General features: G+C 37.8%; 1 protein-coding gene across 1 annotated transcript; it reads right to left on the bottom strand.

Annotated features, from left to right (window-relative positions):
* Positions 1 to 1,999: 1,999 nt before the first annotated feature.
* On the bottom strand, positions 2,000 to 58,584 carry TSPAN2 (tetraspanin 2). Its single transcript, XM_032218344.1, has 8 exons — positions 58,383 to 58,584; positions 36,556 to 36,658; positions 12,567 to 12,664; positions 11,655 to 11,729; positions 10,977 to 11,072; positions 7,328 to 7,399; positions 4,708 to 4,791; positions 2,000 to 3,062 (listed from the first exon to the last, which is right to left on the bottom strand). Exons 1-8 carry the CDS (start codon positions 58,449 to 58,451, stop codon positions 2,997 to 2,999), a joined length of 663 nt encoding a protein of 220 aa, XP_032074235.1. The 5' UTR covers positions 58,452 to 58,584; the 3' UTR covers positions 2,000 to 2,996.
* Positions 58,585 to 72,089: the final 13,505 nt, after the last annotated feature.

A 72,089-nucleotide genomic window follows, 5' to 3' on the forward strand; every position in this document is an offset into this window, starting at 1 on the left:
GCATGAAACATATAATACAATTAAGACGGTGTTTTGTTAACAGCTGAAAATTTCTTAACACATTGTTTCAAATGGCTTATCTATTTAAAAGGAAATTAAATAACTATTTAAAAGGAAATTAAACAACTGAATAAAAAGAGAGACTGAATTATTGCTTGAGTTCTGATTCCTAAAATCATAGCTTGTCAGGAAAGGACCATTTAAAAGTTTCCACAATGCATTTTCCATTTAAGTCACTGGTAGGACCACATTGATTGTAATACAGTATATTGCATCACAATGATTTTCCTCTGTCTAGCTTAACTTTCCAAAATTATTTTTAATGTAATTTAGTAGAAATAAATATAAACCTGTTATAATTTGTAAACTCAGCCCTGAGATATTTTAAGAGTATTATATCATTTCTACATTTATCCAGTTTTAAATAGCCATGGCATCACTAGATAAAAGTTTGATGTTGTTAAAATAACATGCAGTAATTAGATTTTTCGAGATAATAAAAACAGAGTATTAAAGTAGAACTGCTTACCTCTCAATGTTTTAGTTCTATAGCCAGAACACCAAAGACAGGCCTTTAATTTTATGACCTTGGGTTTCGGTATGTGCTATACACATTTCTGGCAGGAACAAATAGCTTTTCTTTGAGCATTAATTGGATGCACAGACTGAGCAGTCTGAGAACATAGATAAAGCAAAAGATTGAAATCTGAAGGTTAATTTATCTGATATCAATTTCTTGGGTACAGGATGTAGGGCAACTTTAAACACGTAGAGCAGAGGTGGAATTAACTTACCTTCCATACTAAATCGCAAATGTACGCTCATGCAAATGCTCTCTTTGCTCACACGTGCCTCGTCTACGCATGCGCACCAACTTCTATGCGTGTAGAGTGCTCATTCATTGTGTTGGGGCAAGTGGGTGGAGCCTCCCACAGTCGCCGCTACCAGTTCACCCGAACCGAAGAGAACCAGCTGAACACAACCTCTGACATAGCGTTTCTTGCCTTTCAATATAAGCTTTTTTGCTTCTCCCCAAATATATTAGTGCCCACAGTTCAAACAACTGGTATGAAGCCTGGTATGAACTCTATGCCTGGGATGGTTGCATGACTGTCGCCATTAATGTTATTGTTCTTGATATCATTAATAACAGCTCCTCCTCCTTATTTTTAAATGTAAGGCTGAACATTTGTTGGGGAACTGAAGAGACTGTCTGTATTCTACTATACACATAATCCTGTTCTGATTGTTGTCTCATGCTTTTGAAGTTTGCTTTGAGCTTCAAAATGCCACACAGCTGCCTTGCATATTTTGTGGATGGACATGTTATTTTAAGAACATTTCTTTTAAACACACAAATACGCATTACACCAATTGAGTTAATTTTTACCCAAGCTTGAGAAGGATTGATTTGAATGAAAGTACATGGTTCACTTTGACTGGAGCATGAAAATAATGATGAATATTATTTGTATATTAGGTATGTTCCCTATTGTGTAAAGCCAGCATGCAACTGTTATAACAAATACAAGCTTGCAAACAAGCATTATGGTTATTATGCAGCAAGTAACTAAGCTTCATTTCTAAGGGCACTAATGAAAGAGCAAGTCTCAATGAGCAGAATTGATTTTGTATCAACATACTTTAAATGATATATTACGGCATGAAATGGCCATTGGGATATGGTGTGCATTAGGGACTGAGTAATCATCATAGTAACTGAGTAAAATAATTTGGACATCAATTTTAGATTATGCTACAGTAAGGTTTTTTTGTTCATATTAAAAATAATTAGGACAATAAATACTAAATGTAATTTGGGGGGAAAAAAACCAAGGAAGGAACAGTTTCTTGAGTGAAATTAAGTTCCTCATTGAGGTACCTAGACATGTTTTTAATAGATGCTACATAAAATCATGACTGGACAGGATGTCTCAGTCGCAATGAAAGTTTTTTTTTGAACTTAAAGCTTTAACTGCTCTCTGCTTGTTTGGTACCAACTCTTGGGTTTTGTTCTGCTTTTCTTTAAAAAGGCCAGTGAGTTCCCCATCAATCTCTATCATATAAATAATTCTGTATATAAATATATAAATCACACACACACAGACACACACAATCTTCCAAGGGGAGAGCTGTTTAGAAGCAGAACACATTTCTTTAAATATAGTTATCCGGAGGCAAAACCCAGGGGCAGAGTCAAAAGGGGAATCAGCCTAGAATCTTTACGTACCCACAATTAGACTAAGTGTAACCCTTTTGAACTTTTGACTATTCTTATCTAAGGCAAGAGCAGTGCTAATTATAAGTTGTGTAGATTCCTGTGCATAGGCAAGAATTCTAATAAATAACTTTAACTGCAACTTCACATGTGGTCCTGATCTTTCCCGCCTGACATTATCTTAAATGGGACATTCCAAAGAGTGAAAGAAAATAGGAGCGAGTACTCATTTTTCTACAGGCATCTGCTTCTCCAAAAATGATTAGTAAAGAGGATTCCATTGTGAAAAACTTTGTATCAAGAAATGTACCCAAGTATGTGTGTGTGTGTGTATGTTTGTATACACACATGTGCATGCATAATACATATAATGCAAAAATATGCATGCATATAGACACACGGACAAAACATACATACAATCAAAGAGACTGTATATACAGCTATAAGTGCACCTGCACCAAAACAAGCACGCATACATACAGGGCCTATTCCTCCATTGCTGTGCAAAGTCATACTTCAAATAAATTTTAGTTTTAGATGTCACTGTTGGTCTTGAAAAGGCATTGTTAGTCTATCTTACTTGCTGATGTCATAATTGTTTTAAAAATTTAAATGCAGTCACAGGAAACTCTTGAACTCGACAAATACTCCCCTTTTCTGTCAGTTGATTAACACCTAATTAAAAAAATGGATTACAGTTGTTAAGTTGAGTGGGCAAGCACTTCTTGCAGCTTTTCCTTCAGTCCTGGGTTCAAAATAAAGTGACACAGGAAGTGTTCTAAAGCATGTCTCTTGTGTTTCGGATTGCACAACAAAGGACCATGCTGAAGATCATGCCAAAGATCTGAAAAATGAGAGCATTATTTTAAAGGATGCAACATTTGCCACATATCAGCAATGCTTCAGAGAATTTGAGTGATTGTTCTTTGGATTGGTTCTCTGCTCACTAGACATTTTGGATACTTAAAGATCACAGTATGATCACAGTATTGTGTAAAGTTGTTTTCTCCTTACTTTTCAGGAAAAAGAAAACAAATCTCCAGGCATCTACTTGATTCTATTTTATTACTATTATGTTCCCAGCCAGGCTCATATGAATTATTCTAACTGGCAAATAAAACTCTGTGGGTTCTTGTTGCTCTGTAAGCTTGGCTGTTTTGTTGCAGACATTTATTACCAAACTAAATAACATCATCAGTACTACTAGGGATTTTGCTTTAATGCCTGATCTAACATCCCTATCCCAGAACCTACCTAGATAGATAGATAAAGTCTGTCTGTCTGTCTGTCTGTCTGTCTGTCTGTCTGTCTATCTATCTATCTATCTATCTATCTATCTATCTATCATCTATCTATCTATCTATCATCTATCTATCTATCTATCTATCTATCTATCTATCTATCTATCTATCTATCTAAGTGTTGTGCCTTTTACAATTTTAAAGGTGTTATTTTTATTACTGCTATTATTCATAATAAAACTTGTTCATTTATATTGTTTTTAGGTTTTTTGTATACCACCAAAAGTCACTTACTTAGTGTTGAGTGACAATATAAATATGATTACATACATGAAATAATGAAGTGGTATAAATATGGAAGACTAAACTTCAAAGAAATCCCTTTTACTTCCAAGATCCTGGTCTTGGTTGTGTGGGAACAATTAACATCCATATTCCCCCCCCCCCAAAAAAACATGTTATTTACAGAGTAGGAGCAGGACTGCATATTTTAATTTATTATATGGTGCATTCAAATTGTGATAAAAACACAAGGGGTAAAAATACAAAATATTAAAAAAGATCTAAAATACTATAAACATACTGTATATCTAGATTAAAGGTAAAAGTTCTCCACGCACATAGGTGCTAGCCGTTCTGAACTCTAGGGGGCAGTGCTCATCTCCGTTTCAAAGCCGAAGAGCCAGTGGTGTCTGAAGATGTCTCCATGGTCATGTGGCCGGCATGACTAAACACCAAAGGCGTACTGAGCGCTGTTACCTTCCCACTAAAGTTGGTCCCTATTTTTCTACTGCAAATGCTAGGCTGGCAGAAGCTGGGACAAGTAATGGGAGCTCACTTTAGATTACAGATATAATTTTTTGTTTCATTTGTTATAGCGAGAAAATCAACAGTTTCACTATTGGTTCTATTTTGGCACTCTGACACTATGTGTTGAATAATTTGTCCCAAGTCATAATTTGGTGATGATATTGTGACAACAGTAGACAAGGAATGTTACATCTTACAAAACTTCTAGAGCAGTATTTTTTAAGCTCAGCAACTTTATGATGTTCTTCATCCCCCTGAACTCCCCCAATCAGCATACCAGTTGAGGTTCATGCAAGGGATGCTTACAGTGCTTCTCTGTTTTCTTTAGTAATCTGCTATAATTTCAATGGCTTGGAAAGATTTCAGGTTTGTGTAAATACAATGTTGTTGTTGATCATGGCGATGACAACGATAGTCAATACAATCAAAATTACTTACTGTGATTCCAGCAATTGCAATCCCAACAATGCCAAGTAAATGAAGATTTGAATTAAGGAGAGTCTCTATTTCAGTCAGACAGTTCTGTTCAAGACAGGAAAGACATTAAAGTCTTCAATCCTTTCCTAAATCTACCAATATGAATTCTCAACAATCACCTCTACCTGTGGCAGGTGTGTGTGTGTGTGTGTGTGTGTGTGTGTATGTATGTATGTATGTATGAATATTTTTTATTTTTAAAATATCTTACTGATTATTATTATTTTTATACTTTTGTAAAATCTTTAATTTTTTTAAAAAACGTTTTATAACAAGATGGCACTTGTTTAACTTTGCTGCTGTTCCTCTTATCAATGCAGCAAAGCAGCCTTGAATCATTGAAATAGTTGTATTCATGGGTATCTGCAGAATATGATGGTTTTATCAGAATGGCAGAACAACTCTCACAATGTCAGGATGCAAGCCGTGCCTCTTATTGTTTAAATGCAAGCTTCCTCATTTGCATTCCCTGCAGATGCCTACAAATTCATTCTCTTCTTTTCCTGAATTTTTGCCTCTCAAGTTATACAATGCAATCTTCCAGGTCTACCCATAGAGTCAGTTTATGGATCAAAATACTGGAATACAGAATTGCACTGCATCAAAAAGTGGGGTGCCATGCACGGACAAGCTATTTTTGCAGGCAGGAAAATCAATGAAGAGGAACTGAACTATATAGCATACATTATCTATGACAGTGATGGCTAACCTTTTTGCCAACACATGCCAAAAGCGGGGGGAGCGCAGGGGGTGTGTCATGTGCGGGCATGCCCACACCCATAATTCTATGCCTGCAATACGCATGCGTGTGTGACCCTCCCCTCCCCCTACTTTTGGTGTTTTTCATCCTTCCCAGGTTCCAGAGGCTTTCTGGGGAGGGCGAAAATGCTCCCCCATCCCCCGGAGGCTCTCTGGAGACTTCAGGAGAGTTCCCTGAAGCGTCAGGAGGGTGAAAAATGGCACTACGAGCAACACGGAAGTTCGGGAATGGACTTCCAGGTTGCCTGTAGGGCCGTTCCCCCTCCCTCCAGAGGCTTCAGGGAACCTTCCTGAAGCGTTTGGAGGGTGAAAAACAGCCCAACAGGTAAACCAGAAGTTCAGGTATGGACTTCTGGGTTGCCTGTAGGGCTGTTTTGTGCCCTCCAGAGGGAGGGAGAAAAATGGCCCAATGTGCAAACCAGAAGTCCATTCCCAAACTTCTGGTTTGCGCATTGGATTGTTTTTCGCCCTCTGGAGGCTTCAGGGAAGCCTCCGGAGGGTGAAAAACAGCCAAAAATGAAGGCTGAAGTCAGCTGGTCAGTGCACACATGCACGCTGGAGCTGACAGGGCAACGCCTCGTGTGCCCTAACAAATGGCTCTGCATGCCACCTGTGTCACGAGTGCCGTAGGTTCGCGATCACGATCTATGACATTCACATAAATTAATTTTATTTTCACACAAAATAAAATTAGACTGTCAACTATATGTTTGTCTAGTTTATCTTGTCTGAACTAGTATAAAAGTTCCCATAACCAAAATGAAGTCCATTTGATTAGGTCTGCCATATAATTCTATTTTGCCCCAGCTTTTACTGGTCAACTGGAAATTTTGGCTCAGGAGTAGAAATCAGATTAAGCTAAACCTCTCAAGAAGCCACTCGGTAAGGGTGTGGGAATCAACAAGGTCTTTAAATCCAGGAAGTTGCAAGAATAATGTAAGCATCCTTGCATGTATAAGTAGTGCTTGACTTACAACAGTGACCATTTGAAGTTGCAACGGCATTGGAAAAAGTGATTTTTGACCATTTTTCACACTTACGACAGCATCTCCATAGTCATGTGATCAAAATTCAGACACTTGGCAACTGACTCATATGGGGAAACCAGATTCACTTAAAAACTGTGTTACTAATTTAACAGCGGCAGTGATTCACTTAACATCTGTGGCAGGAAAGATTGTAAAATGGATCAAAACTCACTTAACCGCTGTCTCACTTATTAACAGAAATGTTGGGTTCAATTGTGGTTGTAAGTCGAGGACTACCTTTATATGGTCCGAATTAACCAAACAATATAATGTATGTAATTATTTTATTAAAAAAAATTAAACCACAAACTATATACACGATCACATTGGGGATGTTAATTTTTTCTTCTGCATGATGAACTTGATGAGGATAATTCATCCATACTGCTACTTGTTATGGAATGAAAGTTTCACTGGCATGACAAGTAAATTAAAAAAAAAAGTTTTGCTAAGATGTTTCATTTTAGGGAAACCAGGAAATGGTAATGACCAGTTCTGACATCCCAGGAGGTTGCAAGCAAATTGAAAGGGCCGAAGAAGCAAGTTGGCTGCAATAAATACTGCTTGCTTTATTCTGCAGTCTTCTTCAGATATATGAATGTGTGTATAATTGGCAAAGCAAACAAATTGCTTAGAAGTCATCTTGCTGGCATTCTACTTTGGTGCCAAATGGCTCCTGTCCAGAAGATCATCTCTTCTGGCTTCGGGGATGATATTCCCACCATATCTTATCCCATTCCTAGACTATTTTTGACTTCCCTCTCAGAATGACATGACAGAATACAGGCACTTACTTTAGACGATCCAATATCTTTTGGACAGGTGGGTTTTACTTGAACGTCACTGTCTTTCCCACAGCATTGAAGCTGGAGGGAGAGAAATAATGTATTACCAATCTTCCTGAAACAATCATTTTCAAATGATTCAAAAAACCCAAAATATGTTTACCCCAATTATATTATTCAGAATTCATACATATCACAAAGGATAACATGTATTAATAACTTCAATCCAAATTATGGATGCAAAGAAATCAACTTCAATTCAAACAAATCTGTGTGAATATGGAAATTAGAGCTGCCTAGGTCTAGAGATATTCCATCATTAACCTTGGATAGGATAGCAATTCTCCATCCAAGAGCTGTGTGCAATTCAGGGGATCCTCCAATACTCATAGCTCCTACCTTTTGAGTAAGTGGCAGCTATGGCCAGGAAAACCTTTGCACAGCTTCATCTGTGGAAAGGGCCAATTGTGCCCTTTCTTGGAATAGGAGGTCCATACAGTCATATATGCCCTAGTTATCTCATGGTGTCAGGCCTGTCTCATTCAACATCCAAGAAAGGAAACCCCTAACTCCAGTTAGTTAGAGAAAAGATACTTTTACTGGATATGTAATGAAAACAGCGAAAGTGAAGCAATATCTGAGGCAAAACAGCACAAACTTGCCCTTATCAAAAGTTACCCAAATCCCTGCCCCCAATTACCCCAGCCCAATATCCAATCTCCAATCCCCAAGTGTGTCATGTAGGGTGCATCTTCAGGTGGGCTCATTTAGCTGGTATGCAGAGACGGTTGGCCTTGACCAAACCCAAACACGGACTTTCAGCATGTGCAGAAGATGTTGAGAACAAAACTCCCTTTTTTGAGATGCCTCCACCAGCACACTTTCTCTCCCAAATACCATGCACCCCTCCCTCCCAGTTACTATGGCAGCTGAGAACAAGCAAGCAAGATAGAGGCTGATACATGGCTTGATTGTGACATACTGTACGTGAGGCTGCCCTTGAAGAGCACTTGGAACCTTTATCAACTCCAGCATGCAGCAAATGTCCTCTAGATTTCTATTGGCATTGGGAACATTTGCTTCTCCATAAGGCCATAGATTTTTAAAAGCAAGCTGATAAGATTCCCCCCTTCAATCCCCCTGCCTCCAGTTGTTTCTCATTTCTGATGGAGCCGTCTCAAGAGGGACATCTCTTCTTTTTAAAACAGCTTTGCTAATTTGAGGTTCAATCACTTCTGGGAGTGTTTGAATCATGAGCTACCAGCATCTTGTGTAAATTGATAGCCAACAGAGGCATAAACTGTATGCATAAACAATCAAAAACTTGTCAAAGTAGAGGGATAACCTTTTACACAGGACTGTCCAGGAAATGTGCTAGACATTAGCCAACATAATAGAGGAACATTCAGTACTGGCTGTGATAATGACAGTGCACCCAACAGCTGAAGGAACATGAATTTCTGCATTAACATTTTTCTAGTGAATGTTACTTTTTCTTTGTTTATTGCTTTATCTGTGAATATATCATGTATATTAAACTTTTTTTTCCTTTTGGTCTATTTTATCCAATAAAATCCCCACCTCAGCTTCTATCTCATTTGTGGGTCTGTTGTTTTTGAATCCATTAACCTACTGTCCACATATAGTTGTGGCAAAGCAACATGTTATTTTAAATCTTATGGCACTGGAAATAAAGGAATTTGTGTTTCTTCCTGAATATTAGCTGCTGAGTGGCTGTCCAGTGTTATGCAGTAGAATCAGGTTGGATTGGATTAAGTTCAGTTTCTAACAAAGTCTCTTAAGAACTCAAGCTCAGCTAAGCATACAAAAGAAACAAACTGTGGCCTCTCTTGGGCCTTCCCCAAGTCTCGCCCCCTGCCATGGATTTATATACTTATCACAACTAACTAAGAAGGATCAATACATGGTCACATGTGTAGTAAAAAGTTATTCTAAACATGGCATTATAGCTGCTTCTGTGGTTAATAAGACTGAAAACCTACCAAGGAAATGAGGCATAGATCAACTGACAGGATAAATGATTCACTGGGTGAAAGAAAGACACATATTTAAGACTCAAATAAATACTGAGAGTTCTATTCATATTAATCCTTGCATTGGATAGATTTGAAAATGCTGATCAAAACTTTTGGATCTGCTCTTTAAAAAAAGTATGACTGCATTTAATATATTTATTATTTTAATACCTTTCTGCTGTATCCCATACATCTCACTTCTTGTGAGATGGGTGACCTTATAACTTCGATCTCTCTCTCTCTCTCTCTCTTTCCCCCTCCCCCCTCCCTCCTTCCCTCCTATCTATGTGTCCATCCATCCATCCATCCATCCATCCATCCATCTGTCTATCTGTCTGTCTGTCTATTCCACCTTCTCCTCCTTCTGGAACTCAAGGCAGCCTACATGGGACCACCTTTCATTTTTTTGCCCATTATTACCTTGTTTGTTTTGTTTATATTTTGTCAAATCTGGAGGATTCCAGATTTTACTTGCACAACAATAACCTGTGTGGTGGCTTTTCCTGAGAGTTTGTAACTGGCCCTTAGTTTCTATGTTGAGGATGGCCTTGAACCCCAATATTCCTAATGCCACATAATTACCATACTACACTGGCTCTAATATAGGTGTGTGCATATGTGCCTGGTATAAAGTAAGCGAACGGTAACAATATGACTAAAAATAAGCATGTGAGCCCTCTTTTAATAATAAGGGAAACAGCTCAACTCCAAATCTAATTCTGGAAGCAAATTCATTGCGGTGTTGTTTGTTTGTGGCCTATTTTAAAAAAAAATTATACACATGCAAAATGGAGGATACACTATTGCACATGCTGAGGTAAATTTTTAATGCTTAGCAACACTCTGAGTAAAAACTTCAGGGAATGGTTTTCCTCTTTGCCTCTCAATTAAGAGCGTTTGGGAGATTGTATCCAGCAGTTCTCCACAGAGGGGAAAGACAATAAGCATTTGGATTTTTTTTCTTTTATAAAAACTGTGATCAATAGACCACACTTTAGAAAAGATTGATCTAGGCCCTATTAAGGAAAAAGTAAATTTAGCAACTGATGTCAGAAATACATGTGGCAACGCTTTATCTCACCATAGTCCTGAATAAAACAGATTATATTGGTATAGATAGTCTTGCAAAAACCAAAAGAGTTATAATAAATATTTTTTTAAAAAAAAGAATGGCGGTGGAAATAGTTTTATACATGCTACCTTGAATTGACGATGACTATAATAAATAAATATAGCCTCTATGGCTGAACTCTTACTATGCCTTCCTGCTAATGATGCCCACAATGCTTCCAAGATGTCATGTGTGATTTAATAAAACTTTAATGTTTTACTATGGTCTTCCAGAGGAAATTTCCGTATTTAGGGAGTTTTAGAAGAATGTGTGTGCCAAAACCTGGAGAGGTTGCTGACTATTATAGTATGTTAAGAATCCACAGAAAGGATGACCAATTGGGTGCCATATAGAATCTTGCTTGATTTCAATAAGAATAATAATTCCAGAAGAAGGGAAAAGACAAACATTATGCAAACTGTATCATTGGACTCATTGTCCAATCATGGTATTCTGAAACCACCTAAAATGCAACATTAGTGAGCAAAATTTCTGAATTTATATTACTCACCGCATCATGAAATTTGATGAGTGTTTTATTTTTGCTTTGATCATTGATGTAGTTTTCATAAGCTTTCTCATAGATAGCTTGGACTTCGTTGACAGCCTGCAGAGATAGCAACCACAACAAGTAGACATTCTAATTAGATATGAAGAGCAGTGAAGAAACCAGCAGAATTTCAGTAACAGGAAACCCATGGATTTCACTTGAGAATGTGGTAGCAACAAAGAGGAACGCAGTCAACTTTAAGGTATAAAGTTTTATCTATTTACAGAAATAGACGTATATTTCTGTATACGTCAACCTTCAACTATTTCTATAGAAATAGTTGAAGGTTGAACCCGTAGCAATTTGGGAAGCACAAGAAAGCAAGCTCTAGGCTTTGGCTTTTGGCAACATGACTGATTGATGCGCATAGCTTATAGGGTGCAAAAGGAAATTGTCTGGGCAGGTTGGGCAATAAAAAGCATTGCCACACTAATGACAGAATATGCAGTTAGGAAATATCAGCTTAGGCAGTAAAGAAAAATGTTCTCCAAAGAAAACAATAAAAACTCTTTCTGTATATTTGCCAAGACACACCCAAATCAACTAGAGGTTGTGCATAATTTTAAAGAGATTTTACTCATTTAAGCTATTTTTCAGTTAAGGATATTTAGGGTAGTACACAATAAGTATTTCACTTACCGTTTTTTTGCCCAGAAAAGCAAAAACTCCTGCAGCAATTTCAGCAGCAAAAATCACCAGCAAGCAAGTAAAAAACTACAAAAGAATGAAGATAAGATTACAGATTAAATTTTTATGGAAACTTGAATGCAACATGTAAACACACTCTCTGGGAATTTGAAATAGTAGTTTTAATAACAGAAATACTTTATATAGGACAAGAGTAATGATGCAAAAAGGGAAGGTTCTACCTCAACTTTCCTTAAATCAGAATAATTTCACACTTTAAGGAAAGGATGGGATAAAGAAATATCAAAGAAGCATTTCTAACACTGCAACATATCCAAAGCCTTTGCAATAGAATTCTGTTTATGTTTTGCTCTTCAATGCAGCCATTGAAAGAGGCTGTATTCTAATAAATGAATACAGAATTGCAAATTAATGCTTCATGAATTCTTATAGCCACTTAGATAGAAATATGTCCTGACTAGGACTTAAGGGTCATTACGGGTAGATAATAAAGGAACCTGCAAGTTACTGAGTTTAAAGAAAAGTTTTACACTATCCACCTTCCTCTTTCTTCCAATGTACAGCAGATTGATTTCAACAGGTGTCCTGGCTTAATAAATTGTAATTTATTTCACTGGATATGATGTTAGATCCACCCACTCTTTTTAAAAGTCTCTTTTCCTTTTATGCAGCTTTGATCCGCTCTCTGTTATGTCAGAATAGTTCTGTTTTTAATACCAGTCTGCTAACTGCTACCTTAATTTACAGTTTGATATTTGAATTTAAAAACAGACTTCCCTGTTTTGGACTTGGAGTAAAGCAAAATACATATACTTTAGCAGAGGATTTTAACTAATGTTTGACTTAATGATTTCGCATTGGAGAGAGGCCTCATATCCCCTTTTCTACATGTCCATTACTTACTGCTCCAAGCAGGCACTGAGACTCTCGTGCTGCTCCACAGCATCCAAAAAATCCTACTGCCATCATCAGCACTCCTGCTCCTATCAGTACATACAGTCCTGTAAGAAAAGACAGAATTATCCAATTATTTATGAACTCCAATGTATTAGCTACGAATCAGATAGCACTTTTGTTGCCATGGAGACCCACAAGTCCTGGTTTCTTGTAAATAAATCATTCTAAGCTATCCAGTTACACTGACCACTAGGAAGCCCCATGTGACCAGTTTCCTTCTTTACTGGGACTTTTCAGATGCATTTGCCAAATTCTATGGGTTGAAACACTCAACTTGGAACTGAATGCATGAACCTTTGCACTTTAGATCAGGTGTCTCCAACTTTGGCAACTTTAAGACTTGTGGATTTCAACTCCCAGAATTCCTCAGCCAGGAATTTCCTGGCTGAGGAATTCTGGGAATTGAAGTCCACAAGTCTTAAAGTTGCTAAAGTTGGAGACCCCTGCTTTAGTTGACTACATGCAATACATTGGCTTTAGGAACTACCCACACCCTGGTGCTCAGTGATAGCAAGAGGCAATATCTAGAAGTTTTCAAGATGTATATCTAATCCATCTATCAGGAACAGAGAAATACATGGAAACATTTTAGTATGTAACATTTGTATCTAAAACTGTTATTCTCCCCAACAGAACTCAGATAGTCTTCCTTTAACCAGTCCCTCATTTGCAAATTTTTGTAGTTATAACAGTAATGAAAAAATAATTTTACAAATAATTCTTGCAGGTGTGACCTTTGCAGGTCTATAAAGCAAAGTAAAGCTGAAGTAAGATCATAAGAACAGTCAAGATTTCACTTGGTGACTATTTGGCTTAACAACCAACTGGCCAGCCCCAAGTGTGGTTACTAAAGTACTACCTTTATAGATATTTAAATGTATCCACAACTGTGATAGAAACTTGATTGGTTAAAAAAATTACAAGAGCACATTATAATATTCTAGATCAGTAGCACTGCTGTTGGTTTTTTATTAAATAATTCTTGTAGCATCAGTGGTATCTTAACTCCCTTTCTCTCCCGAAATAGCTGAACAGAAAACAATAAAACCATTCTCAGCAGCACTGCTTGATTAAATAAGAGGCAGAGTAGAGACTTGATAGATGGTAAGATTTTTTTTATTACGGCCAAATAGCAATAAATAACTTTTTTAAAATTCCAGAATTATAGATACATGACTTGGATGAATGATTTCTTCAAGGAAAGAATAAATTTTCCAAGAATTTCTCAGGGAGAGGACCACCTTTCTCCCCTTCAATCAATGCTACGATTGAGTCAGGAAGTGTCTTCCTGATGTCTTGTTTTGGGATTTAATCGAAACATGGAGAACTAGGGAAGAACAGGACAGTGAAAGACTGGACACCCAGACATGCCTTTAAGCTACCTTCATAACTAAACAATTCAAGAACACTACTCTGTGTCCTTAAAATTTCTCTGTATTGCTCTTTCCTGCAACTCGGAGGCCTGACGTTGCTATGACACGACATGCAATCTTGGCGCTCCAGGATTGCTGTCGATATCTCTGTTGCTGGATGATCCTTTTGGATCTAAATCGTTCTAAAGGAATGGTGATAGAGAAGGGCACGTCCTGCTGATCTCAGGGGCATCACAAAGCCTCTGATCGATCCAGGAAAAAGCTCTTTTTGCCTGCTACAAGAGAAGCAGCCAAAATGGCTGCAGAAGATTGGGACAGACCCCTGAAATGGAAGCAGAATAGGAGAGACAGTGTGTCAAAATGGTGAGAAAAATCCTTATTATTAGAGAAGAGAAAACTAAAAAAACTTAGGGTTAAAATAAAATTGAAGACAGAAGGAAGCAAGCAGAGAATTAACCCTGGTTTAAAACTATTGTGTTATCTTTTTCACTTTAATTTTGTTTGTTTTCTATGGATGGACTTTTTACAAATGTCTCTTACTTTTAAAGTGAACTGGTCCTTTATCCCCCTTTCTTCCTCTATACTTTTTCAATTTTTTGTATTTGTGGATTAAAAGTTTCTTTCCTCTTTTCTTCTTCTCTTCCAGAGTTCGGAGCTTAGAAAGAGAGGCAAAAACAGAGGGAAAGGATGTAACACTGCCATCTAGAGGCTAGAGGCTTGGCAACATCTGATAATACAAAGCTATTAACTTTGTTTACTGAAAGGGTCAATGGAAAACATCTTGTTTATTCAGGTGTTTCTTTGACGGAAAGAGAAAGCTTTGACCTGAAAAACTTTACTGAATTTGTTTGAAACCTAGCAAAAGCCTTGGATGTTTTAGTGGCAGTGTTTATAACCTGGAAAAATGGTGCAATATGAAGAAGAAAAGGAACTAACATTGCAAAGAATTATGCTAGAAATTCAAAAAGTCTTAATAATCTTAATAATAATAATTCAATTTAAGAATTGGAAAGAGACTTGAAATTATAGATCAAAATACAGAAAGTACGGAGGAAAGAGTTGAGAATACTTATAAAACAATGATGAAATTTGAGGACAGAGTTCAAAAAACCACAGACACATATGAAAGTGATAAGAAAATTGTTGACACTGATAGCAAATCGAGTGTGGAGGGAAATGATAAGTGCGAAATACGGAAAGGAGAGATTGATGAACTGGAACTCTATCTCAGATGTCAAAATATAGATGAAGAAAGGGGAGAGAATTTTACAGAAACAATGAGAGCAATTTCGGCAGAAGCATGAGCAATAACAAAAGTCAAGCTGATGAAAGGAACAGATAGAGGGTTTCGAATCTTTATAAGATATGCAATGAATAACAACTTGTCAAGAGACGTCCACATAAGACTTATCAAGAAAACAGAATACAGATTCTACAAATGGCAAGAGATATTGAACTGCACTATTTCTAGAAGGATACAGGATGATGAAATGAAATGTCACAATAAAATTTAGTTAAATGTAGTTAAATTCTGAGTACTATGTATAAGACAAAGTAATAATAGTTATAGTCAAATAAATGATCAATAATAATAATAAAGCATTTATATATACTAGATTGATAATATGAAATTTTATACAAACTGTAAGTGAGGATTATGGAGATGATGTTGAAAAACCTTTTTATAAAAGATAAATAATTCTATATAGAATAGAATATAAAGATGTAATATCATTGGATGATTTCAGGATGATGTAATGAAATGCCATAATATAAATTTACTTCAAATTTAATATGTTTCATATAAAAAGGATATAATAATAGCTATGCTTAATGGATGTTTAACAATTATAACAATTTCTATACATGTATATTAGATTGATGATACTAATAATGGAAAAAACATGGAATTGAATATGTGATTTTTGATAAAGCTCAAGTGATGACTATGGAAAGGATGCAGAAAGACCTTGTAACCAATTGACACACTGTATGCAGTTGAAGAGGTTTTTATGTTATATGTTTTGTGTGTTTGTGTTTGTTTGAAAATAAAAAAAAAATTAAAATAAAGAAAAGAAAATATGGTTATGAAGAAAATACGGCTGCTTCATATTCCTGCTAAGTAATATATAAAACATAGCTAAGAACAATCCACTGAATTATTTTCGTAGTTCTGGCTTCTATCTTTACACTTTATTTAATGCTGCCCCTTGAGTAGAACTACAGATCTTAATTTTTGCCTCCTGCTTCTTTTGCCAAAGATTATGTTATTTAGACTATTCAAATATATTTTATCAAAAATAGAATAAAAATATAGCGCAGAATTTTAAGAAAACAAAACTGATGAAGAAAATGTTCGGGAATGTTTTTACAGATATTTTAGTTCAACTTACTACTGATGTCAGTATTCTGCCGTTTAGAAAGGAAGTGAAGTCTTCTATTGTGAAATTAATTAAAACATTTTTAATTCTGCAACATGTCCCAGCAGTTAGTTCTTGACAAGCCAATTTATTGTATTGTTGTACACCACCCAGAAGTGTTTTTTGTGAGGTGGGAAGCCATTATAAATTTGATTAATAAATTAATTAATCACTCTTTAGAGAGAGAAAATATGACAAGTTGCAAAAAATAAAAAAGTGAAATATTCAAGATAATTCAGACTTTATAAACTAAATAAATGCTCAAAATCTGTCTTGCAATAAAAAAGTAGCAAAATTATTTGGAATAGAGCATATGGTTCCCTCTATATATCTTGGAAATGTATTATGATTAATAATTAACTCATTTTAAATGAACATCTTCAGCCATAATTTTAGGAATTGAACGATTCAGCAACCTGCTTTAAGAAATACAATATGCTGAATATCACTGCACTTACTTGTTGAAAAGGGTCCTGTGGTAAATCACATTAAATGGAAAAATGAAGACTGAGTTGATTTGAGAGTACACAGATTGAAACGTGGGTGACTATCTGAAAATACCATTTGCAATTGGAGGTGAAATAGATGCAATGCTCCACTGCACCACAAGAGGGCGGAATAGACTAACTCTTTATTTACCTCTTATTTTTATGATTTTTAGAATAAATGAATTTATTGTTAAAAAGAACGTCATTTTTTCAAGGACTAAACCTGCTGCCCTAACACAGATAATTTATTTTGATCCTTCAAAATAAGTTTTTGATTTACCTACATTATGCATAAATTAAATTACTCTGAAAATGTACTGTAGAGACCCTTATTATCTAAATGCTTGCAACCTGAGTTTTGAAGCCACCTTAAAATATATGCTTACTCTAGTAGATATCTTTGGTACATGTATACCTTGTTATTTTCCAGAAAGTTCTGATCTTTGGAGAATGGACGATTTTTCAAGACGTTTTAACCTTTCACCCTCTTTTCCTCCTAATTACTCTGTAGAATCAATGGCACAAGCTATAATCACATATTCTCTCTTCCAAATGCAATTGAACATTAGCCGAGACACAGCCACGATATATGAATAATTTGACAAGATTTTTTTAAAAATATGTTATTTACTGTAGTTATTTAAAATATGATGTTTTTTGAAGGTAATATATATTTTTGTGCAGGCATTATAACAGTGAGTCTGACAAATAATGTATTTTAAATGTTTTAAAACATACACTGCCTTCTGCATGCTGTAAACCAGGGAGTCCAGGCTGACCGCCCTATCAGCAATTTCATTTAACTCCAGTTACTTCTTGAACGTCAACTATGGAGCATGGCACTCCTTATATGGAAGAGAGGTTCAGCTTGAAAAATCTGCTCCTCGGCCCTTCACTGTGGCCTCTTAGAATACATAAGCTCACCATCTGTGGTTTAAATACACTGTGAATGATAAAAACAAAATGCATGGGTCCAAAATGACTTTATCTTGTTTGAGTAATTTCTCTCATTCATATTTTCCAGATGATGTCACCATGAACAGAGGGAGAGATGCAATTCAGTACCAGGCTCTATTAGAACTTTGCAAGGCAGGGTCAAACCTGTTCAAGAATGCTAATTTGCCACTCTTCTCCTTCTCTAGAGGTAGCCCTCCATAGAGCGTCAGACCCCTGCTCTTCCAGGAGAGAATGAGGGGTGGAGTAGTGAGATTTTTATTGTTTCCTATTAGCAAGCCTTAAAAGAAAGCTTTACTTAAAGAGGACAGTCTGGCTTAGTGACTGATATGAGTGAAATGCCAACAGCTCCACCAGTGAAGGGTAGCTTGGTTACCAAAACTCTGAGTGGACTATCCTGCAGTAAAACATCATTCAAAGGAAGACAAGAACCCCCACTGTAGGGAAACCATGGTAAGGCCAAGAAGTTTGCAGGGGCTGCCATGAGCAAGGAGAACAACATAGTCATAGGCCATTATGTGAGTAATTAAGTGTTATACTTTCTTACAGGGAAGTGGTGGCTCAGTGGCTAAGACATTGAGCTTGTTGATCAGAAAGGTTGGCAGTTCAGCAATTCGCATCCCTAGCACCCCATAACGTAATGAGCTCCTGTTACTTGTCCCAGCTTCTGCCAATTTAGCAGTTCAAAAGCATGTAAAAATGCAAGTAGAAAAATAGGAACCAACTTTGGTGGGAAGATAACAGTGTTCCATGCACCTTCGGCATTTAGTCATGCCGGCCACATGACCATGGAGACGACTTTGAATAGTGCTGACTCTTCGGCTTGAAACGGAGATGAGCACCGCCCCCTACAGTCGGGAACGACTAGCACATATGTGCAAGGGAAACTTTTACCTTTTACTTTCTTATATGAAAGACTTTCAATGTTTCATAGTTTTAACGAACTAGAAACAATTTTCTTAGGTATCTCTACTCTGTGGCCATTGTCACTAAGGCAAAGGTACACAATCAATGAAAAATTGTTCGATGCACGAGAATAACATTAATTGTATTTAATACGTTACATTATATTCAGATTTTAATTTAAATAGAATTAAATTTAATTTTTCATTTGCCAATTTTCTCATTTTTTTTTGTCCTGGTCAAATCTTGCTTGAATATTTGTGGCTCCTTTCATGCTATTCAAGAGCTGAATGTCTCTATGTATGGTGAAGATGCACATCCTCTGTGTTCATCCCTGGAAGAGCCTCTACGGTCAAATAAAGTTGCCTCATGACATGAGCACCTCAGTTCTATTTTTTTTCCAAAAATTGCCCCCCCTCAAAAAAGGAGGGTTGGCTTATTTCTTCTTACTTGAGGTCAAAGCTTTTTCCCCTTTGATTTGCTCTTAGCAATAAGAGAGTCCCATCTGAGTATGGCAGAGACATCAGTTGCCTTGCAACAAGGCCAAACATCTAGCAAGAAAGAAAAAGAGTACTTTGTATGACGATGGAAGATGAAGACTGTCTTTGTCTCAAGTGGTGAATGCAGAATTCCATCTCACTGCACTGCTTATGGGATGGTTGGAGAGGAGGACTCTGCAGCTGCGCAGAGTGTATAGCATTGTTGGTGGCGACATGAACTTCTATATTACAGACAGAAAAGCTGGGCTTTCTTTGTTTCTTCTCTGCTTCAGAGCTCTGTCTCTAAGGTGACATGCAAACTTTCAGCTAGTGTTTCCACACATAATTAACCTCAGAGGAAGTTTCCTTGTTTATGCAGCTGATATCTAATTTACTTAAATCCCGCAGCACCAATTACACCATGTCTAATGATGTAAGTCCTTCCTAGCAAAGCTAGTAACTGCAACCATTATGAAGAGACCAGACAACAGACAACTAGATAAGGAGCCATATGGTTGGTTTATATACAAGCTGATTTAAAACAAAGAAAAGCAAAGCCAAAGAAATCATAAGGCATACAATATTTATTGTAGCACCTTTATATATGCTTGGAGACAAACATCAACACCAACACTTCCAGTGTTCTTATGTTCCATTGATAGGATATAATTTGGAATATGAAAGGAACCATTTGTCTTTGTAATTTGTAGACAATTTGTAAGTTGCCCAGAGATGGGCATTGTAAGCTGCTGGCTCTTTGTGGCCTCCAACTCATCATTGTCATCATCAGTTACTATTATTAATATTTCAATATCTGCTGCCTCCAGAGTTTTCAGCATAAACCGCTAAATAATAAAGATACATTTTCTAGCTGGTTTTTTGGATTGAGTAAAGAATGATAATTTGATTCACAAAATTTTTCCTGAATCCACAAACCAAAAGGGCCTCAAGTCCTATCTTAGTTTCTCTGATGACATTAATATGTCACTGTCCTCACAATGCTCCCAAAATGATGCATATTGTGCACATGGAAAAAGTCTCTTTCCACATCTAAAATGTTCCAGGGAGCTCTGGAAGATTCACTTTTCTTGTTAGATCAGCTATTCAGATTGCGAAACAAAAACTTTCCAGAACTAAATTCTCTTGAATAACATGTCATTTGTGGTGTTCCAAATGTGTTGCACATAATTATGGATATGCATGTAGGTCCCAACTCTGCAGAGGTATCTACTACTATCCTGATAGCCAGTCTGTAAGGTCAAATTTCACTGAAGAATTGATGCTTTTGAATTGTGGTACTGGAGAAGTTTCTTAAGAGTCCCTTGGTTTTCTTAATAAGATCAAATCAGTCAATCCTAAAAGAAATCAACCCTGACTGTTCTCTGGAAGGATAGATATTGAAGCTCAAATACTTTGGCCACCAAATAAGAAGAGAGGACTCATTGGAGAAGACCATGATATTGGGAAAGATTGAAGGCAAAAGGAGAAGGGGCTTAGGAGGATGAGCTGGTTTTAGATAGTGCCATTAACGTAATGAGCATGGATTTGGATAAATTTTGGGAGATAAGGGACTCTGGTGTGCTGTGCTCCATGGAAGTTGCAAAGCATTGGATACAACTTAGTGGCTAACAACCATAACAAAAGGTCAATTTGGATAGAAAATAAATTGTTTCAAGTCACCCAGTGAAAGGCTATTTAATTATGACATCCAAATTTGTAAAGCTCAGAACTTTTTTTTTTAAATAAATGTTTCCCCTGCCCAAAACACATAATGAAAAAGATAAAAATCCCTAGAAGTTTGGGACTTGTTTACAATAGAGCCATCTTTGCCATTCCTTTTGCACTTGAATAACAGAACAGAGACAAGAGTTATGTTGCCTTCTTTATGTTTGAAGTGCTGACACTGGAGTGTCTCAAGCTTCAAGAGCTATATAACTATAACTGCCTCCTGTATTTTGCATGCTCATGTTTTATTGTGAGAGTACTATGAAGCTGAGATTTGCCAGTAGCACACCAAGAAAGAACTATTATCTTAAACTACTGGTTTCAGCAATTATTTTCTTCGTAGTGGATGCTTTTCCAAGTTTTATTGCCAAGAATTCTAAATAGGTTTTTGTAGCATAAACAGCTCCCATAGATGCAATTGCATATAAGAGGCAGATATTAAAAGAGAAATCAAGATTAAGATTACCTCATTTTGAAAGAGAATCCAGAGACTTAATGGCTCAATATAATTAGAAGCAAGGTAATTATATTTCTTTTCTTTCTTCCCTCACAATTTTACCAGTGAATTGGAGAAAAGGATTATTTAGATTTATTTGTGTACTTATTTAATTGCAGTAGGATTTGAAAGCATTTAATAGGATCAGCTCACAATTGTGGAAAAACATTGTACACATATTATATCACAACTTCTCTATGTCTGCTAAAATGTCTGTAACACAATTAAAGATTTGGCGTATAGGACATTAACATGTGTGCTACCACAAATTTTTATTTGGGGATAGTTGAAGTGACTTGGTGGGGATAAAAATATCTGATTTCTCTACCTAGCCAGTCTATTGCAGCCAGATTTATCCTATTAAAAAAGAAAAGATGGTCCCCAGACAACCATTGAAAATTTTCTATCCCTCTCTGCTGTTATCCAGTAATGCTCTAGTTTTCTGCAGCCCACAAAATCCATAAGGAAATTTCAGTATCTTAAAAACTGCATTGTAAAGTGGCCTCATAGTAGTAGCTTTAAATGATTAATTAACTTTTACAATAGTTATTACATTATGGAAAAGGAGGAGGACAGACTCAGACAGCCTTAGCACTGTTTCATCTCCTTGTTCATCACAGATCAGAATAATTCAATCCACCTTTTCAGGTAGGCACTGTGACCCAAACAGCATGCTACACACATTGTTTGAAATGACATCATTCCCTCCCCACCCCGTTTAATCGATTCTCAGAGACTGCCTAGACAAGTCCCCGCAGTATGCTTGGTAAAATTATTCAGAAGACATTTCCTCTTCTGTTTTTTTCCTTGGACCGAGAGAAAGTGAGTAGCCCACAATCACCCGGTTGGCCAAACTAGGACTCATGGTTTCTTAACTTACAGAGCCTGGGTTAAAGTTCAAATGAAACTTAGGTCCCAACCAATACCTTGCCTCTTTTCAAAACACCCATGTTATAAAATACTAGACTTGTTCCTTATTTAGTAAAGTAGAAAGCTACTAATTTAAGCATATGTCTGCAGGAATTACCTTCAAAACTGTATTAAAGCTGATTAAATGTAAAAAAAGTATGACAGTGGGGGATCTGAAAGTAAATAATATTTATTTCCAGATTTACATATTATGCTAAATCCTGCCACATCACAAGCCAGTGAATTCTCAAGCTCAAGCACACGACACAGAAAAAAACCAGATTGCCTGTCTCACATGCCACTTGCTGCAAGTTGCAGTCTATAGGGTGGTGAGTGGGGAATCCTCTTTTATGGAAAGGCAAAAGGGAGGAGACAAACATGTTTTTTTTTCCTGAAGTAGAGGCACATTGACTGAAAAAGATCTGTTTACTGTTGGATTCATTTCCTTCTTTCAAAATACCATCATTGCATAATAGGTGGCAGATAAAAATGCTGGGAGTTTTCCTAGACATAGATACTGGTTTTTCCTGCTTATGGTAGCACTGTATTATTATTTGGTTTGGTTGTTGCTTAATGTAACATATGAAACAAGCCTAGTAAGTCATAGCACATGGCTTGGTGTTGTATGTCCAAAACTGTTTTCAGATTTCATTCTCCTGTCCTCCACTTCTATATGCCCTTTTCTTACAGCAACATTTCCCTTCCTTTGTGATTTCTTATCATAGAATTGATATAATTCACTTTCTGGATAGCAAGAAAGTTGTTTTTTCTCCCCTATGCTAATTTTATGTGTAACTTCTTGACATCCTATAAGAATTAATTCTAATTTCTTCCCCTTAGTATCCAATTTCATTTGGCTGTTACGGTTTGCAAAGTCAATAAGCAGGGTTTAATCATAAGTAGTAAAGCACAGAATATAATTTTAACTTCACAAGAGAAGGAAAGCTGCAATAGGCCTGGATGAAACAAGATGAAACTTGCTCTTATTTTAGCTACGCTTTTGTGTGGGCACCACTTCCAAGGAGGAAATCTGCTCACTTTGAGGGCAGACATGACTTCATATCCTAAAAGCACAAGCTGTCCCATTAAGGTTTTTCTAAAACAAACAGCAGCAGAACAGCCTCGGAAAAGGAAGGGTAGCCACTCCCTACCTAAGGTTTTACCCAGAGCAAATCTGGCACCAAGAAATAATAAGGTGGACAAGAATTGTGAGCATTCTTGTCAAATGAACCAACAGAAAAGTTAAGAGATGCTAAGAAGGCTAGGAAGAAGACAATTTCTATCCAAGAATTCCCAAATGTTTTGGTTTGGTTGTTGCTTAATGTAATATACATCTTTGCTTAATGTTGTTGCTTGTTGTTGCTTAATGCAATATATAACAAAATGGATACCCACACAACCTTATCAAAGTGGCTGACCACTCAACCCCTCAAAGCACAGCCAACACATGTTGTGAAAAAGATAATACTGCCATATATTAAAAACATTCCAAAAACAACTACAGACTATTACAACCACATGGCATCACCATAGCACACAAACCACTAAAGACTTCACTATAGTTTCAACTAGAAAATAGTGAGTATCCTAGACCAAGCTAAGCAAACAATAGAGTAGAAAGTTTGAAGAGTAAGACAACGGTTATAGACAGATGATTGGAGAAAGAATTGGGTAATTGTGAGGAAGAAGACAGAGGATCAAATTCTGCAACAGCATATTAATACAAGATTGAAGACTGATAATACAGAAATAATGGTCCTAAACAAAATTTCTACCAAATTTCCGTAAAAGAATATTCTCTGATTATAATCCCGTGAGTTTGATTTACAAAAAGAAATTTAGTTATTTTAGAGGAAATTAAATGAAATATTACAGAAATAAGCAAGTCAATGATTCAATAATGGTTTGGGGTACAAGAAAAGCTTATATGAAAGGTTATTTTATACAGCAAAAACTAAGCTCAAAAAGAAGAGTCAAGAGAAAACACAGGGTATTTTGGGTGAGATAAAAAAAAGAATTAAAGAAATTTGCAGAGAAGATAAGTATTTCTCAAATTAAACTTTTACAGCAATGCACATTGATGTTAACAGTAAGAGAAATGGAAATAACAATGAAGTATGTAATTGAGTTTGCAAATAAACCGGGAAATGGTTGCTGTATAAGAGAAGAAAGGAAAAAGAAAAATTGTATTGACACTTCAAGAGGGAAGTACTGTACTAACAGATATGGTTATGCATAAATGTTTCATCATTATTATCAGGACATGATGTTTCATCACTATAAAGGGCATGATATTTCTTTAAGGAAAATAGACAAATATTTACAAAACCATAATCTACAGATTTATAGCAAAACAGACAAATTATGAATAGACATATAACAATCAGGGAAGTTTCTAAAGCTATTAAAAGATTAAACCAAGAAAGGTGGCTGGATGAGATGGATTATTAGGTTTTACTGTAAATGTTTTGAGGATAAACTTTTACAACCTCTACAAAATATGAATTCTATTTTACAGGAACATTGAAAGAGGCTAACATAGCAAGATGTATATGATTTGTCTTTAATAAGAAATTATACATCAATACAATTACTGAATAATGATAGTATGTTTTCCACAACAATTGTAGCTGATAGATTCAAAATAATTTTTCAGGAATTTATTTATGAAGATCACTGTGGATTTTTAGACACATTGCTAATTGTGGTTTTTAACTCAAAGACCAAGTAAAATGTTAGAACTATGTTGGACATTCTAGAATATTTGACATAATAAAAAACAAATTGCGTTCCTTTTTTTTTTAATGCAGAGAGGGTTTTTAGCAATTTGAACTGGACTTTCATAATTAAAGTTTCAGGGAATATTAACTTTGGAGATACATTTATAAAACGAGTGCCGTTGATTTATACTCCATAGAAAGCACAAATTATTGTTATTGGAGATCTAAGAAAACCAAAGGAACAAGACAAGGCTGCCCACTGTCTCCTCTCTTCTCTATTTTGGTTCCTAAGATTCTGAATAGAAATATATGACAGGAGGAGAGGATTGTAGGAGTAAAAATTAAATAAACAGAGAACCTGACAATTTGGTATTGGTTTTGGAAAATCCCTTAAAGGGAATTGAAATATTAATGAGCAAATAAAAAGAATTTGAGTCATTAGCAGGTTTCAAGATTAACAAACAGAATATAAAGATGTTAAGCAAAAATATGAGTAGGCAGCAAACACAAGAGCATTGATGAACAAAACAGGTTTTAATATGGAGAAGAAAGTAAAATAATTGGGTATTACAATGATAAATATGAATTGTATATTATTTCAAAACATGCTATGTTAAAATATGGAACGAAGTAAAAAAAGGTGTTAAGGTGAGAGAAGATACAATTGTCATTTTTGGGGAGAATTTCTGTGATTAGGATGGAAGTTTTGTTATTTTCATTTCATATCTGCTTTGACAACTGATGATAGAGGTTCACCGACAAATGCGCGCTCGACAAAAGCGCACCGACAAAACCGTGGCGAGAAAAGAGTGAAGTCGAAATCGCGCACGATAAGGTAATAACCCTAACCCTTATCCTAACCCTAACTCTAACCCTAACCTTAACCTAACCAGTAGGGTTATTACCTTGTTTTCGTGTGGTTTGTTGATAGCGTACTTTCTTCGGCGCGCATTTATCGACGCTCTTCTGTGGGCGTGATTTCGATTTTGCTCTTTTCTTGCCGCGGTTTTGTCAGCGTGGTTTTGTCGGGTGCGCATTTGATGGGTCACGATGCATAGATAGTCCTTCACATAAGACCAAAATGGAGCCCAGAATTTTGGTTGTAAGTTATTGTGATCATAAGTTGAGGAATCACATGACAGGACTCAATTGTAAAGTGAGTTGCTGTGGTCAGAAAGGGAATCATGTGGTCATTAAGCAAACCTTTTCTTCTAAATGGATTTTTTTGGCCAGAAATTGGCAAAAAGCATAGGAAACTGGTGAAGAATGCTGTAAATTGTGATCATGTGACTGTGGAATGCTGCAACTGGTTGTAAAGGCAAGTACCTGGAATGCAATCACATTACTCTAGGAGGAGGGCAGGAATTGTAACTTAAAGGATGTTGTAGGTGGATTTTTAGAAGTCTGTCATAACCTTAAATGATCATTAAAACACTGGTTATAAGTTGACAACTAGTTGTATCAATTAATGGCAGAAAGAAATTTTGGTTTGGAGCAGAGTAAGTCAGTTTAAAATGTACAAATGAAGAACATGTTATTGCTAAAATATATAAACTTCAAACTGAAATTTGAAACAGAGGAAGAACGAGTGAAAGAATGTATGATAAAATGGGCCAAGAATTTAGGTTATAGTATACAAATGGAACAGTGGGAAAAGATGTGGTTGAAAGGACTGACATTTATATGATTATAAATATTATATTATAATTTTTGTAAAATGATAGTAAATCATTGATATATGTCACTGGAGAAACTGCTAAAATGCATGAAGGCACTTCAAATTTATGTTGGAAATGTGAACAACAAGATGGGACATTTTACCATGATTGGTGGATGTGAAAAAAATTATAAAATGTTGGGTTTAAATACATACTAATGTATTAAATGAATACTAATTCAAAATATTTTAAAAACTAATATACAATTGAAGACAATGATTTTCTTTTAGGGACTGATCAATAAACTGTTAGAAAAAGTCACGGCATCTTATTTTGATACATAATAACTGCAATGAAGTTATTTTATGCACAAAATTGGAAACACTTGAAATTACTCACACTGTAGGAATAGATGGTGAAGATGATGGAATTTGCTGAGATGGCCAAATTGACATCTTTGACCAGAGAACAGACATTATCAAAGTTTATTGTTGACTGGAAATCCATTATAGACTTACGTGCAACATAAAAAGTGAATTTATGACCTATGGTTTTGATGATTTGAAAAAAAAATAGATAGAAAAAAATGAAAGTCATGTTGTAATGGTGTTGGTTGTCACTTTTAAAGCCCTACATGGCTTGGGATCAGGTTGTCTGAAGTACTACAGTATCTCTTCCCAGTTATAGCCACCTGACCCACCAGAGAAGGGAGACAGGGACTGCTGTGGGTCCTCTTTCTTAAATAGATATACCTGGTGGGATCCAGGAGAAGGACCTTCTCCATGGTGGCTTCCTCCCTTTGGAACATCATCCCCATGGAGATTAGACTAGCCCCCAGTTTGAAACTCTTTTGCAAGGCCCTGAAGACCTGGTATTGCCAAAGGACCTGGGAAAGCCAGAGTGAAACATTGCCTGTCAAGTGGCTTGTTTGATTGCTTGATGGGGGTTACTGATGTTACTCTTTGTATATTGAGTTTTTTATTTCTTGGAAGCCACCTAGAGTCACTGAAAATGAGTGGGCAGCCACATGAATTCTCTAAATAAATGAATAAATTCTCAAAATAATGAAATAAACTATAGAGTAAGAGATAACTTTATACTTCTAAGTTCTGTAAAGAAAATGGGAAATTATTTTTTTTAAAAAAATATTTTCTTTCTTGTTTTTTTATATTTTGGGGGTTTCTATTTTTTCTTGCATTTTTTCTTTTCTTTATTCTAGATATAATTTCTTTTAAGTTTTTATCTTTATTAAAATCTTAATACAGATATATCAACAAAATAAAGAGTATCGCTACTAAGGGACCCCACACCACATAAATATGGGTTCTGTAGGTACACTCCAATGGTACCTACAGTTGACAAATTATGAATAGAATTATTTATGTTTCTTGAACTGGCAATCAGTTGTCTACTCCAAGTAGGGTTAACATATTTGGACTGCAAACCTGTGGAGTTTTTTGTCTCCCTCTTCTGCCATTTTATGGATATCCAGATTTGTGCAGCCCAAATATAGCAGCCTTTATTCCAACATCTGAGCTCTAACTGGTTTGGTTTCTAAGAAACAACTTGTACTGCCATAATAAAGAGTTGATTTGAAGTCATGATGTCGTTGCTGCTACTAAAAACAGCTTGAAAGTGGAGCCATGTGCAAAATGGGGGAGCCATTTCCCCACTGTGTTCTATGATTTATAAACTGGAATGGCCATATATGCAAATCCAAATGTCTAATTTATCATTACCCAGCCTATGGGAAACCATAGCCGGTCACAAGCCCGGATAAATGGGGAGTGTTGGTTCCCGTGGCGACAGAACCGTAAAACAAGCTGAGAATCCAATGGCAGGACAACACACGGATAAACAACTCTGTAATCCGTGACGTTCTGCCTTTGGCCTTCACAATGCAACGATCACTGCCTTGTGGACGTTGACGTTTACGAAGATTAAGTCCAAGTCCAAGTAATTTATCATTACAGTTCTATCAGTGGTTGCCCTTGGATCAGATGCTCAGGAACAATACCGGAAATGAACTATCACGTCATTTCCCAAGATTGGCTGTTTTGGGCTCTAGAGAGTTGGACTAGCAACACTAACATTGAATTAACAATGAGTACTACCTCCTCTGATTAGTGTCAGCTCTTTGGAGTTTTAGGAGTAAAAGTTTAAAATCTTACTCTGTGATATCTAATTTAGCTGTTAAATCATAAGGTCCTCTGAGATTACCAATAGCTTATTAGATTTGGTTGGGATGGATGTAGTGGTGAGATTCAGCCAGTTCGCACCTATTCGGGAGAACCGGTTGTTAACTTTTTAAGTGGTTTGGAAAACCGGTTATTGGAAGAAATCTTATTTTGTTTTTTCCCCACTTTACAGGGCTAATCATGCAAGGAAGGCAGGAAGGAAACATTCTGATGTTTTTAGCCTAATCTTTATTGTCCTGCTTACAGAAACTGCCTTTCTGGTTAACCCTTATTACATTGTAACAGCTAAGGCGAAGCACCCATCAATATGAGTGACATTGAGTTGGCCACGCCCACCCAGACACATGATCACCGAGGCCAGCCTACCCAGCTGGTCATTAGGGTAGAGAACCAGTTGTTAAATTATTTGAATCTTAGCACTGGATGGATGACTAATTTATTGATACCCATCTTTCAGAAGCTAAGTTTGCAAAAGAGTGTATAAGCACTGAGACTCTGTAAATGGGCACGAGAATCCTAAAGCATTGATTGTAGACAGCCAGTTCAGTGTAGGTTTGTTACTTCCCAAGTATTTGTCATTTGGTTGTAAACTCTGAGATTTTAACTTGCACCCTGTTGACAGGTGGATAGATTATGCAGAGATCGAATGGTGGGAGCTGATACTGCCTGACATACTTGGTGGAATTTAATTGAAGTCAATAAGGGATTTTATTCCACCTGGCATGGCCCAACCCTTATCCGGCAATGCCTGCTTGAGCTATTAGCACAGCTGCCAGCCTGTTTCCAAGGGGACGGAGCCAGTGGATGGAAAAGATGAGCAGAGAGAAGGTTTTCAGAATAAGGCCAGGAAAGGGATCCAGCAGCAAAAGCCTACTTTGTGGGCAGTGATGGGACTTAACACAGCAGGCATGTGCCAAGTCAATGGAAAGTACAGGATTATAATTCTAAATAATCATAAAGTTAAAAATAGGGCAGATCTAGCAGAACCTGTTCAAAAATACACAAGAGCCTGAAAGGAGGAAGAAAATTCCAGACAGTTTCTAGCAGTCATAATCAAGGCTTCATATTGCTAACCAGATAGCAGCAAAACTGACCTGAGCAGGAGGAGAAACTACAGTTAATCTTTAAGTTACAATAGTTCATTTAGTGACAGTTTAAAGTTACAATGGCACTGAAAAAAGTGGCGACACGTGCGCACATGCGAGTGGTGCATGCATGCGTCGTACCTGCCTGCAACGCCTTCGCAAGTCTCTGCGATGCTCCAGAGCTTGGCGGAGCATTGCACAGGCACCGCACGCGGCATGTGCATGCATGCAAGCGCCAAAGGCTTAAAGGTCAGGTAAGGAGCTCAGGCGGGCAGGCAGGTCCTCCGGAACACTGTACCGGAATGGTAGCCGGTGCTCTGGGCAGGCTCTGGTACACCCCTACCGGGGCGTACCACCTGCAACCCACCACTGCTTATGACCCTTTTTTCACACATGACCATTACAGCATCCCCATGGTCATAGGATCAAAATTTGGATGCTTGGCAACTGACTCATATTTATGATGGGTTGCAGTGTCCCAGGGTCATGTGATCACCTACTGCAAACTTCTGACAAGCAAAGTTAATGGGGAAGCCAGATTCACTTAACCACCATGTTATTAACTTAACACATTTTGTTTTGGCCTTCAGCCATAGAAGTTGCTCCAAACTTTTATTAGCTGACCAAGAAAAATTGGTGAATCTGCTTATGTTTAAAAAAAGGGCAGAGAATTAATAGCCCTCAATGCCAGCATCCCTCAATTACTGGATGTCTGAGAATTAAAGTTCGGCAACTTCAGATTGGCCAGAGTTTTCCCATTCTTGTACTAAACAAAGTAGAATTCACTGTAACATGTGAAATTCTCTGCAAGATTTTGCAAATCTAAAACTACATTCATGTCGAATATCAGCATACAATTTACAAACATTTATAAAATTAAATTCAGTCTAACCTCGACTGTATTTTTTTTATGAAATAGGTTTTTGTTGGTTTATTCATTTATTTATTTATTGACAGTCCAGAGGACAAAGGCACAGTTCTCAGTGTAGAAAGAGTTATAAAGAAAGTGATTGTTCCAAAATCATCCAATGAGCTCTGTAGATATGTCTCTATGGGAGATTCAAACTCGGTTCTCCCTGTTCAATAACTCCCAGTGGTGGGATTCAAATTTTTTTACTACCAGTTCTATGGGCATGGCTTTATGGGCGTGGCTTTGTGGGTATGCCTGGGGAAGGATACTGCAAAATCCCCATTCCCTTCCCACCCCACTAACCTGCTTTCCAGCTCTGTTCTCCTGTTCAGGGCAACAAAAGAAGATCAGCTGGGAGGCAGTGGGGCGGGGCCAGCCTATTTACTGGTTCTCCAAACTACTCAAAATTTCTGCTACTTCTCCAGAACCTGTCAGAACTGGCTGAATACCACCTCCGCATTACACTCAACCTGAAGTATACTATCTGGGTATGCAAAGCATTTGAAGATGGCAAGAGAAAGTTTTCAAAGTGTCATGGGAGCTCAGAAAAAGATACAGCTGCTTTAATATTTTGGAGAAAGATGTTTTTTACATTGTAATGTAAAATTATTTCAAAGGATTTGCACAGCTCTATTTACTAAAACAGCTACCGGCTATGAGAAAGTTCAAGTGGAAGATCCATTTTCTTCAGATACTTGCATAAGTCTTCAGTGGCTAATAAAACCAGGCACCTGACAAATTTGTCCATTCAGACACACGCTTTTGTGAGATGAGAGGTAATTTAAATATAGCAATAGCAATAATAGCAATAGCAGTTAGACTTATATACCGCTTCATAGGGCTTTCAGCCCTCTCTAAGCGGTTTACAGAGTCAGCATATCACCCCCACAGTCTGGGTCCTCATTTCACCCACCTCGGAAGGATGGAAGGCTGAGTCAACCTTGAGCCGGTGAGATTAGAACCGCTGAACTGCAGATAACAGTCAGCTGAAGTGGCCTGCAGTACTGCACCCTAACCACTGCGCCACCTCAGCTCTGATGGGTGTGCTTTCTTATAGTTAAGATACTATGATGGGTGTGCTTTCTTATAGTTAAGATACTGGGCTTGTTGGCAATTTGATACCCAAGCACCACATGATGGGATGAGCTTCTGTTCTTCATCAACTCCTGCCAACGTAGCAGCTCAAAAGTATGCAAATGCAAGTAGATAATTTAGGTACCACAACAGGTGCCAATTGGTGGAGAGATAACAGCATTCCGTGCATCTCAGCATATAGTCATGCTGGACACGTGACCATGGAAGCATCTTTTGACAATGATGGCTCCTTCAGCTAGGAAACAGAGATGACCACTGCCACTTAGAGCTGGACGTGGCTGAGGGGAAACCTATACCTTTAACTTTTTATAAGTATGTTACATACATCAATTCTGCAATGCATTGATCACTTCTGAAGTTTTTAACATATTTGTCTTTATGGATAATGGAATTAGATCCCAAAACCTCATTGTAGAATATAGCTTGTCTTATGGGGAGCTTTTCATGCAAAAAAAGGTGGGGACAAATGCAATATATCCAGAGTTTAATTTCCGTTTTGAAGAGTTTGCTTGAGGAAAGTCATACTATCTTAAAAAGGATCCATATAAAACCAACCTACTGCATCCTTCGTATAAATACAAAGTCTGTGATTCTCAAAACATCAAAAAAGATGCCCAAAGAAGGAAATGTAACATTATCTTGGGCTGATTTCATTGGAGGTGCTTGGCTCTGCGAAACTAGTGGATAGCTGTAATGCTGCCAATGTAAATAACTAGCGAAAAAAAGATGTTTAATGTAACTCAGCAGATTTACCTCCCCCTGTCACATGGATTGCCTGTTTTTCTTTTGTTCACCAAACTTTTGAATAGTAGTCTTGGAGAAATGCAACCACAAATAACTTTTACATCAGGCTGTTGTCAGTTGTAATGGGCCAAAGAACATGAAAGAGCATTGGCGTTAACAGTGGTAAAATAGTCATCTTGCTATGTTTCCCATTCAGATGATGAATGGAGCTTTTAGGCTCCAGGGAAGATGCAAGAGTAGCCTTGGTACATTGCACAGATGGCCTCAAGACATTGAAGGCAGCTAACCTTGCCCAACCTTTGAGGGATTATGGATTGTGGCAGCCATCATGTGTAAATATTCTTATAGACTTTTTAATAGACAATTTTATAAACTCTTGCTTCAATATATGTAATATGAAAATACAATTGATAGCCAAGGGCAAATTTCTAAAATTGCTGTTAATGGAGAAAAATGTCAAGAGCTGAATTTGATTTCTAATTATGCTTTCTTCCAAATTTTCAACATTGATGAATAATTTTCCTCCAGAGGATCATTAAATAGCAATCTTGTCAGATGGATCACTATGACGAAAATGAGACTATGTAGGGAATATTTATCTTAAACCTAGTCATACTAAAGTCTTTTTAAAAGAACCCGTTAACTATCTCAGTGGATCTAATGCCTATCAAGTTATTGATTTTTTTTCAAAAGTAGTCTGCTACTCTACTATTAAGAATTATACCTTCCATTCAAACTTTGCTGCTAATACATTTTTCTTTTAGTTAATATCAAATCTATTAAAGAAATTGCTTGGAGATTCTCTATACTTCATATTTTTACCATTAAACATTTCCTTTCAAATACAAAATTGACAGGACTTAGTTAGCTCTGATATTTTACCTTTAGATCTTGCTATAAAATTTGTCAAGCATTGTTTTAATAAAATCTCATTTTCTAATTGAGTTTTTATCCTGTTTTATTTTTTTATTTTACAGTTTTATTTTTAAAACATCTTCTTAGCTATCTCTTGTGTGTCTGGCTAAAAGTAATGAGAAAAATATTTTAATAGTTATATACTATCTGGAAGAAGTGTAGTTACACTGTAATCCCCAAAGTATTCAGCTATAGTCCACAATAATAAAGCTGCCTTTTCCTGATCTTGGATGACTTACCTCACTTAAGAACAAAACATTTATCAAGCTAATATCTTTATTTTTGTCAGAAGAGTCAAGATACTGAAATGATTTGCTGCACTAAGACTTCTTTCTGCAATATTGTAGCCTGGAGAATGAGCTTTTGTGCTCTGACATACCTATGAAGAAATCAGGTGTTGCTTTTGATTTTAATCAGCCCTTAATATTACACCTGAACAGCAATTGCGTCTATAATACCAGCTTTAATCCATTGGAAAGTCAGAAACTTCTCCAGAAGGATGGAGGAATGGAAACAACTGTAGCTAGATAGTAAAACCAAGACAATGTCTGTCACTCTCCTTTCCTTGTTCTCAGATTTTTCCAGTAGACTGCCCTTGGAACAATAAGGCTCTTAGTACCCTTAAAGCAGGCTCCTGCTAATAGAATAAATAGTAATTACCAGAGGTGGTTGCTACCGGTTCGCAATGGTTCGGGCGAACCAGTAGTGGAAATTGCTGAACCACATCCCCAACCGGTTCCCCGGTCGCTGCATCATCTTTTTTACATTTTTTATGTTCTGCACAAGGACAGACCTATTTACAGGAAACTGCGCATGTACGTGCACCGAACCGGCAGTAATGCCAGCAGAAACTTACCCCTTGTCATTATTCTGAGTATATTTCACAGTTCCTAACAAAATATGGCTAGAAAATATATTAATAGAAATTATTAAAAATTGTGGAATCTTGAATTTAAACTACCTTATTTTGGAATTTCTTTGGGGGCTACACTTAAGAATATCTATCTTGTGTATGTGTGGGAGGTTTGCTAAAGTATAAATACCTTTAAAGATATTTATGGTACACATACAGTATTTGGTAAATAAGGTGATATACAGGGAATACATTGTCTTGTGCAGCACAACTCCTTTACAAATAACCAAGCAGAGGTACCTTCTAGAATCACCATTTAGTTTACTTTACTTTATTGTCATTGCACATGGTACAACGAAATTAAATGCCATCTTCAGTGTACATTACAATTATAAAAAAACAACACAAACATACAACCTTTACATTCTATATAATTGAAATTTAAAAACCGATATTGCACTATACCATAGAATTCAATATGGTTATTGCCTGAGAGAGAAGCTGTTTTTCAGCCTGTCCTTGTTTTTATTATCCTGTATCCTGTACCTGTTTTTATTATTTTGCCAGTAAAATAGGTCTCCAGGTGAACTGGGCTACAATTTGTATCAATCCTGGCCCAAATGGCTATAGATGACACAGAGCAGGACCAGGCTGAGATGGATCTGTTTTTAATCTGGAGATCAAACAATCTGATCTCAGGAGGGAAGGAGTTTTATTCAAAATACTCTTGCCAGCAATGTAGCTCTCTGCTTTAATAAGGCACAAAAAAAGTAAGGAAGCAAACAAGGAAAGCATGGGTAAAATACAGGACAAAAAAGGGTTGCTGAATGCTAGCAACTGTTAATATATTTTAACTAGGAATTGGGACTTTATATATTTCTCCCTGCCAGAAGATTTACACTCAGATTTAGAAATATACAGAAGCTTAAAGTGATGCATATTAACAATGCAAGCTTTTATATAGTTATTTAAGTCCCACTGAGTTCAATGAAGCTTGATCTCTAGCATATATGTATGGGACTGTAATTTCAGGCTCAGATAACTCAAGGTGGAGGGAGATTTATTTGAGGCTTAATTAGACATAGAATTCAGTAACCGGGTAAACACCCCCCTCCCCCAATTAAACGAAGCATATCTTACACTACTGTAAGACTACAAGGTATTCTAAAACAATTCAGTTCAATATCTGTCTAGAAATCAAACTATGTTGAGAAACTGGCGCTGAGGGCATTTGTTATAGAGAGGTGCCAATTATTGGATATTTTGGTTTGTGTAATGCGTCACATCTGATGATCTTTATCCCTGAAAGGCTGGGCTATGAGCCAAGACTTCACTCCGTAAAAAACACTTAAGCTCTCTCAACAGTGTTTAGACTTAAGCAAGAGAAAGAAAGGCTTTGTCATAGATGCTTTAGCGTATTTTACCTCCTCCCTTATATCAGTCTATCCAGGGCTCACTGGGCAATTCTTCTTGTTAAGAAAGCTGGCTTACACGTACATTTTCTTCAGTTCAAGATTGGATTAAACAAGTAAACATTTAAACAATCTTTAAACAATATTATACAGTTTTGCAAGATTTCGCATCAAGTGAATGATACTTAAATGTCTAGATTCTAGCGTTCATTAACAGCCTTGATATTACCATTGTTCATTATTTCAAGATGCATTGTTTTGAAACCCTAGTTTCACTTTATTCTGCATTGGTCAGAGTTGCTCTCCAGCAGAGTGTCCAGTTCTGGACCCCACATTTAGATACATTCAGAGAAAGAGTAATGAGAATAATCAAAAGACTAGAAACTAAGTCCTATGAAAGTTCTGAGAAAATCAGGGAAGATAAGAATATGATCGAAATTTTAAACTCTGGACAAAAGTGTCATGATTAATAGCCAAAATCTAGAAAATATACCCCCAAAGTGTTCAGGAAGCAAAAGCTTTCTTGTCCAGCTTGATTATTGTTGTTGCTACTGAAGAAAAAATATATTTACACAGTAATACTTGTTATGGAACTTACCCATATAAAAATATTCTGGGGAGGCCTCATCCGTTGCTAAATCTCTTATAACATTTCCAAACCGCAGCCATAGCCCAAATGCGATAACAGCTGAACCTGCCAACTGGAAAAGCAAAGGAAAGGTTAAGTGCTGAAGGAAGATGGGTGGCAAGCACAGAAAAATCTGCAAACAGCAAACTTGTTTTTCCTGAAGACTCCCACAACCATTATTCCAGAGCCTCATCTTCTTCCTATAGTACACAGATGGTGAATGCCATTCACAGGCCAAGATCATGTTTTTGTGCTCGGTTCCATCGTCGATACCCTGATAAACCTATAGAGGATACTGCTAATAGCGTTTTTTGTCTTCCAGAATCCTCTCCACTGGTAGGGAGGCGGTATGTCAGCCCTCAGGCTGTCATCCAGGGGGAACCTGTCCATCACCATGCCCACTCACCCATGCTTACATGCCACTAACGCTGCCACATTGAGGTTGCCTCTCTGATGTCCATTGAGCCTGTAGCTGCATGTGGCTCTTCTACTAGGGTGCAACTGCCTACTCGGATGTAACTCTTTTGTTCGGATGCGGCTAACCAGGAAAGAGGCTATGATGACACTGGTGGGGGTGTGGCTGAGGGTGTGGGTCATGGTGATTGGTGATGGTGGTGGGTGTCATCTGGGTGGAGTTATGGGTGGAACTGGATGGGGTAATGGTATATATATGGGTGATGGTGTTAACTTGGTTAGAACTGACTTGGATTTGATTACCTTTGTATCATTGTCATTTAGTGCTGGTTATTACGTAGTTTCTTAATAGAGATAAAAGTTTTTCAGTAAACAAACTGAATCTCTGTTTGTATGCAATGTGAACGCCGGAACGTGACACTTTATGGATACTTCTTTCTCATTGTCAATATGGCTAGCCTTGCTTTTTCATTTTGCTAGGAAAGTCCAGGCAATCCTTTGATTATCTTAAGAACTTCAGACAGAGAATATGCCTCTTCCAATCAAATGAAATGGGGGAAGGGAGAAGGAGTGAGAAAGAGAAGGCAATCCTATTTGCTCTCATGGCACAGGGTGACTGAACAAGAAACAATGGCTTGTGCTTTTGCAAAGCCAAACAACACACCACTTTGTGCTGCTGTTGGAATCCCAGCTGCAGCTGAGTGACACTAACCTCACAAATCTGTACTTCTTTACATTGCAGTAGAGTTATGTGTCACCCCTTTGAGAAAGGATGGCATCACCCACTGAGGTAGGTATGGGCCTACATCGAGCTTGGAATATATCCTTTTATTTTTACTGGATTGGTACAGATACAGGGTCACTAGCTTTGTCCTGAGGCCAGGAACACATGATGTCATCCCCAGAGCTTACCAGGAGATGAACAGATTTTTACATCAAAAGTAGTGTTTTCTGACTTTTCTGCCAGCACCAGCAATGCAATCTGGCTCACCATCTCCATTTTATTTCATTGTAGGCAAATGCTACCATCCAGTTGACTGCCTTGTGTTGTGATAGGAAACCTCTTATGTCCAGTTGTTATCCCCCAGGCTCATTTAATTGTGTGACCTCTCTCGGGTAAATCTCAGTTGGTGAGCTTCTTTTTTCCTCCTCACTTCACTTTAAACTTATTGTAGAAGTTGGTGAAAAGTGAACAACTTGATACAACTTGTGCAATCTGATACAGGTTGCAGAGTGATGAAAGGATGTACATTAAAAAAGTGTAAGTTGGATATCAAAAGACTGACTATTCTTTTCTTGCAGGTTCATTGATTGTAGTGAAAATGTAGTTCATATTCCCTCCCATTTTCGCCCAAATGATCAGAAGAATGGAAAAACAATAATTTTCTTTTTCCCAGATCTACCAGTAGACATACCAGACAGGAAAGTTGAGTTTCACTACTCAACTAGGTAATATCTTCAGTGCTAGAAGGGAATTGGGCTTGCCCCTTTGTTTATATACAGTGGCTTGCCCTGTCAGCATTGGTGAAGGTATTGTTTTCTCCTTGGTATCCTTGATGGGCCCATTGTTCCCTGCTTCATTGTTTGTCTGGTGTTAATCCTGGCATTAATCCCTGTTTATTTGGGTGTTGCTAGCTGGTGAGGAAATGTTCTGGTCTTTATATTTTTTTAACTTTTAAAAAATGTTGTATATACTGTATGTTTTTTATGTCTATGTGCCTGTTGATGGCTAATTTGTCCGAATTCGAAGCTTCCAGGAATTCTCTAATAGTTTAGGATTTAGCTTGGTCTAAGATGCTCAGTTTATCAATTGAAACTATGATTAAGTCTGTCCATGAGCTGTGAAATTAAGGAGTTTTCATTATGTCTTCTGATTGCTAATTAGTATTCATGGATTTGCTCTGTTAATCTTCTATAAGTCTATCCTACACAGTAGTTGTCATAGTCCTTACAACAATGTGTTGTAGATGAGTCCTGTTTTTCCTTCTTGGGCTATTGGGCCTTTTAGGTTTTTTTAAGGTGGTTTGGAGTTGATTTTTGTACCATTATTATACCATGTAGTTGCTTGTTTTGATCTGAGATGTATACATTAACCTTTTCATAGCTTTAAAAACAAGCACTGTCATACATAAATACATGATTAAAAATAATGGCTTCTGTTATATTATTCATAAACAATTCATAAATGAATTTATGAATAATTATTTATTCCTAATATTCTCCAAACATATGAACTCCGTACTTATTCTCCAAAGTACCTGAGAGCAGGACAAGAAGCAATGGGTGGAAGCTCGTTAAAGAGAGACTCAACCTAGAACTAAGGAAAAATTTCCTGATAGTAAGAACACTTAATCAATGGAAAAGCTTGTTTCCTAGATCTGTAACTGCTCCATCACTGGAGGCTTCCAAGGATATACTGGACAATCATTTATAAGGATCCCTGCCTTGACCCAGGAGGGGAGAATTGGACTAGAAGACCTAAAAGGTTTCTTCCAACCCTATGATTCTGCACCTCTTTTGCATATGAAAACCATTCCTGTTTTTCCCTAAGGATTTTTATTATTCCAGCACTGGGATTTATAGGTCTTACATCTTTATAGTTTTTGTCTTAAAGTATTTGATTAGGCATCAGAAATCATTATTGATCCAAATTAACCAATACATTATGATCTTCTTCCTGTCCACTTGAAGTGTAGGAGCCTCATTTTTCCCAAACATACCAGAACACTTTAACTGTGTCAAATATATTGTATGAATGGTTGCTATTCTTTGAGAATCAATGGATTATGTTCCAAAAATAAAAATATGTGTTACTGCCTATAAAGAAGACTGTCAAAATGACACAATTCTAATGGAACAATACATGTTTGGATCCAAAATAGTCTTGTTGGCTTATCCAGGCAGAAACCTGCTTGGAGAGTTAAGCTTTTCTAATGCCTTCAAAAGATACTTCTATTTTCCCCCAGTGATATGATTACTAATTCCCTGAACACAGTTAAAAAAAACACCAATTCCCTCAACTGCAACTTAATATGTTTATTTTGCTTATAGGAACAGAACCCCAAACATTCCCCAGTTGTACAAGCAGCAAACTTGTCTAAATGGATTATGACTACTATTTCTATGGTTCTATTTCTATGATTATGACTATACTATTTCTAACTATTTCTACACTATGGTTCTTTCACACTCTGCTACCCTACTAAACTCTAAAGGTAACCAGAGCTTCCCTACTGTGCAAGTTATTTTGTCTGGCCCCAGGGAAGTTTTGATAATAAATTTTATCTAAAGGAATCCTTGTCAAGGAAACTGCAAGCAAGTTGCTGAAATATTCCTGTTACAAAAATCAACCTTTGCCAAGTACTACACTGAAAGAGATCTCAGATTTCCCAGGAAAATAAGATGTTTATTCATTTAATGATTCCAATCACCACAATTCTCACAGGACCCCCATTGAGGCAAATATGTGGTCCATTTAAAGTGGAGCAGACTATCAAACCTCTTCACTTAAGACAGTGGTTTTCAACCTTGGCAACTTTAAAATGTATGTACTTTAACCCCCAGAATTCTCCAGCCAGCACTGACTGTGGAATTCTAGGAGTTAAAGTCCACCTATCTTAAAGTTTCAAAGAATGAAAAGCACTGTCTTAATATCTGAGATATAAAGATTCTCTTTCTTTTAATACAAATATTTCATTACCAAGAACCAAAAGCAGATTTTTCCTTCAATCTTCTCATTAATACAGTAAAATGGAAATTAACTACTTACAGGGCAAGCCACTAGTATATAAAATGAGAGCAAACCCCTTCTAGCACCGATGTTACCTAATTTGGTAATGAAAACTTTGCAAGAAAACAAGTAAGATCAGAGAGCACCAAGGATCTCACAGTTCAATCCTGAGCTACAATATTCTCTTACATTGAGAGATTTAAATAGTGAGATTAATAGAAAAGACATAATTTCCCACACACGGTCCCATTATTCCTACTTGTGGTAAACATTCTATATCTTTTTCTTTCTTTTTAAACTGGCCAAATCATCCATCCAAAGCTCTATTTTCTCTTAAAGTTTCAGGCACAATCTCTTCATTCTCATTCTACAACTCCCCACATCCTGCACACCAACTGCAACTAACTTTGTGTGTAATGTCTTTTCTTCAAGTTGCCCAATGCAGCATGCAAGAATTTTCTCCCCTTATATTTTGTCCTCACAAAAAGCTTTTAAAAGTAAGCTATTGGTTTATTCATGAGAATTCAGATGATTTAGGAATGGATGTATTATTAAAATTTGTATTTTCAACCTTAGCCAAATATTCTAACCACTGTGTTTCCCTTCACACACACTAATGGGGTACACTTGAGAAGTCAAATCTGGTCCTGCAAATGCCTTACATTATATGTATCCATATTCATCCATTTGGAACTTTAAAAAAAAGCCCACCATTCGGCAATATTATTTTCTGGATGTTTAATCACTACTTCTTATTTAGAACAATTTGTCCTTCCTGCCTCTTTGTTAATTCTGCACAATTAACCTATTAAACATAATATGACTGGAAGAGAAATTTGCCAATACTGAAAGATTCCATTACATCATCACAAATCAAACAAAAAATAAACATTCCTTATGGCAGGTGTATTATTATATTGCTAGAGAAACGGAAGAATCAGCAGGGGCTAAACTCTCTTTTCTGGTAGACTTTTCTGCAAACCCAGTGTAGAGTACTTTGGGTGAGCGCTAAGGGGGGGGGTTAAATGTCCAGAGCAATTACTCTAGGCAAGTGTGGACATGTAATAAATCTCCTTTGCAGGCCTGAAATCATGGGGATGGTGTCTCTCTGCTCAGCTGCAGACTTGCAGGTAAGCAGAAGTTGAAAACTTACTATCTTTAATTTTATTTCAGAAAAGATCAAGACGCTGAGCTTGTCGATCAGAAAGGCCGGCAGTTCAGCGATTCGAATCCCTAGTGCCGTGTACCGGAGTGAGCTCCTGTTACTTGTCCCAGCTTCTGCCAACCTAGCAGTTTGAAAGCATGTAAAAAAAATGCAAGTAGAAAAATAGGGACCACCTTTGGTGGGAAGATAACAGTGTTCCGTGTGCCTTTGGCATTTAGTCATGCCAGCCACATGACCACGGAGACGTCTTCGGACAGCGCTGGCTCTTTGGCTTTGAAATGGAGATGAGCACCACCCCTAGAATTGGGAACCACTAGCACATATGTGTGAGGGGAACCTTTATCTTTATCTAATTATAGGTGTATGTCTTTAGGTTCCAGAAAAGGAAAAAAAGGCTATCTGTAGCTTCCACTCTCCCCTGTGTTTAAAGTGATGTGTGTGCCCATGTTTCTAGTTAGACTTTGTAAAAACATTTATCTTTAACTTTCAGAAAAGAGTAGATTTCACTGATCTTTCCTCCCATTTTTCAGGCATTGATTTTAAAACTTAAAATATAAGATTACAAAATATAACTATTGGGGATTTAGTTATTTCAAAAAAGCACAATTAGAAGATTATCCATAGATGAGATATTCAAGAGGAGAGTTATGTTAATCATTGATTATAGAGCAGCTTTAATGGCATTAATTATGGTTAGACCTGGTCAAAAATAAATAAATGACTTAAGCCTGTAGCTTTATTTTTCATGCATTTCAGACACTGATTAAAAAAATTCCACAAAAATTAAGATTTCATTAGAGCTTTCTTTATTATAAAAGTGCACAAATTAGGGGTTTGCTTAAACATAAAGGTTTTCAATACAGTTAAGCCCTAATGGTATGAGAGGTCAATGTGCTCCAGGGGAGAGTTAGCTTAATCATTAACTTTAGGGCTGGCAACCAGCTGTTCTTGATGGCACTGAGTAGTGCTTCCTATCCAATAGACATGCAACCTGGTCCATGGCATTGGATGGAATTTATTTTGATGATGTCACTGATTAAACAAACAGATAAGCTCTATATACTATACAATATTTAAGAATATCTTTTTAGAGAGAAAAGCAAACTTTACCTCTGTTTGCTTAGTATAGGAAGTCCACATCTTACAACCATTTGATCAATCGAAGTTACAATTACACTGAAAAAAGTGACACAACTGTTGCAGCATCCCAGGGTCATGTGATGTCCACTTGCAATCTTCCCAAGTGACTTCCAACAAGCAAAGTCAATGGGGGAACCCAGACTCCCTTAATGACTGCATGATTCACTTAACAACTGCAGTTATTTGCTTAACAACAATGGCAAAGAAATTCATAAATGTAGGTGCAACTCACTGGTCTCAATTGTGATCATTAAATTGAGAACTACCTCTAACTCCCTTGATATTATATTATTATTATACAATTGTATCACAGCGGCCAGTTGTTTCGCCGGATTTGGCATTGATTACTAGTCGGGCCCCACCCAGGGGCCTAGGACGTCGTAACATATTTTCATAATATGCGTGCAGATCTAAGCAGTGCGGCCTTTTGCATTTGACTGATGGTGATTTTGTCAATTTTTAACTGTTTTAAATGTAATTCCAGTGCTTTTGGAATAGCACCCAGTGTGCCAATTACCACTGGAATTACCACTGCTGGTTTGTGCCATAGTCGTTGAATTTCAATTTTTAAGTCCTGGTATTTTGCGATTTTTTCATGTTCCTTCTCAGCGACCCTGCTATCACCTGGTATTGCGATGTCTATGATTGTGACCTTATTTTTCTCAACCAATGTGATGTCTGGTGTATTATGCGCCAGTATTTTGTCTGTTTGTATGCGAAAATCCCACAAGATCTTGACCATCTGATTTTTGGTGACTTTTTCAGGCTGATGTTCCCACCAGTTTGTTGCTGTTTTAATATTATAATTTTTGCACAAATTCCAATGGATCATTTGTGCTACTGAATTGTGCCGCAATTTATAATCAGTCTGCGCGATTTTTTTACAGCAGCTGAGTATGTGATCAACAGTTTCATCAGCTTCTTTGCAAAGTCTGCATTTGGCATCATCAGAGGATTTTTCGATTTTGGCCTTAATGGCATTTGTGTGGATAGCTTGTTCTTGCGCAGCCAGGATTAGTGACTCTGTTTCTTTCTTTAATGCACCTGTTGTTAACCATAACCAAGTTTGTTCACTGTCCACTTTATCTTTTATTTTTTCCAGAAATTGGCCATGCAGTGCTTTGTTCTGCCAACTCTCCATTCTTGATTTTATCACATCTTTTCTGTATTCTTGTTTCGTCTGTTGGGCCTTCAGTAGATTTTTGTTCTTTACTTCGATTAATAGATATTCTTGACTTTCTTTTAAATAATCAGCCAGTGCATGTTTTTCTTCTTCAACTGTTTGCTTCACTTGTAATAATCCTCTGCCACCTGATTTTCGGGGCAGATATAGTCTATCAGTATCACCACGTGGATGTAAACTGTAGTGCATTGTCATTAGTTTCCTGGTTTTTCGGTCCAAAAAGTCCAAATCAGCTTGTGTCCAGTTAACTATACCAGCTGTGTATCTTATAACTGGTATTGCCCAGGTATTTATGGCCTTGATTGTATTTCCACCATTCAATTTAGATTTCAAAATTTTCTTAACTCTGTTGGTGTACTCTCGCCTGACAATAGTTTTTACTTCTCCATGCTTGATGTTATCCAACTGCAGAATGCCTAAGTATTTGTATGCTTCATTTTCTTTGCATTTAATTAATTGGCCATTGGGCATTTCAATTCCCTCACATGCAGTGATTTTGCCCCTTTTTATGGATACAGTGGCGCATTTTTCCATGCCAAACTGCATTGAAATATCGGTGCTGAATACTCGGACTGTGTTTGTCAATGATTGGATTTCTATTTCTGACTTTCCATAGAGTTTCAAATCATCCATATATAGTAAATGCGAAATTTTTTCAGCTTCTTTGGCTGTTTGGTAACCTAATTTCATTTTTTTAAAGATTACTGATAGTGGGATCATTGCGATGATGAAGAGAAGAGGTGAAAGTGAATCACCCTGGAAAATTCCTCGCTTGATATTAACCATTCCGTAGATCTCATTCCCTACTGCCAACTCAGTTCTCCATTGTTTCATCGCCTTTTCAGTAAAGGATGTAATATTTTTGCTAATGCCAGTTGTTTCTAAGCATTTTATGATCCAACTATGTGGCAGTGAGTCAAATGCCTTTTTGTAATCAATCCAGACCATATTCAAGTTCGTTTTTCTGTTGTTGTTGTTGTTGTTGTTGTTGTTATTATTATTATTATTATTATTATTATTATTATTATTATTATTATTATTTGGTTAATCTTTGGTGAGACTCACAGCCTTTGGGGCTGGTTGGTAGCTCAACAGCTTGAATCCCAACCAAGGACCTAGGAACTGTTAAGGTAATGTCGGAGGATATAAGCTGTTCCAAGTAGGGTGATTTTTTGTAGAATTAGAATGTTCAAGTCTGATAAATTTAAAATTTCCAAATAGCGAGGTAGCCCTTTAGGTATTGCTCCAAGGGCTACAATTACAATCAGGACAACAAACAATTTCTTTTTCCACAGTCACTCAACTTCAATTTGCAAGTCCTGGTACTTTGTGATTTTTTATCTTCAATTCGTGCAACTCCAGGTATTGCAATGTCAATGAACCATACTTTTTTCTTTTCAACTATTGTTATGTCAGGTGTGTTGTGGGCCAAGTGCCCGTCAGTCTGAATTCTGAAGTCCCACAAGATCTTGACTTTCTCATTCTCTAAAACCTTCTGAACCTGATGTTCCTAGTGGTTTTTGCTGTACTCAAATCCAAACTTTTGACACAATTTCCAGTGAATGATCTTAGCAACATGGTCATGGTGTTGTAGGTAGTCAGTTTGTGAAATTTTGCTGCACCCCCTGATCAAGTGGTCGACTGTCTCGTCTTTCTCATTACAGAGGTGACATTTGCTGTTGGTGGTAACATGTTGAATTTTTGCCTTCATGCAGTTTGTGGCTAAGGCTTGTTCTTGAGCTGCCAAAATAAAACCTTCTGTTTCTTTTTTCAGTGCTCCTAATCTTAAACAGTTCCAAGTTAGCTTTTGGTCAGCTTTGCCTTCAATACTTTTCAAGTATTGGCTATGTTTAGCTTTGTTTTTCCAATTTTCAGCTCGCTTCTCAATTTATTCTTTCTTATAGCTGTGTAGTTTCGATGGCCAGGTCGCGATATTTCATTATTTTTTCTAGTTCTTTTTCTTCGACTCTGGCATCTCCAGGAACAGCGATATCAATAAACTGTATACTTTGGCCCTCTACAACTGTGATATCTGGCATGTTCTGCTCCAAATGACAATCCGTTTGGATTCGAAAGTCCCACAAGATCGTCACCTTCTCATTTCCACTTTATGTTCCCATGACTTTCTGAATACAGGTAAATCATATTTTTTACATAATGACCAATGGATTAATTTAGCAACTTGGTCATGTCCAGCTTTGTAATCAGTTTGTGCAATTTTGCTGTATTCACAAATTAAATGTGAAACAGTTTGGGTTGTCAGTGGATGATGATGATGATGATGATGATGATGATTATTATCCATCAAATTGTTGTGGATTCTTAGCAACCATAGAGATAGATTTTCTCCAAGATGATCTATCCCAGGGGTGTCAAACTTACATTGTCAGGGCAGCATCACATGACGTACTTTTTCCCCCTTTGCTAAACTGGGTGTGGGAGTGGCCACGGCATGACACATCTGGCTCGCAGTCTGGGAATTTGACAGCCCTGTTCTATCCCTAACTTGGTTATTTCAGGTCTTTCAATTGGGCACTCATTGCCACTGCAATTGAATTCATCCACCTTGCTGCTGGTCATCCACTTCTTCTCTTTCCATCCACCAATCCCAGCATTAGAGCCTTCTCCAGAAAGTTATGTCTTCACATAATGTGTCTGAAGTAGGATAATTTGAGCTTGGTCATGCCTCAAATGAGGCATGAGAACTCAAATGAGGCATGAGAACTCAAATGAGAACTCTGGATTGATTTCTCTTATGATGCATTGTCTTGTTTTCTTGGTGTCCATGATATTCTCAAGAATATCTTCCAACTCCAAAGTTCAAAAGCCAATATCCTTCTTATCCTGTCATTATAACAACATACCTCCACTTCCATAGGATATCACAGAGAATACCATGGCTTGTACAATTCTGAACTTTTGTTACAACCTCGGACTAATTAAAAAGCAATATATGAGTGCCAGGCAGAGACAAAGGGGTCATACACACTTAAAACCAGCACTTTGGATTTGGAAGCAAAAGATTCTTTGGAACAAGTGGATATAAATCCATCTTTGACTCCTTAATAGAAGCTATCTGCAACTCCTTAAATAAGAGGCAGCTTTTCCTGGAATCATGTGGCTGCTTGCAATATCCTGGGAAAGGAAATGGTCCATTTAAGGACTATAACCATTAGTGTTATGTGTGGGTCCCACACACTTCAGAATACCTTTTTGCTTTTGAATCCTAATACAACAAACAGTATAAAAAGAGAGTGTAGTAGAAACAAACACTAATGGTTAGTAAAAACAACAACAACACTGATCTCAGGTATGAGAGAAAACGCACTGTAGAAAAATGTATTTCATCAGATCATAAACCAATAGGATATAGGCATCTTTCCATACATACATAATAGCAATAGCACTTAGACTTATATACCACCACAATGCTTTACAGCAGTCTCTAAACAATTTCCAGAGTCAGCATATTGCCCCCAATAATCTGAGTCCTCATTTTAGCAAGGATGGAAGGCTAAGTCAACCTTGCATATCTTTCTAATAATAAAAAGAATGACGATAAATTTACAGTCATATACTTTTAGAGTACGAAAAACATTCCAAATTCTTTAGAATAGTCCTGTCAATTTGGGCAAGTACTGTTATGTGCAACTGAATGACAGAGATAATGATTAATCTAACACTGCATCATGGTTATTAAAAAAACAATTGTACAGGTAGTCCTTGTTTAACCACCCTAATTGGGATTTGAGCATTCATCACTAAATAGCTGTTAGATGACACTTCATGTGACCACATCACTTGGCAAAAACAGCTTTGGTACTCATGAATGAAGGCACATGTACATGTCCCAGGATAATGATGCAGGATCCAATCTGGGTCTGTCACCGGGACCAGAGGTTTACTCTTCCAAGCTTTTGGACTTGGAAGTCCAAAAACTCAGATTAAATCTGTGATCCCAGTGACCAACCCAAATTGGATTCTGCAGCTTTGGTACTCTCAGTTGCGATCCTTAAGCCACATCACACTGTCATTAGGTGAGGACCTTATGCTTCTCCTGTCTTGCTGCACTCAGCTCCACTTCAAGTCCTCACAACCTCATATCTGCCCCACTTCTGACCTTTTGGCTGCCCTTGCTCTGCCTTGCACCCCTATCACACTATGCTCTGCCATCCCTGTTGCCTCCAGTTGTTTTTCATCATCATTTTCCTCCCATTACTGATGAGGTGTGCCAGGCCTGGCCTTTCATAAAACAGCTGCTGGCTGTTTGAAGACTTCTTCCCAAAGCCTCAAGCAGGTTTCCTGAGTCAGCAGGGGCAGCCAGATGTGGGGAGAACTTAAGTGCACTCTGTGGTCATAAATATGGGCAAGCTGCCAAATGCCCAAATTTTAATCTTATGATCATGGGGTCATTGCAATAGTTGTAATCTTGAGAACCAGGTGTAAGAATCATTCATGCAGCACCATCATAATTGGACTGTTAAGCAAGGACTACCCGTTTGTATATTGGTGAATAATAAAAGTCCAAAATCCATAGCTGGCATAGCAGATTGGAGGTGTTGTTAGATAATATTACTACTAGCTATTCTATAATACTAAGAATCTATTCCTTCTTTCAAAGAACAACAGAGGTAGGATTCAGACAAGAAAAGGCTCTAGATATTTCCCAGTCTGCTACTGGTTTTAGGTTCTGAGAACTGCAAGGGGTGTAGATAAAGATTTCCGGAGTTTGAGATCCTCTGCTTCAAACTGATACCATTAGGATAAAGTTGGCAGAGGAAACCAACTAAAGTCAGAAACATTAGATATAATTAGCTTTGCTTAGTTGTCTAGATTCATTTTTTATTGTCATTGTTTAGATGTCTAGATTTCATATAACTTGGTTTAGCATTCAATTCCTCAATGGTTTATTCCCTTGCATTTGTTAAATATAAATATACTTTATCCATTGTTAGTTCAGTGCTGGATTTCTACTAGGCCAGCTCAAAACTGTTTAAGTCAACTTTCCATGATACAAGGCAAAATTGAGCTATTTGTTCATAAGTTTACTCCTTCGAAGGGTGGGGAAATGGGAAGGGAGATCTAGAGGCCAGGAAAAAAGGGGGTGGCATCTCCCAATTCAAGAATAGGTGAGGGTAGTCCAATTGTCAGTCCTGAGTAGAACTCTTTCACCTGGGAAAACAGGTACAAACCGCACATACTGCAAACTTTACGTAAGGAAGGTGGAGACCTCAGATCAGGTTACACGTAGCATTCTAGGACAAAGCCAATGGTGAGTTGCACCTTTCATTAACACTGATTTGCTCCATGTGTACCTGCCCGCTTCACAGACACGCCTTTCGCGCATGCACACGGCCTTTTGCGCATGTGCTTTGGTCAAGCATGTACCTTCCGTGTATGCACTCGGCCTAAGAAACGTGCCTAAATAGGATGGGTGGGCAGGCACACCTGTGATTTCTGAACCGGTTTGAACTGGCTGAATACCATCTTTGGACAAAACTAAAATGTTCCCACTTTTTCTTGCCCCTCCCCCCTAATTTGCTTAATCACTGCATGAGTCTGCAAAGCAAAGATAGGGGAATTCAACTTCTGCTGTGGAGAAGTAAAGAAAAGGTAGAACAGATCTTATTGTGCTTAGAGCAAGAATAAGCACCACCATTTGCATACACTGGCAAAAAAAAATCTGGAGTCTGCCACTGGGAGTTGTGCTGCAGATCCTAATCATCTCAATTCATTCAAAGAGCATTATATACTCTCCAGACTACAGGGAGAGCAACAATCATGTATATAGAGGCTACTTTAAAAATCCATTTTTTAAAAACCCAATTGCAGAATACTGAAGGACATGCCAAGATTCATTTTCAGAGCAAATCACAAACTATATTCTTGGTTTCCACAATATGAATTAACCTAAAAAGGATTTCTGTCATTTATGGTTAAGAGTGCTGTAGGAAGTCAACTACTGTCTTAGCAAAGGGGAAGACAATCCATGAATTATAAAGCAGGAATTTTGGTGGCAGATTTTTTACCTTCAGAATTAAATGAGTCTTATTCTCAAAGAAGATGAAAAAAAGTGGCTTCACTCATTCCAATGACGAAGCATTTGAATATCCTTTCTTCTTACCAGATCTTCACATATAGGAAAACAATTTTAAAAAACTTTCCTCTTGGTGATATGCTAGAAATCTTTGGTCATCACAATAGCTCCAGTAATATTCATCCATCCCATCCATCCATCCATCCATCCATCCATTTTTCAGAGTCTTAAATATTTCTCTGTGGGTGGCCCATATTGGTAATAAGCTAAGTAGAAAATTCGAATCTGTTCTTACATGTTTTTTTTCTTAAAAATAAACCAAACTTGACTTGTTCAAATCTTTTTACCTCCCAGGTTTCTGAATATCACATACTATACATCAAACAGATGCAACTCCAGCTGAATGCCTTACAGTTCTCGGTGTGCTTAGATTGATTAATGTCATTATTTGAATGAGGTGCTGCTGCTCGTAAAGCAATGTAATTAAAACTCCTTTGCCACAAAATATGTAAAGCACTTTGTTTTCAAGTATATAAGAAGAACCCCAATGAATCAGGTCAAAGGGTCCATCCAGGCTAAATGTCTGGGTCACACTTCTACCTGCCTTTGGAAGTAACAACCCTTTTCTATTGTCACTTTCTAGCAAAGACAATTTGAAGAATGTTATCTGTGATTAAAGCTAATTATCTTCCAGGACAAGCATGAGGATTTCAAAGCACGAGGCTTCACAAATAATTAATAAGTCTAATAAATGTTTTGATTTACAATATTTTGTGTAGAGGCTCATGGAGGCTGGTAATGATTTTCTCAGTATGTGCTTTGAGGAAAACAACAGAAGCATTTGTGAGACTTTTTTTTAGAGTCAATTTTTGTTTAGCACCTACCCTTCTTTTTTCCTACGGGCACTTAAGTTGAAACCTATTCTCAGTCCAAGTGTCTAATTTGTATTAGTCTTGTGGTTTCATAACAAATTCTTGTTGAAACTTTATTAGGAGGTCCTGTTCTGAGACTTAGACTTTTATTTTCTTTTTTCAAAGAAGCATATCCGTTCTGAAAAGAAAACCATCTGGTTTGGTTTAGTGGTTAAGGCACCAGGCTAGAAAATAGGAGACTGTGAATTCTAGTCCTTCAGGCATGAAAGCTTTGGGCCAGGCACTGTCAGCCAATCCACTATTAGCTGGAATGATTGTAGGGAAAATAGGACGAAGGGGAATACTATGGATGTTCACTAGGTGGAGTTATTTATACAAAATAATAAAGGTGGGATAAAAATAAATAAAATAATAGTAATAATTGATGGGGTCATAAAAGAGAAAGTCATAGAAACTAAAGAACTAAAGTGCTCTGGGACTTTAGAATTCAAACCAAAATGCACTTGCAACATAACACCCCAATTGTCACTAAGAAAAACAAAAAAAGTCTGGGTAGTGGACATGGCAGTGTCTGGAGATAGTAAAATAGAAGAGAAAGAACTGGAGAAGATAACAAAGTACAAACACCTGTAAATAGAAATAAACTGATGATGGCAAAAGAAAGCAAAGGTACACTTATGGGATCACCACTTTCAGGACTAATAGTGGAGATAGTTATGCAACATCTAGAAGCCATAGCATTTCTACAAATGCAATCCAAAATATGGATCAGATATGTACACAATTTCACCATAATTCAAAAGACCAGTTAGAGAAAACCCATAGAACCATCAACAACATCTTCAAAAGAGTTGAGTTTACCAGAGAAGAAGGCAACAACTCGCTATCCTGTTCTGGACATCCTGATCTGCAGGGACCACAAGGGCAAACTGGAAACACGAGTAACAAAAAACCCACCCGCACCAGCTAAGTGCTCTACTACCAGAGCAACAACCCAAACTCCCACAAGAGAAGCTGTGTTATTTAGACAAGCACAAACTCCTCACAGCAGCTCTGAACAGCAGAAAAGGAAACAGAGCATGTGTACAACATATTCCAACAAAATGGATTTCCATGAACCTTTATCAAAAAGTGCTTGACCATTCAACCCAATATAGAAGAACCAACAGAAGTGCTAAGAAGAATTACACTGCCATACATCAAGAACATCTCAGAAACTACCACAGACTACTACCGTGTTTTCCCAAAAATAAGACCCAACCCAAAAACAAGCCCTAGCGTGATTTGTTGGCAATCAGCGTGGCCAGCATGAGAGGTGGTGAGCACACAGGGGCCAATAGTGTCTGGCACAGCCGTAGCCCTCCAGTCCCTTGGCACAGCGCAAATACTGATAAGTCTGAGCATGGAGGCAGAAGTGGGGAAGTAGAAAACAGGTGATCTGGACATGCTGCGTGGCTGCCTGACTCACGGGAGGCTCATGGGAGGCTTGTGCAGCAGCACTGGCAGCAGGCAGAGGCATGGGGGATGGGGGAAACAGGTTATCCCAATGACCCACATGGGTGTTTGTTCAGCACAGGTGCAGGCAAGCTGGTAAATGCTGGGATGACGTGGGTGGCATATTGAGATCGCCTCTGTCTCCACCTGGTTCTGCTGCGCACTTTTTGCCCAGAGGCAGACGAAATTTTGTCTGCTTGCAAAGGGGACACTTTGAAATGGAGCTAATTGGTCCATTTCAAGCCATCTCCTTTGCAAGCACATGAAGCTTTGAGTCTCCATCATTTCTCTGTCTGGCCGAAAAGTGTTTCGTGACCTATGGAGTGTTTGGGAATGAACCAAATCGCTCCATTCCCAAGTGCCCTATAGGCAACCAAACACTTCTTGCTCGGATGGAGAAATGACAGAGACTCAAATCTTCGTGTGTTTGCAAAGGGGATGGTTTGAAAAAAGCAATTAGTTCTATTTTCAAGTGTCCCCTTTGCAAGCAGACAAAGCTTCATCTCCCTCTGGGTGAAAAGTGTTTGGGCAGCTACCTTACCCCGCCCTTTCCATCCCACTTTCTGCTTGCCTGTGGCCTCAATCGGGGCCAAGCTCTCGATACGGTCCAGCCTTCACCTACCCTGCCAGGAAAGTGAAGAGGCCCCGTAAAGCCAGCAGCAGCATAGGCAGCCACTTGGCAGCTAGCACAATGCTCGCCATGGCCAAGAAGTGCCCAGGCTATGCCAGTGTTCTGAACTAGGCTTCCTGAGACAGTAAAAATCCCATGCTTAGTCCCCCAAACCCTTTTTTTATTTAAACGACTGTGAATGATGTTCATTCACAACCCGTAATGATTCACAACCAATCTGTGAAGAGTCTGACAGATGTCTGCCACAGTCTTTCATGGTAAGGCTGATAAGCACCCACCTTTATCTCCCTTGAAACACTGCCAGAGACCTAATTGCCAATTAGTTTTGCAAGGCCAAAGGGAGTACAGAGTCAAACGGAGCTTCAGAGTTTAAACTGACCAGAACGAACAAAATTGCTTTCTGCAAAGGCTCACGTCCGTTTGCTCCTCTTTTATGTCTTATGAAAAGGGCCAATCTTGTCCAAACCTTACTCCCGAGTTGCTTCTTTTGTCTTAACTGTTCTTGCCTTCTTGTAGCTCTGCACATGCACGCACTGAGAACAGGCTCTCCCTATTCCTCTGCCTCACTGATGTCAGATTCCGTAAGCTCCGGAGGCAGCACCTAACTACTAGCCCCCCCCTCTGCCTCTGACGCAGAGCCTTCCCCAGACTCCAGAACTGGCCCATGTTCCTCCCCAACATCCACTGTCTAATACTGCTGCCAGTCCCGCAGGCTGTCGGCAGATCACAACCGCCAGTAGAGAAAAGAAAGAAAGAAAGGAAGGAAGGAAGGAAGGAAGAAAGAAAGAAAGAAAGAAAGAAAGGGAAGAGGTGGGCCTACTGCTACCAGAATGTGACAAACAGTGGGCAAAGATGGTCAGCTCATGTTTTGGACAGCCCAAAAGTTATTCCACTGAAAGTATGGTACATTACAGGTATTTTTTTTCCATCCTAAGGGAAGAAAATCCACATGATTTAAAAGCTCAACTGGCAATCAGCTGATCTAAAAGTATCAATATCTCTACTTGACCAAGGCTTCCATAAAAGCACAAAGCAAAACAAACAGCTGTTATTTTCAAACTACTAGCCCCTGCCACGTTATCAGATTAAATATCTGTCTAATTGTTTCCATAGCACAATATCCTTCTCCATGCTATTACAACAGTCTTACTGTACAGCCACAATTCAGTGGCATGTTCTTCTCCTGTCCACATTGCTGTGAGGTAATAAAATCAAGCTGAGCGGTCATTCTCAATGTGTTTGTTTAATGGGGTGTCACATCCCACCTACAGCTTAAACTTTCAGCAAGGCTTTGCAAAGAACAAAATACATGACCAAAGCCTTTGCTTTACACCCATATTTCCCTTCTGCAGAAACATATTTCAAAACAGCTGTTTAAAAAGAAGAAGAAGAAAGGCCAGGATTTTCAGAGGGAGAGGTGATTGTCCTGAAAGCAGAAACAATGTGGTGTCTTATGTACCTTAATGATAAACAATCTGATGATGACAGTGTAAGGGTTTGTGATTGACATTTCACTTCATCAGATAAATGGAGCAGTTAGTGAACAGGAGAGAAGATGAATGCAAGAGCTACTCCAAGTTTCCAAGGGGGTTAAAGGAGAACACTGTCTGTGCATCAAGCAGGAAAGAGCTCTTGCTAAGAGAAAAGAACAAATAGTACAAACTATTAGGAGTTCTGCAATGACCAAAGGATGTACTTTTGTACATGGCAATAGTAGGCAGAGCCCTGGAAGACTTTACATTCGTAGTTCAAAACATCAGTTTTCTAGACTTTTTCCAGACAGTTTTCTGGACTATAAGCTCAAAATATACGGAAAAAAATTGTTAAACAACCGCAACCAGGAATGCCATGCAGGATTTCCACATGTGATGTGCAGGGATTTGGTACATTTTCCCCTCTACAGTAGAATAAACTATTACCTTAATTGGCACCACTAGCTGAGCAAACTTAAGTCTTTGTTTAGCTTTCTAGATTTGGGATGCCTGTAAGTGTGTGTGTGTGTGTGTGTGTGTGTGTGTGTGTGTGTGTGTAAAAATGATCTTTGAACTACTCCTGTTTAAGATATCAATGCAACTGCAGTTCTCAGCCAAACTCATCACTGCAAGCCCATTTTCAAGAGGGGAAAGACAATACAATATATAGAGTATATCAAAGGTTAGGTCCCACAGACTAATCACAATGTTTTATTATTGTTATTTTCAGAGAAAATATTCCTACTTTTAGGAATGTTCAAAGGTCATGCATTATAAAGGAAATTCATAGAAGAAAATGGCAATGAATGTAAATATTGAGTGTAAATTATATAATAAATGGTTATGGTATTCACTTTTGGTATACCCCTTTCAGATATTAGAAAAAAGGTTTGCATACACATTGAGAATGCTTTTTTGTTGATCCTAATCTAATTATCTACTTTTTAAGGGGTAAAAAAGGAATAATAAACATAGATAGGTTTTACTTTACCTGTAACAAAATACAGACTTTTCTGGATATGGGTATTTGTTTCTTGGGAATAGCATGCTGAGCTTTGAGAGATTTTATGTTCATGTTTTGTAAGTAGAAAATTAAGGCTGCAGTCCTATGTAAATGAAAATATCCCTTTGAATTCAGCAGAGGTTATATTTGATTAGATATGCAAAACCATATTCTGTCAGCCTGCAATATTTCTATTTACTCCACTGGCCAATGTCATGATGCAGAGAGACACATTCGGGGCCCCCCAATCTAAATATGTAATGGAAAAATCACACCTGGCAAGGGCATATTTATGAGATCCAGGTTTACATAATGTCTATCCATACTTATAAATTCAATAATGACTTCCTTATGAATTATTTGTTTTTGTATCTCTTTAAATTGGTGATTAGTTGCACTGTTCAAGCACAGAAAGCCACATAGCTCCGGGCATGTTGATAGCAGAGAGTGTCAAGGATTAAAAAATGCACCACATTGTGGTTGTTTATTTCCTTTGTTGTTTCTATGGTTTCAGTGAAGGTTTTTTTTTCCTACTAATGTTAGTAGGAAATAAGATCAATACACAAGTTATAGAGTGATGTTTACTAACAATTAAAGTGATGCCCGTTTCTTTAGAATCAGGGATAAAAATGAAAGGACATTATTTTATTAATGGAAACAGTCTGGCTGAGACATCAAAGCACTGGATTCTTTCATGTTCACTGGAAAATTTCAGAAGCTTAATTCCAACACTTAGCAAGATAAAAAGAAAACTTATGTTAATTATATAGCTTTAAATGAACTCGGCCTCATGGTTATTCCTCTACTCTGTCAATAGAGCTGTTGAAATTAATAAACCAGAAATGTGATCACAATGCTGGAGGCAGAATATTAGTCCACCAAACATATGATTCTCAAAAAAAGACTTTTACTATCCTCAAAAGCTAATCATCAATAACAGAACTTGATTGCAGATTATAAATTAAAGATGTTATCTGGGGGCTTAATAAAGATAACCAATTGATGCCAGTCAAGGAAAGAGCCTTGCATGCTTAGTCTTGTCCTTGAAGACTAAGCTTACTTCAGAAGCTTACTTCAGTTTACAATTTTAAAAAAAAGCAGTTTAAAAAACTACAAAAATAATTTAAAATTTCAGTTTAAAACTGCAGAAACTTTAGCTAAGATGGGTTGGTTAAACCAGTGTTTTTCAACCTTTTTTGTGCAGAGGCACACTTTTTTCATGAAAAAAATCACGAGGCACACCACCATTAGAAAATGTTTAAAAAATTTAACTCTGTGACTATATTGACTATATATAAAGTAATTTTCCCACGGCACACCTTACACTATGTCACGGCACACTAGTGTGCCGCGGCACAGTGGTTGAAAAACACTGGGTTAAACAGTCATGATGGTGGCTACATCATCAAAGCTCCACCCCCTTTTTACTGCATGTGACCTATGCCAAGAACTCTGTGCAATTGTGGCTGCCATTTTGACTTTTTTGACCCCTCAAATATACCTTTGTTTAACAGAGATATCTTGGACAAGAAAGTATAGCAGTAAAAGGCAAACTAAAATCTTTCATGCCCAGACTTCCAATAAATCATTGTATACTAAGGCAGCTGTCCATATATCCCCCCTACCCCACAAAGTTTTAAACTATAATTCCCATCATCCCCATCTAGCACTATCTTAAAATAAAGTTATTAGTCTGGGCTAGCATTATTTAAGGGAAAAGCAGCCCTCACAAAGTATCCCCAAGTTGATATCTTGTAGCTTGGCTTCTTTGCCATCAACACTGAGATACAACATTTCTATTTAATACTTGTCAAAGTGGCTTTTGATAATAGGAAGAGGCATTCTCTACTCCAGTATTTTGGGGACACACCATTATTGGGTTGGTATTGGGAAGTCTTGACAAGCTGATCTACATGCCCTTTGAGGGTGAAATTATTGTTAATACACCCAGATTCTTGCCAGTCTCCTCTTCTGAACCGTCAAGCACACCATCATAGACAGCCTTTCCCTGCCCTGGTTAGAGAGGATGGGAAATGTTATCCAAGACAAGGTGGCTTTTGGCATCAGGGGTGATACTGTGGGATCCTCGGTGTTGCTAGCTTCTGAGGAAAGCCACTGCACACCTCAGTCACTGTATACAAACGCTTACTTCCAGACCAACCCTCTAGTCTGCGTGTGCAACAGCTACTGCAGGGAGAGAGAGACCACAGAAGCGGGACTCCAACACCCCCAAATAAGCCTGCTTTTCCCGATGCACAGATGCCCTTTCATTTATTCCCTGTCGAGCCCCGCGGTTCCAACACCGCTCGCCTTTGTTGTTGTAGTTTTTTTTTGGATTATAATAACCCAAAGACGTGGCGCCGGGTGGAGAAAGATGCTCGGCTGCAGGGAGGAGCGGGCATTCGAGGGTTGGGACGGCGCGGGGTACCTGCACAGCGGACAGCGCCGAACAGGTAAGCCCGATCAGCAGCCGCCCCAACACGGAGGAAGAGCCTGGCATGAGGTCGTCACTTCTCCACCTCACAGTTCCTGCTCCACAGCGCGCGCACACACACGCACGTTCACACAGGCACACGCAGAGCGGACACCCGGATCCCTCAGCCCCGTTAACCTTTAGCCCCCGAACGCCTCCTGCTCCTCCGGCCCCGCAACTGACCCAGAAGATGAAGTTGAAAAGGAAGAGCAGGAACTTGACGCAGCGCATCCCTCCTTGCACTCGCCCCATGGCCAGCGACGGCTCTTGCTCGTGTGCTTTCTTCCTCTTCCTCTTCCTCCTCCTGCTGCAGCCACGAACAAGCCCGGCGATCCCTCTCGCTCAGAAGCCGCGGCAGGCGCCTTTACCCCGTTGCCACTTTCCAGCCGGGGAGGGCGCAGGGGCGGAGCCTGAGAGAAGGAGGCGGAGCGGAGCTGCGGATTGTTTAGGGCCCTTTGACCTTCCGCTCCCAACGGAGACTTCGCCGGGACTCGGCTTCTAACGTTGTTTTTTTTTAAAAAAAAGGCTCTATTTGGGGGGGGGGGGAGAGAAATATGCCTGCCTTTGCTTTTGTCTTAACTGGGACGGGACGAGATGCGCTTTGGCGGGAATCGTGCTCGTCTTGAGGCCAACTTATGCTCGTGGGAACCGCCTCCAAGATTACATTTTGACGCTAGACGTCGTTCCTTGATATCACACCTCCTTTGCTGTCTTCAGTATCCGTTTAATTCCATTAATGCTTGTCCAAGACGTCCTCTGAATAGCTAACTAGCTAGTTAGCTAGACAGACAGACAGATAAATATCCCCCTGCAACTGATAACTAGGCTGGGAATAAAACCTACCCTGTCCACATAGCAGCTGCGTTCCCACAAAAGACAGTCGAGCAAAACAAATGCATCATTTTAGCCTACGCAGTTTATGGTTCAGTCGTATTTAAGCAGGCTAGTTAAATTCACATGTCCCGGAAACATAGAAGAAAGTTTGCAGCTGCAAACATTGATGCTTTTCTAAGTTGCTTTTCTCATTAAAAAAAAAAAACAACTTTCGAAGCTTTCTGCAAACGGATTTTGTTTTCCTAGGGAGAAAAAATTGGCTCACAGCATTATGCGCAGCTTCACTTTTCTACTTGTAACAATTTTTCATTTTACACTAATGCTGGATAGTACTAAAAAGGTCACTGCTTTTAATGAATATATATTTTATAAGGGGAAATAGTATCAGCATGTAGTCGAAGATGGATTTGTATGCCTAATTACCACAATAATATATTAAAGTCCGTAGTCTGATATTTAAATTAAGGTAGCAATAGGAACACTCTTGGTTTATTTGGGGATTTGCAATAGCATTTGTAGTGATTGCCTAGATAAGTCCCTGCAGTTTTCTTGGCAAGATTTTAAGAAGTGGTTTGCCACTGTCTTCTTCCTAGAATAGAATTCTTTATTGGCCAAGCGGGATTGGATACACAAGGAATTTGTCTTTGGTGCACATTTGTCAAGAATCATAAGGTACAACACTTAATGATAGTCACAGAATACAAATAAGCAATCAGGAAACAATATAAATCGTAAGGATACAAGCCATGCAGTCATAAGTGGAGTGATGGGTGGGTGATAGGAATGATGAGAAGATTAATAGTAATAGTAATGCAGACTTAGTAAATAGTTTGACAGTGTTGAGGGAATTATTTATTTAGCAGAGTGATGCAGAGAGAGCTGAGAGAGAGAGTGACTGGCCCAAATGGCTTTGTGCTCAATGCAAGGTTAGAGTTTCTTGCCTGGTACCTTAAACACTTCGGCAAACTGGCTCTTATAATAACTTAACCACATATTCCCTAATTTAAGAAAAGCTTGACCCATGAAGACAAGTTCTGTCCACCAAGCTTTATCACAGGAGCTAAATACAACTGCTGAATCACCTCTGTTGCTTTTAAACGATGCGCTTGAAGGCAGGGAATAATGGCTTGGATTTCCTCTCAAAAGGGAAACACAGGACAGGAAAGAAGGATGCAACTGCTTGTCTTTCCATCATCAAGAGGGGAAAAAAATCTCCATGGTTGCTGCACAGCTGGATATTTGGACTTACTTGCTTTGTGGTGGGACATGGTACTTCCTGGATCAGATGTGACATTTCCCCATCTCTGAGAACAAGTGATTCCCATTTTAGGAATCAGCTGTACTAAAAAGTTCTCATGCTCATACATCCCTCTTAAGTATTGTGGCAAAATAAAGGCTAGCATGGAGTTTGTTGATCTTAATTTTGTAAGGTCCTTATACATTTAAAACAGATTATTTTAAAAGATACTTCAAGTTATTTTTCAATGTCATAGAAAGCAGTGGAAATGCTCAGTGAGATGGCATGAACAAATGCATGAGGACTAGAATGCTTCAATATATAGTTTAATTTTTGCCTATCTCAAAAAGCTACGAATTAAATATAGAACAAACAGATGCTTTGCCACCAAACTAAAATTCATAGAAGAAATGTTTTCATATATAAGATATAAGAATTTGGTGTCTACACATAGAAATGACAGAACATAATCTGCAATGGTTTATATAGGAGGCTTTTTTGTGCTCTAACAATCCTATGTGGTTTGCTTCACAGAAAGGTTTTTTGATAAACGTGTTCTTCAACCTGGAAAGTTTCATTATCAGGTATGTAAACTTGTCTATGTTAAAGCCACATCCTTATAGAAACAAACTATAATTAAAGGATCAGCTCAGTGCTCAGTCTTTCTGTAAATGCATGAAAAATCATTGTTGGCTTATTCTTAGTAAAGGCATAAATTTAAAACGTACACCACCCTCCTAATTTACAATTTAAGTCTAATTTTTTTAAAAAAATCCTTGCTTAAGGGAATTAAAGAGGTATGAAGGCCATAATGATATTTAATGTGGTTCTAATAAACATTGCTCAACAACTGAATTTGGTAGGTAGGTTCTACAACCTTTCCCACAGGATGAAATCATTAAAATCCACTTTCTGAACCAAAAGTTTATTCAGAGATCAGCTACAGAAAAGTTGGAAAGAATGTTTTCTAGTCCAAACCCCTTTCCAAGCAGATAAATTCTATTCCAGATAAAAGGCTGTCCAATTTCTTCTTAAAAACCTCCATTATCGGGCTACCATAATTTCTAAAGATATGCCACTCCGCTGATTAATTGTTCTCATTATCAGGAAATTTCCCCATAGTTCTGGGTTGGATCTTTCTTTTATCAGTTTCAATCTGTCACTTCTTGTCTCGTCTTTAAGTCCTTTAGAGAGTAGATTATCCCCCTCTTCTCTGTCACAGCCTCTCAAATATTGGAAAACTGGTATCATGTCAACCCTACTCCTTCTCTTTGTTAGACTGGGCATACCCAATTCCTGCATCCATTCATCATATGTTTCAGCCTCGAACTCCTCAATAATCTTTGTTGTTCTCCTCTGCATTCTTTCCAGCATCTCAACATCTTTTATGTATTGTGGTAACCAGAACTGGATGCAGTATTCCAAGTGTGACATTACCAAGTCAGTATATAGCAGTACTAATACATCACGTGACCTTGATACTGTTCTCTGTTGATGCAGCCTAGAACTGCATTGGTTTTTTTGGCAGCTGTAGCACTTTGCTGGCTCATACTTAAGTGGTTGTCCACTAGGACTCTTTGGTCCCTCTCACAATTACTACTATTGAGTCAGGTACTATTTGTATATGTGATTTGGTTTTTCTTGCCTAAATGTAAAACCTTACTTTTCTCCCCACTTAATTTCGTTTTGTTAAATAGGGCCCAGTGTTCAAGTCTGACAAGACCTTTCTGGATCTTGACCCTATATTCTAAAGTGTTGGTTACTCTCCTCCTAACTTGGTGTCATCTGCAAATTTGATGAGTTGCCCTTCTATCTCTTCACCAGGTGGCTCAGTGGCTAAGACACCAAGCTTGTCAATCAGAAAGGTCAGCAGATTGGTGGTTTGAATCCCTAGTACAGGTCTCCTGCACGAGCAGGGGGTTGGACTATGTGACCTCCAATGTCCCTTCCAACTCTGTTACTGTTTACTGTTTAAATAGTTTATGAATATGTTGAAGAGTACTGGGCCTAAGACAAAACCTTGGGGTACCCCACTGCATGCTTTCCTCCATGTAGATATAGTTCTATTAAGGACTACACATTGAATGTGGTTTGTCAGCCGGTTACAAATCCATCTGGAGGTGATAACTGTCTATCCCAACATTTTCTATCTTACGAAGAAGTATGTTGTGGTCTACTTTGTCAAATGTCTTACTGAAGTCCAAGTTTATGTCACAGTATTCACTGGCCACTAATTTAGTCACCTTGTCAAAGAATACAATAAGATTTGTTTGACATGATCTGTTTTTGATAAACTCATGTTGGCTTTTAGTAATAGCTTTGCTTGCTTTTAGGTCTTTGCAGATCTGTTGCTTGATTACCTTTGCCAGGATCTTGGAAATAATGGAAGATGCAACATTTCTTACTATTAATACGAGTGCTGATACCACTTTACCATAATAAAGTGAAGTAAATTTCTTGGTGCATAAAAAGAGAGCATGTGAGTCAGTTGAACAGGAAGTTGAAAAGAAACAAGCTGAATATGAAAGTTTCTTGTTAATGAATGTGGTGGGAATTTCTAGCCCTTTTAGTTTGCACAATCTATCAATGATCTTTTGAGAGAGCTCAGTGTCTGATCCTGCCTGAGATGGAAATACAGAATTGTTCCTCCCTTAAAAGCAGATGATATATTTATTCAGATACAACACTTCAGAATAGATTCTGTATACCTATTGAATGGTATCTTTCCTGTTTCTTATTATCTAATCATACCTTTTCATTCTGCTAGATCTCTTTCAATTTGATAACAATGTTAAACATTTATACTTATTTTTTAAATTATTGTGCTCTGGTTTGATAATCCATATGCATGAAATAATACACAGACAGTGTAAGTATAGATTTAGGTAAACAAGTCTGACATTTCAATTGTGATGGCTTATTTAATTTTTGTCTCACATTTTCTTCAGCAAATGCTGACGGGAATGTATGTGCCTTTCTCCTCCATAGCTGATCCCTGTTAACAATCAATGTCTTCATTAATAGAACACAATTGCTGTATTTTCATAACATGCTATGTCCAAGTCAATAAACCATAGTATGGCTTCACAATACATATGAAGAACTAAATCAATCGCTTAGTTTCCACAACACTCTGAGGTATGCATTATTTAGTCCTATTTTAGCCTGAATATATTGTATGAATCTGGGCATGTATGCCTTTTCCTTATAATAACCTATGAGATGGAAAGGTGGAGATAGAGAGAGCGATTCATAGTGAGTCTAGTGTCATGCGCATTAGATATTGATTCTGGATATGGATCTAGATTGCCAAACCTGGTCTAGTGTTTCAGGCACCACTGTCCTCATGCAATTAACCCAGGAATCTATTCTGGTAATGGATGGGATGCAAGACTGATCATGAAAAAAATATGAAAGTGCTAGTTTCTTAACATGATGCTTTTCAGGTCTGTGATGGTTTTGCTACTCTGAATCTCTCTACATTTGACTGATTATAATTTAGACAATGCAAATACATCTGTTAAGTAATGTATGTAAAGAAGACTTTCAGATTTTATTCTGGGAATTCCAAGAGTTATTTATGAAAAGGCCTATAATAGCAAAATAGTTTTTTCCAAAATAAACTTTTCCCAATTACCTTGTTTCCTTGCTTACGCACAAAGGAAGAAGAATTGGGGTGTCCTGGAAGAAATATACTTCCAGGACTTGAAGGTTCTGGAATAATTTGCAAGTCTGGGGAATAACTATAAGTACTTCTCCTTAGCATCTACTCCTTTTATTCCTTTCAGAAATTCTTTGTGAAATGTGGCCTTTAGCAGATACATTAATGTTGAATGGGCTTCCTGAACTGTACTACCCACCACAGTGAAGTAAAATTAATGTTATTAAATATGGGCTGCAGAACACTGGATGCCCAATAGATAGCAGAAGGAGATGTCGTCTGCCTTAATTCCTTGTTGCATCCAATGTGCCACCCACCCTCCTTGCATTTGAAATATATAATGGTATGAAATTTGTTGCTTTGATGTCAGGGCTGGTGCTGCCCTTTCTAGTTTAGTGTGGGGAAAATTAAGAAAAGCAACTACCATATTTTTCAGAGTATAAGATGCACTGGAGTATAACACGCACCAAGGTTTTGAAGAGGCAATTTTTTTAAAAAAAGTTTTTGCTCTCTTCAGATCTCCCAAAAATGGCCCGTTGTTTTGTGAAAATGAGCAAAATGAGCAAAAAAGGGCCCATTTTTTGCTCATTTCTGCCCTCCCCAGCCCCCAGGAGGACTCTAAAGGCTCTGCATGGCCATTTTGGTGAAGTGGGTATGGTTTTGGGAGGCAAAAAATGATGTGTTCAGTGCACCCAGATTTTCAACCTCTTTTTTGAGGGAAAAGGGTGTGTCTTATGGTCTGAAAAATACAGTAATGTATTGCTCTGTCTGTTTCCCTCATGCCAAGCATTACCCACTAACTGAAAAAGAACCGTTAGGGAATCACTCTTCCAGTGGTGGGATTGAAATGATTTAACAACTGGTTCTCTGTCCTAATGATGTCTTCCAACAACCAGTTCACCAAACTGCTCAGAAAGTTAACAACTGGTTCTCCTAAAGTGGTGCGAGCTGGCTGAATCCCACCACTGCACTCTTCCCTAAAGGGTGGATGCTTGGAATGATACGTTTCACCCCCACTAAATTGCCTTAATAACAAGAAGTGTAGTTCATACCTGTGACTCATCAGGCTGTTTTTGAAGACAGGTAATTTTTTGTCCTAAACTAGTCTGGTTGACAGGTTGAAAACCTAACAGAGTTGGAAAAAGCTAAAACTGACTAAACCTTCCCAGAGAATAAGGAGAGGCAATTGAGGATCACCGGGGATCTCTTGCTGGAAAGATTAGATGTAAGCACCACAACCTGCAACATACTATAGCCTTCAAGCCTGTGACAATGAATGTCATTGTTCAGTGGGAGAACAAAGCCCTAAATGGGATAAAAAGTACAAGCAACAAGCTTGGACTCCCCCAAAGTAAAGAGATTGCTCAGAGTGGATCACTGCCTCTTAAGAGGTACAAAGCACCAGCTGTGGTGCTTCTACATAAAAGTCTTGGGCACAAGGATAAATTCATGCTAGATATATGTTCCTTCTGATTTTCATTCGGGTCTCTGCTATTTTAAATCCTTGGATTATTACTATGACTTTCTCTACATTATAAGTGCCTTTTGCTTTTGTTTTTTATTGCATCCCTTAAAAATTTTATAGGTCTGGGAATAAGTTGTGATTGCGTGTTCTGAGAACAGAATTACAGCTATATTTGCAATTACTATATAGATCAAGGCAGTGGTGGGATTCAGTCAGTATGATGTACCATTTCGGGAGAACCAGTTGTTAAGTTTCTGAGCAGTTTGGTCAACTGGTTGTTGGAAGAAATCATTAGGGCAGAGAACTGGTTGTTAAATTATTTGAATCCCACCACTGGATCAGGGGTATCAAACTCGTGGCCAGATGCATCACGTGCTGGCCACACCTGGTTTAGCAACCCTAACCCTCCCCCCCAACCCCCCCCAACCTTCCTCCCCCCAACTTCCCAGAACCAATACAGGATATAAATCTTTAACAAAAACATTCTAAAATAAGCTTAAAAAAAGTTAATAAGATCTTTCACTTGAGCTTTAACTCCTCCTTGCTAGGCTAGCTCTTAACAAATTATATCATTCCTTGTTTCTTTAGTCATAAGCTATCTGAAATTTCTTAATCCCATATTTATTTTGAGTATAGTCAATCCATCTTTTCCAGTCCAGTTTATATCTCTCATTTGAATGGTCCTTGAGATATGCAGATATTTTAGCCATCTCAGCTAGGTTTGTTACTTTCAATGTCCATTCTTGAATAGTAGGCAAGTCTTCCTTCTTCCAGTATTGCGCCACCAACAATCTAGCTGCGGTTATTAAATGCAAAATCAGGTTAATCTCTACAACTGTACAATCAGTAATTATACCTAACAAAAATAACTGAGGGGTAAACTTTATCCTTTTTTAAAGAACATTTTGCATAATCCACCATATTTTTATCCAAAATGCTTTAACCTTTTTACAAGTCCACCACATATGAAAGTAAGTAGCATCAGCACAGTCACATCTCCAGCATTTAGGTTGTAAATTCGGATGCATAGAGGCCAGTTTTTTAGGATCTAGATGCCATCTATAAAACATCTTATAAAAGTTTTCTCTCAAATTTTGGGCTTGTGTAAACTACATTTTTTACCCAGATCTTTTCCCATGTATCCAACATTATTGGTTCTTCAAAATTTTGGGCCCACTTTATTATACAGTCTTTAACTAATTCTGTTTCCAAATCCATTTCTATTAATACATTATATAGTCTCTTTATATGCATTGAACTTTGATTTTTGATTTGTTTTAGTAAATTATCCTCGTCTTGCATAAAACCGATTTTTTTATCTCTTTTCCATCTGGCCTGTAACTGCCCATACTGAAACCATGTTTGAATTACCTTTTCCTCTTTTAGTACATTCAAGGGTTTTAATTGTAGTACACCCCTTTCTAAGGTAAGAAGCTGTCTATATGTAATTACATCCTATTTTTGTACTGTATTTATGTTTTCTATTGCGTGTCTAGGAATTGCCCACATGGGTATCTTGTCATTTAATTTGTATTGATACTTTTTCCAGACCTGCAGTAGAGCATTCCTTAAAATATGACTTTTAAAGTTCTTATCTACCTTGTTATTATATAGCAAGTACATCATATATATTGTTTACACCAAATGTAGCTCATTTGAGTGGCAATGAACAGTTCAAATTATGTTTTACCCATTGGAGAGACTGACTTGTTTTCCTAGAAGAATATATCATGCAAGATACATAGCTGTATGACATTTTCCATGAACAACATCCTTTCACTTGACCTGACTGAGTCTGTAGATGCTGGGGTAGCTGCCATCCAATAAAAAGAGCTTTCAGTGTAATATGTGAGACTTGCAGCCAATGAATAGTGACCAAAGTGATGCCAGGAGCTCACAGACAAACTTGCTAATCAGAGCTGGATCCTAGGAATAGCTATAAAAGACATCAGAGCAGTCCAACTCAAACACTGGATGTGGGGAAGACAGGAGCCAAATTGTGAAAAACAAAACCTGGATGGAAAAAAGATTCCCTGCTCTGTTTAGACTATTAGCATGCTCTTTGATAAATCCCTGTGCCTGCTATTTATAGACAACATTGCATGGATGTCTGATCTCTTAGTTTAATTTTAAACATTACCAGGCAATCATTCTAGAACAATATTCTTTGTTACAGAAGCCCAAATAACAGCTTTGCTTGTAATAGATTATGATCTTTTTTTCCAACATTGTCCTAACCATTGGTGATGATGCCCCACCAATGTTTTTACAGGGCGGGGCATAACCTTTTCCTAGGGGGTCACAGCAACACTTGTAATAACAACACAAATAATTCATACACCATTCGAAAGCCCATCAAAAACTGAGTTTATTGACACGATTTAATAGTCAGTATGACCACCATTAGCCCTTCGAACAGCATTCAAACGAGGTGGATAAGAACACAACAAATCTTCAAACAGTTCCGTTCGATTTTCCAGATTTTTCAACACAGTTTCCAAATTCATTCTCAAAGTTTCAACCGAATATCGATTTTGACCTTGCTCCTGAATCATCAGAGCTTCCACTTCATCCTTAATTATGGCCCCAATGTTCTCTGCCGGATTGAGATCTGGCGAATTTCCCGGCCAGACGTCATTGCCCCAAAATTCGACATTGTTTTCCTTTAACAATTGCTGAGTCGCATTTGCACGCATGCAAGGAGCTTTGTCATGAAGAAAGACAGCCTCACCAACCACCAAGACATTGTCTGGATCACTGAGAAATGGAATGACATTCTCCAATAAAATTTTCTCACGGAAATAACTGCCATCCCAGGATTCCCCTTTATCCTTCAAAACCCAATGCAGTTTCTTGGCTGTGAAAATGATGAAAATCCCGATGCAAGTCGGATTGCGAACGATTTGTCGATATCGTTCATGTTTGGCGATGTCGTCGACGTCTTTAGCCCAAATTTGATCGTTCTGGAAATTCGGTTTTCGAATGGCATAAACGAAGAATTCGTCAGATGGCGCCAAATGAAGAAAATCTTCCTCGGTCCATTCAGACAACCAATCGCACAACCAAAGCCGATCTTGAACGTGTGTTTGAGTTTTCAATGGTTTGCAAATGACGTGGAATGGCTTCAAACCTTCTCGTTCTCGATATCGGCCGATTGTCCTTTGATCAACTCGTTTTCCACGAATTTGAAGGATTTCTTGGGCCACTTTTCGGTTTCCTTTTCGTTGTTTGCGACTGCCAGTTGCAATGATGGCTTTGCTTTCTTGGGACAGTTGCAGAGGACGCCCTTCTCCAAATTTTGTGAAACATTCTTGGGCTGTTTTGTTCCAATTATCAGTAACCCAATCCGGATGACGTTTCAATTTGTTTGCAATCCATTTTCGATTGATAAACGTCGCTCCAGCATCGCGAGCCTCTCGAAAGGCAATGCATTTTATTCTGTCAATGATCCTTTGTTCTTCCGAATCGAATTTTCCAGCCATTCTTAAAGCAAATTTAACATTTAATAGCTCATTCAATTCAGTTTTTTATGGGCTTTAAAATGAGGTGTCGCGGAAGTTGTAAACTGCTGTCGATCTTGCTGTGACCCCCTAGGAAAAGGTTATGCCCCGCCCTGTACATGCAGTGTTCTCATGTTGTTGCCTTTATTCAGTGGTAGGATTCAAAATTTTGTACTACCAGTTCTTTGGTCGTGTCTTGGTGGGCATGGCATGGTGTGGTGGGCATTTCTTGGTGGGCGTCGCAGTGGAAGGATACTGCAAAATCCCCATTTAATCCTGACCAGTTGGGACTCGGGAGGCAGAGAATAGATGGGGGCAGGACTAGTCAGAGGTGGTATTTATCAGTTCTCGGAACTACTCAAATTTTCTGCTACCGGTTCTCCAGAACTGGTCAGAACCTGCTGAATATCACCTCTGCCTTTATCTCCTCCTAAAACTACTGCATAGGCAGATTAAAGCAATCCTTAGTTACGCAGTTCTAAGGCAGAGTTTCCATCTTCTTTTGACACAATTTTTGCCATGGAGGTAGCCTGGGATGTTTCATCTACTATGTGATTGATGATGTGATCAAGGCAGCATCCCACAATAATGCCTGGCAAGTATTTTTTTTTTTTAAATATTCACAGATTAAGTACACTCGCTTTTGGAAAGAACAATCGACAATTTTTTTTTAAAAAAAAACCTGAGGTTTAGCATTATTTTGAAAGACAGCAATACTGTTTTCGTGGGAAAACCTCAAACAAACTTCCCCATGCTTTAAGATGTTGGTTTCTTTTCTTAATCCCTCTAATCCTTGACTGAAATTTAAGATTAGAACAGAAACAGCTAACCTCTTTATATAGTGAGAAAATTATAAATCCTGCAGAATTTTTTTTCAGGGACTTTTAAGGTTTTTATCTAAGCATAATAAATATAGTTTTAAGAGTCATTCATTGAAGGATATTGATCTACTTAAATATATCATTTTCAGTTTGGAGTTCCATATTATTAAGTAAATGCAATGTAATCTCTGTAACAAAACGATTGCCATTCTGATGATAATTGAAGAAATACTGCAGTTATTGATTAGCACCCAAGCAATTCTTCATACAGCTACCATACTTACGAATTTTAAGATGGGAACAGACCTGCAAAAGTATTAGATGAACTGGAGTCAATATTTTTAGAATCACAATCTGATAGACAGGAGAGAAAAAAAAGAAATACAACTCCAGTTAGAATAAATGCAGCACATGTTGAAAGAATTGTTTACAGAGGTAATCAGATCTGTACAATTTTCTTCATATGTGCGGTCATTTCAGGGGTGCTGCTGGTTTTACTACCGGTTTGCAACCCGTGTGCAACACACATGTATACTGTTCAATGTAAATTGTTCTTCGCTCAAGCGCAGAATAATTTACAGTGAACTGCACATGCGCAGTCACTAAAAACCAAAATGGCAGCGGCTCGGAGGTGGCAAGGGAACCAGTTCAGGGGCATGGCAGGCCTGGGTCGCTGCCGGTTCTGCGACCCAGGCCTGAATTCAACTACTGGTTTGGACGAACCAAGCTGAACTGGGAGCAACCCACCTCTGGGTCATTTTAACAAAAGATACACAACATTTTCAGCATTAATTCTTCTTTGCTAAGCATTCATATAATTTGTATCTTAAGAATTGCAAAAATGCAATTCTTCATATGTGTCAATAGTGATGCAAGTTATGCCATAGTGCTACTAGTGGATCTGACAGCTTTTCATTGGCTCTGTCCTGAAGATTTTAGTTATATTTTCCAGTAGCCGTGGTGTTTAGTGGGTGGGACAGTTACATTATGACATCATGCAAACAGGCAGTACTTTTATTATTTTGGATGAGTTAAGTCTTCCCAATAACCCACCCTTCTTTTTTTTTCAGCAAAATTTCATGGAAGTCATGCCTCCATTTTCAGAAATTGGATACCAACCTTTGCTAGTGTGATTTTTAGTAGAGTTGCTGCTTTTAGTCGAGGGCACTTGGTTTTTCACCTCTGTGCAGTGTTGTTGGAAAATGAACACAGAGATGAATTAGATTTGACAAATGTTTCAAAGATTTGAATGTGAGTTTGTGGGAAAGAGTAAATTTAATATTCAGGAAATTAGGACAGCTTTTTGATTCAATTTTAAGTTAATATACTTATGTTAAAATTGATATACAATCTCTGCCAAAAAATCTTGTTTTCCCAAATGCTAATATATTGGAAAACAGTACCTTCTTACAGATGATCACTTATTAGGGACTTTTTAGCTACACTAATCTTGGATTGATTGATTGATTGATTAATTGATTGATTTAATAAATTTATAGGCTGCCCAATCCCGAAGGACTCCGGGCGGCTTACAGAAAATAATTTTTTAACAAGAAAAGCGTTAAAAAACGGACTCCATAGGCATTGCTGAAAATTCTGCATGTGAGTTCCCTGGATTGAAGAAGATTGACTGTATTTGTACATTCAAAATGCTAATGATGCAAGTCTCATCATCAAACAACTAATTTAATTTACTTAATTTTACAGAGGAAATTCATATCATTTCTGCCCTTAATCTTCATAGATTCATATTTCTTTGATGCAAATCATTTGGTTTGTTCACATCTGTTTTCATAATAACCATTTATACTGAAACTAAATAATGCAAGAACCTCATTCTTCATCCCTAGGGATTTCTTTTAAAATATTTTCTAAATGAAATTCTCCTTTGTGTAATGAGGGGGGAATAGTAGAAGAAAACACAAGAGAGCTCTATCCAGCATCCACTTTGTTTTATCTTTGTTGTGAAATAACATGAGGAGAAAGCAATTGTTCCTAGGTGGATCAGAGAAGCTCTTGGCCAGAAAGAGAGATGGAGATCTGAAAGTGGCTCATCTGAAATTTAACTGGTTATCTGCATATGTAAGACTTCACATTTTCAAGGCCCAAAAATGTGATAAAAAACAATACTAAGATTCTGGTCAAATTAACTATATTATATAATTGTTAATAACAAAAATATATTACATGAGACACACTTGCTAAAGAATGCATTTCTTACTGCTTTGGGATTAAGACTTTTTTTAGCTTCCTTGCTAGATACCAAAGTATCTATCTATTTATAAGTTTTTGAGTGTAGGAACAATTTCAGGCAATTTCAGACTATGCTCTGTCATTGGAGACATCCATTCTGTAGTCCCTGGAGCTGCATA

Source organism: Thamnophis elegans, chromosome 5, assembly GCF_009769535.1.
Source record: "Thamnophis elegans isolate rThaEle1 chromosome 5, rThaEle1.pri, whole genome shotgun sequence".
Classification (NCBI taxonomy): domain Eukaryota; kingdom Metazoa; phylum Chordata; class Lepidosauria; order Squamata; family Colubridae; genus Thamnophis; species Thamnophis elegans.

What these genes read in the sequence shown, in the direction of transcription:
- TSPAN2 (XM_032218344.1), bottom strand. Translation starts at nt 58,451, where the DNA reads ATGGGGCGAGTGCAAGGAGGGATGCGCTGCGTCAAGTTCCTGCTCTTC. An exon ending in TTTTCAACTTCATCTTCTGG is followed by an intron (nt 36,659 to 58,382) that starts GTCAGTTGCGGG and finishes TTGCTTTTCCAG; the next exon opens with TTGGCAGGTTCAGCTGTTAT. An exon ending in CTCAGTGCCTGCTTGGAGCA is followed by an intron (nt 11,730 to 12,566) that starts GTAAGTAATGGA and finishes ATTCTTTTGTAG; the next exon opens with TTTTTTACTTGCTTGCTGGT.